A 72,089-nucleotide genomic window follows, 5' to 3' on the forward strand; every position below is an offset into this window, starting at 1 on the left:
TTCTCCTCTTCCTCTTCTTCCTCTCTTCCTCTTCTTCTCTCTCTCTTCCTCTTCTTCTCCTCTTCTTCCTCTTCCTCTTCTTCCTCTTCTCTCTTCTTCCTCTTCTTCCTCTAATCTCCTCTTCTCCTCTTCTTCCTCTTCCTCTTCTCTCTCTCTTCCTCTTCTTCCTCTTCAACTCTCTCTCTTCCTCTTCTTCTCTCTTCTTCCTCTTCCTCTTCTTCCTCTTCTCCTCCTCTCCTCTTCTTCCTCTTCTCTTCCTCTTCTTCCTCTCCTCCTCTTCCTCTTCTCTCTCTTCCTCTTCTTCCTCTTCTCTTCTCTTCCTCTTCCTTCCTCTTCTTCTCTTCTTCCTCTTCCTCTTCTTCCTCTCTTCCTCTCCTCTTCCTCTTCCTCTCTCCTCTTCTTCCTCTTCTCCTCTTCTTCCTCTTCTTCCTCTTCCTCTTCTTCCTCTTCCTCTTCTTCCTCTTCTTCCTCTTCCTCCTTCCTCTCTTCTCCTTTCCTTCTTCCTCTTCCTCTCTTCTCCTTCTTCCTCTTCCTCTTCTTCCTCTTCTTCCTCTTCCTCTCTTCCTCTCTTCCTCTTCTTCTTCTTCTTCCTCTTCTTCCTCTCCTCTTCTTCTCTTCCTCTTCTTCCTCTTCTTCCTCTTCTCTCTTCTCCTCTTCCTCTTCTCCTCTTCCTCTCTTCCTCTTCTTCCTCTTCTCCTCCTCTTCCTCTTCTTCTCTTCTTCCTCTCCTCTTCCTTCCTCTTCCTCTTCTTCCTCTTCCTCTTCTTCTCTTCTTCCTCTCTCCTCTTCTTCCTCTTCTTCCTCTTCCTCTTCCTCTTCTTCCTCTTCTTCCTCTCTTCCTCTTCTTCCTCTTCTTCCTCTCTCTCCTCTTCTCCTCTTCTCTTCCTCTTCTTCTTCCTCTTCCTCTTCTTCCTCTTCCTCTTCTTCCTCTTCCTCTTCTTCTCTTCTCCTCTTCCTCCTTCTCCTCTCTCCTCTTCCTCTTCTCCTTCTTCCTCTTCCTCTTCCTCTTCTTCCTTCCTTCTCTTTTGGTCGTAGTATCAACGTAGTAGGTCAGTAAATAATAGTAAATAATAAACAAGGCGTCATGACTAATGAAATCCCTGCTTTTGTACAGAAGAGTCTTTTATCTGCTGTAACGGTGGTTGTCATGGTGGTTGTCATGGTGGTTGTCATGGTGGTTGTCATGGTGGTTGTCATGGCTGTTGTCATGGTGACCTGGAGTGGTTTGTCTTTCCGCAGGTGAGCGACGCCACCAAACTGCGCCCCAAAGCTGAGTTCTGCTTCGGTGAGTGCTCGCCCGCGCTTCCCGCGTTTACTTCCTGCTTCCGCCCCGACTTCCTGCCGTACTTCCTGGTTGGTTCCCGGCCCTTTTGTCCGTCCCGGCCGCTCGCCGCAGAGCCGCGCGTCCGGCTGTTTACGGATGGCGGAGGAAGTCGTACAGTGCGACCTGAGTTCACGCGCAGCGGGTTATTGTGTCCGAGCTCCGTTTGTTTCCGTTACATTTGACCTGACGACCTCTATTTGTAATATTTGAAATGGGCAGAACCTGAAGACTCGTGTATTTGTGCTAAAGTGCTGCAGGAGAACACACAAAAACACTCAAAAACACACAAAAACACACAAAAACCACTGGATTTATCAGTAAAAAGAGCAAATAAACTCACAATTCTTCTTCTTCTTCTTCCTTATAATAGAAAACTCATTCTGTGCCTTTTCTGTTGCTATGAATATTAAAATCTCCCCAAAAACTCAGAAGTGGTTTATTGCCGTTGTCGGTGAACAAACGTCACAAACTTGCTTGAGTTTTAAGGCGCAACATAAAGCCATGAATAATAATAATAAATAAAGCCGCAAGCGGCAATGATCGGCCCTCGCCACGCCGCCGGAGGAGGGGGCGTGGCTAACGCTCCCCAATGGTCCTTTTATTACGCCTACTGCTGAATCTGTGACGCTGTCACATCTTCTCCCCTTTGTTTTACATCAAAAAGCAATTTTATTTTGAATTCTTGGCAAAATGTGCGGCTCTGCCGCACAGACACCGTGACTCTTTGAATAAAAATGTGAATAACTTTTGATGGTCCTGAAGATGAGTCTCACCAAATTTCATGTTAATAGGGCTGACGCCCTGAGGGGGAGGAGTTTGTGAAAGTCTAAAGTGTAAACATGTTCTGGTGATTTCCCCATTGGAATAACATGGGAGGTTTTGGTCATCGCTACGGCAACGCCATAACAATTATGACATGAGTCAATGACTTTTTTGATGGGGCTAAAATTGAGTTTTGTGTCAAATTTCATATAATTTCGCAAAACTAAACATTTAACCTCCATATAAAATCTGTAGGGGGCGCTGTGGCGCCAAATGAATTTATTTCACTTCAAGTAGGTTTAGGGCAAAGAGTTTAACAACTGATTCTAATTTGACGCAATTCGGACTTTATCTGCGCAAACGGCAGAAATGTTAAATTTGGGAGATTTATGAAATTCTTGCTACAGTTTGAGGCTTCGCCCAAACCCACAGAAACTGTGACAGGGTCAAAGTCATTTGAATAACTTTTGATGTCCCACTCCTCAGTAGCATTTTCACCAAGTCATGCTTAGCCATTTTTGAAGCAATATGGCCGACATTTGGTTGGGTGGACGGCGTTGCCGTAATAATATTTGTTACTTCTCTTGTCACCATCTACCTCTGCGCCAAATTTCATTATTCTACGATAAGATTTTTTTTGGGTCATTTCCTATCTTAATCTCTCAATGCATTTTTGGTACATTTGACGCGCCAATTTTTTTATTTTAGAAAAGGGAAATGGCCAGAATGTAGAGGCACGATTTTTAGAGGTGTGAACATTTTTGTGACTTTTCGTCAATGTCACTGGGTGAAAAATAGGGGGCGTGTCCCGAGAAGAAGAAGAAGAAGAAGAAAGAATAATATTCCGATGCGAAAACAATGTTTCCCATTTTTCAAATATCATAAACTATACATTTTCGGAAAGCGCTCCGCCCACTTTGTGCTTTTGGCCCTCTAAACAGTAATAATGTTCAATTTTTGCATTACATGTTTATATGAACGGAACATGCAAGAGATGGAACGTATTCGTGAGCTACTTAGCGCAAATGAGTACTTTATAAGTAATTACATACTGCAATGTAAAGTGCTCGTTTAGTGCGCACTTTTGCACGGGCTTCGCCCGTTTACAATGGTAATGTTCCATTTTCCTACAACTAATTAGTCTGCACGGGGCGTGCATGAGTGAAGGAGTGCGTTAGTGAGTGTTTGGAAGTGGGCGAGCGCTTCGCGCTCGATTTCGTGCGCACTACGTGCGCACTTTTGCAGCCGCGCTTCGCACGGCCTTACGAGATTAATAGGCCTCTCGCAGCTTGTGGCGCTCGGGCCTAATAAATCAAATGTAGCATTGCTAGACTTTTAAATTGTGTTCCGCTTTCTTTTGTTGTTTGGTTTGTGTGTTTTGTCTGCGCTGAACTGTGGAGCGTCTCTGAGCGTCAGGAAAAGCGCTATGCTGATTTCGGCGCTATGCTAATTTCGGCGCTAATGGCTAACGGTAGCGATGTTTTGTGTCTCTGCTCTGGCGTCACGCTCGAGTGGCTGTGGTCGTTATTATAGTGATGTGTGGAGGCTAATGCTAACTCTGTCGTTGAACATGCTAACTCGTGCTAACTCCGGCTAATGGAGCGCGGTGAGCCCGAGTCAGAGCTCGACAGAGTCACTGCAGGACTCTCACTGCAGGACTCTCACACTGCAGGACTCTCACTGCAGGACTCTCACTGCAGGACTCTCACTGCAGGACTCTCACACTGCAGGACTCTCACTGCAGGACTCTCACTGCAGGACTCTCACTGCAGGACTCTCACACTGCAGGACTCTCACTGCAGGACTCTCACTGCAGGACTCTCGCTGCAGGACTCTCGCTGCAGGACTCTCACTGCAGGACTCTCGCTGCAGGACTCTCACACTGCAGGACTCTCACTGCAGGACTCTCACACTGCAGGACTCTCACTGCAGGACTCTCACACTGCAGGACTCTCACTGCAGGACTCTCACTGCAGGACTCTCACTGCAGGACTCTCGCTGCAGGACTCTCGCTGCAGGACTCTCGCTGCAGGACTCTCACACTGCAGGACTCTCACTGCAGGACTCTCACTGCAGGACCCTCACACTGCAGGACTCTCACTGCAGGACTCTCACAGCAGGACTCTCACTGCAGGACTCTCACTGCAGGTGTTTGTTTCAGTGATAAACGCTGGAATGAGGAAGTTCTTCCTTCAGGCCAACGACCAACAGGATCTGGTGGAGTGGATCAACGTCCTCAACAACGCCACCAAGATCACCGTGAGTCCAAGAACCAGGACTCAACCAGGACCAGGACTCAACCAGGACCAGGACTCAACCAGGACCAGGACTTAATCTGAACCGAGACATAACTGGGACTAGGTTCAGGACTATTCAGTAAAAGGCTGAATCATGATTTGACCTGATGGTGACCTCGCTGCAGAGCGGTGCCTCCCCTGCTGGAGCTGACACAACAGGTGCACACGCGCTCAGACTCCACCTGCGCATTTCAAACACTTTAACATCTGAGCCTTTGTAGAGTCTAAACTGCAGAGTCCGCGCGGCGTAGAGGCTTTGCAGAGAAGTCAAAGAAATGAGGCAAAACCGTTCACGCTCACGCTCGCTTTAGCCACGCCCCTCACACACGCTCGCTTTAGCCACGCCCCTCACACACGCTCGCTGTAGCCACGCCCCTCACACACGCTCGCTGTAGCCACGCCCCTCACACACGCTCGCTGTAGCCACGCCCCTCACACACGCTCGCTGTAGCCACGCCCCTCACACACACTCGCTGTAGCCACGCCCCTCACACACGCTCGCTGTAGCCACGCCCCTCACACACGCTCGCTGTAGCCACGCCCCTCACACACGCTCGCTGTAGCCACGCCCTTCACACACGCTCGCTGTAGCCACGCCCTTCACACACGCTCGGCGTAGCCACGCCCCTCACACACGCTCGCTGTAGCCACGCCCTTCACACACGCTCGCTGTAGCCACGCCCCTCACACACGCTCGCTGTAGCCACGCCCTTCACACACGCTCGCTGTAGCCACGCCCTTCACACACGCTCGCTGTAGCCACGCCCTTCACACACGCTCGCTGTAGCCACGCCCCTCACACACGCTCGCTGTAGCCACGCCCTTCACACACGCTCGCTGTAGCCACGCCCCTCACACACGCTCGCTGTAGCCACGCCCTTCACACACGCTCGCTGTAGCCACGCCCCTCACACACGCTCGCTGTAGCCACGCCCTTCACACACGCTCGCTGTAGCCACGCCCCTCACACACGCTCGCTGTAGCCACGCCCTTCACACACGCTCGCTGTAGCCACGCCCCTCACACACGCTCGCTGTAGCCACGCCCCTCACACACGCTCGCTGTAGCCACGCCCTTCACACACGCTCGCTGTAGCCACGCCCTTCACACACGCTCGCTGTAGCCACGCCCCTCACACACGCTCGCTGTAGCCACGCCCTTCACACACGCTCGCTGTAGCCACGCCCCTCACACACGCTCGCTGTAGCCACGCCCTTCACACACGCTCGCTGTAGCCACGCCCCTCACACACGCTCGCTGTAGCCACGCCCTTCACACACGCTCGCTGTAGCCACGCCCCTCACACACGCTCGCTGTAGCCACGCCCTTCACACACGCTCGCTGTAGCCACGCCCCTCACACACGCTCGCTGTAGCCACGCCCTTCACACACGCTCGCTGTAGCCACGCCCCTCACACACGCTCGCTGTAGCCACGCCCTTCACACACGCTCGCTGTAGCCACGCCCCTCACACACGCTCGCTGTAGCCACGCCCCTCACACACACCAAACACATTTTTGTGTCTCGCTCAGATCGACCTCGGGGGTAAAAAAAGAAGCATAATTTGGGTTTAGACTTGACAAATGCACACATTGGTTGCAGGTGCCAAAGTCGGGGGAGGGTCCGGGGCCCCTTGGAGGAGCCGAACTGCTGGGAGGGGCCAAACAAGTGTCCACAAAGACAGAGATCATCGGAGGAGTCCCCATCATCACAGCCACACAGGTGTGTGCAGGTCATTTACATTGTCTCTAACGAGCCCTGACCCGGGTCAAGTCTTATTATAATTATTATAATGAGTTTGTTTGTCAATGAGTCACAAACATTTATAAATGACTTGTATCTCAGACGTTTTCTAAAGAGATGCCAAATGTTGTTTATGTATGTAAATGTTGTCTCCAGGAGCAGTGTTAGTGTTCTAAATGTTGTTGTTGTTGTTGTCTCCAGGAGCAGTGTTAGTGTTCTAAATGTTGTTGTTGTTGTTGTCTCCAGGAGCAGTGTTAGTGTTCTAAATGTTGTTGTTGTTGTTGTTGTTGTTGTTGTTGTTGTTGTTGTCTCCAGGAGCAGTGTTAGTGTTCTAAATGTTGTTGTTGTTGTTGTCTCCAGGAGCAGTCGGAGGGTCAAAATGGCGGCGACAAGCGAAAGCCCGCCTCTCAGCTGCCGTACTTCCTGTCGAGAGGGGCCCAGGACCAGAGCGTGATGAAAGTGGGCTACTGCGTCAAACAAGGGGCCGTGGTGAGAAAACACTACTACTTTACTGATGCAAAGGGCCCCTCGTTTAAAGGGCCCCTCGTTTAAAGGGCCCCTCGACTCTACTTCCTGTGTCATGTGTTTTCTGTCGCAGATGAAGACGTGGAAGCGACGCTACTTCCTCCTGGATGAAAACGCTCTGAGCTACTTCAAGTCAGACCTGGTGAGGAACGTCTTTATTTTAGCACCTAAAGAGCACCCAAAGAGCCCCCCAAGAGCACCTAAAGAGCCCCCCAAGAGCACCTAAAGAGCCCCCCAAGAGCACCCAAGAGCACCTAAAGAGCCCCCCAAGAGCACCCAAAGAGCCCCCAAAGAGCCCCCAAAGAGCCCCCCAAGAGCCCCCCCAAGAGCCCCCCCAAGAGCCCCCCAAGAGCACCCAAAGAGCACCCAAAGAGCCCCCCAAGAGCACCCAAAGAGCCCCCAAAGAGCCCCCCAAGAGCCCCCCAAGAGCCCCCCAAGAGCCCCCCAAGAGCACCCAAAGAGCACCCAAAGAGCCCCCCAAGAGCACCCAAAGAGAACCTAAAGAGCCCCCCAGAGAGCCCAAGCCCCCAAGAGCCCAAAGCCCCCCAGCCCCAGCCTGTGTGAGCGTGTCTTTGAGGCGGAGGCGTTTGCATGTTCTGCATACCACACTCTGCGTGTCTCGGCCTGTGCTCCACACTGGGCGTGGCCTGTGCTCCACACTGGGCGTGGCCTGTGCTCCACACTGGGCGTGGCCTGTGCTCCACACTGGGCGTGGCCTGTGCTCCACACTGGGCGTGGCCTGTGCTCCAGAACATTCCTCGCTCCAGTTTCAACGAAAAGTCGAGAGAAAGTGACAAAATGACGAGTTAAACAAATAAAATCAATAAAACGTCTCAAAAAATAGAAACGTAAGAATCTTTTTGAATCTTTTTTGTTCCTTCAGCTTAAAAAACCCTTCGATATCGATTGTGTGAAAGTCGGAACAGAATTATCAAAATGATGTAAAGATTTCAAACGTTTTAGACGTGTTTATGACGTGTCGTGGATCTTTGTGTTTCAGGAGCGAGAGCCACTGAGGGTCATTCACCTGAGAGACATTCACACTGTCCAGGAGTGTAAACAGAGGTATGATTATGATTATGATTATGATTATGATTATGATTGTGATTGTGATTGTGATTGTGGTTGTTGTGCAGTGAACCCATGATGAGACACAACCTGTTTGAGTTGGTCACCGGCTTCAGGACTTTCTACGTCCAGGTTTGTGTCTGACCATCTGAAGATTTGTTTCTGTCCAGGTTTAGTCTTGTTTAGTCCTGGACCCGGTTCAGACCCGGTTCAGACCCGGTTCAGACCTGGTTCAGACCCGGTTCAGACCCGGTTCAGACCCGGTTCAGACCTGGTTCAGACCCAGTTCAGACCCGGTTCAGACCCGGTTCAGACCTGGTTCAGACCCGGTTCAGACCCGGTTCAGACCCGGTTCAGACCCGGTTCAGACCTGGTTCAGACCCGGTTCAGACCCGGTTCAGACCTGGTTCAGACCCAGTTCAGACCCGGTTCAGACCCGGTTCAGACCTGGTTCAGACCCGGTTCAGACCCGGTTCAGACCTGGTTCCTCTCTGTTTCAGGCGGACAGTCCAGAGGAGATGCACAGTTGGATTAAAGCCATTTCTGGAGCAATTGTGGCTCAACGAGGCCCAGGACGATCGTCCAGCTCTGTGAGTCACACAACCTGACACACACCCTGACACACAACCCCACACACAACCCCACACACACCCTGACAAACAACCTGACACACAACCCCACACACAACCTGACACACAACCTGACACACAACCGACACACAACCCCACACACAACCCCACACACACCCTGACAAACAACCTGACACACAACCCCACACACAACCTGACACACAACCTGACACACAACCGACACACAACCCCACACACAACCTGTCACACAACCTGACACACACCCTGACACACAACCTGACACACAACCCCACACACAACCTGACACACAACCTGACACACAACCGACACACAACCCCACACACAACCTGACACACAACCTGACACACAACCGACACACAACCCCACACACAACCTGTCACACAACCTGACACACACCCTGACACACAACCTGACGCACAACCCGACGCACAACCCGACACACAACCCCACACACACCCTGACACACAACCTGACACACAACCTGACACACAACCTGACACACAACCCCACACACAACCCCACACACAACTGACACACAACCGACACACAACCCCACACACAACCTGTCACACAACCTGACACACACCCTGACACACAACCTGACGCACAACCCCACACACAACCCGACACACAACCCGACACACAACCCGACACACAACCCGACACACAACCCCACGCACAACCCCACGCACAACCCGACGCACAACCTGACACACAACCCCACACACAACCCGACACACAACCTGACACACAACCCCACACACAACCCCACACACAACCCCACACACAACCTGACACACACCCTGACACACACCCTGACACACAACCCGACACACAACCCGACACACAACCCGACACACACCCCGACACACAACCTGACACACAACCGACACACAACCCCACACACAACCCGACACACAACCCCACACACAACCCCACACACAACCCGACACACAACTTGACACACAACCCCACACACAACCCCACACACAACCTGACACACATCCTGACACACAACCCGACACACATCCCGACACACAACCTGACACACACCCTGACACACAACCTGACACACACCCTGACACACAACCTGACACACAACCCCACACACAACCCGACACACAACCTGACACACAACCTGACACACAACCTGACACACAACCGACACACAACCCCACACACAACCTGTCGCACAACCTGACGCACACCCTGACGCACAACCCGACGCACAACCCGACGCACAACCCGACACACAACCCCACACACAACCCGACACACACCCTGACGCACACCCTGACGCACAACCCGACGCACAACCCGACGCACAACCCGACGCACAACCTGACGCACAACCCCACACACAACCTGACACACAACCCCACACACAACCCGACACACAACCCGACACACAACCCGACACACAACCCGACACACAACCCGACACACAACCTGACACACAACCTGACACACAACCCCACACACAACCCCACACACAACCCCACACACAACCCCACACACAACCCGACACACAACCCGACACACAACCCCACACACAACCTGACACACAACCCCACACACAACCCCACACACAACCCCACACACAACCCCACACACAACCCGACACACAACCCGACACACAACCCCACACACAACCCCACACACAACCCCACACACAACCCCACACACAACCCCACACACAACCCCACACACAACCCGACACACAACCTGACACACATCCTGACACACAACCTGACACACACCCTGACACACAACCTGACACACAACCTGACACACACCCTGACACACACCCTGACACACAACCTGACACACACCCTGACACACAACCTGACACACAACCCCACACACAACCCGACACACAACCCGACACACAACCCGACACACAACCCGACACACAACCCGACACACAACCCGACACACAACCCCACACACAACCTGACACACAACCTGACACACAACCCCACACACAACCCCACACACAACCCCACGCACAACCCCACGCACAACCCCACGCACAACCCCACGCACAACCCCACGCACAACCCCACGCACAACCCGACGCACAACCCGACACACAACCCCACACACAACCCGACACACAACCTGACACACAACCCCACACACAACCCCACACACAACCCGACACACAACCTGACACACACCCTGACACACACCCTGACACACAACCTGACACACAACCCGACACACAACCCGACACACACCCCGACACACACCCTGACACACAACCTGACACACACCCTGACACACACCCTGACGCACACCCTGACACACACCCTGACGCACAACCCGACACACAACCGACACACAACCTGTCACACAACCTGACACACACCCTGACACACAACCTGACACACAACCCCACACACAACCTGACACACAACCTGACACACAACCGACACACAACCCCACACACAACCTGACACACAACCTGACACACAACCGACACACAACCCCACACACAACCCCACACACAACCTGTCACACAACCTGACACACACCCTGACACACAACCTGACGCACAACCCGACGCACAACCCGACACACAACCCCACACACACCCTGACACACAACCTGACACACTACCTGACACACAACCTGACACACACCCTGACACACAACCCCACACACAACCCCACACACACCCTGACAAACAACCTGACACACAACCCCACACACAACCCGACACACAACCTGACACACAACCGACACACAACCCCACACACAACCCCACACACACCCTGACAAACAACCTGACACACAACCCCACACACAACCTGACACACAACCTGACACACAACCGACACACAACCCCACACACAACCTGTCACACAACCTGACACACACCCTGACACACAACCTGACACACAACCCCACACACAACCTGACACACAACCTGACACACAACCGACACACAACCCCACACACAACCTGACACACAACCTGACACACAACCGACACACAACCCCACACACAACCTGTCACACAACCTGACACACACCCTGACACACAACCTGACGCACAACCCGACGCACAACCCGACACACAACCCCACACACACCCTGACACACAACCTGACACACAACCTGACACACAACCTGACACACAACCCCACACACAACCCCACACACAACTGACACACAACCGACACACAACCCCACACACAACCTGTCACACAACCTGACACACACCCTGACACACAACCTGACGCACAACCCCACACACAACCCGACACACAACCCGACACACAACCCGACACACAACCCGACACACAACCCGACACACAACCCCACGCACAACCCCACGCACAACCCGACGCACAACCTGACACACAACCCCACACACAACCCGACACACAACCTGACACACAACCCCACACACAACCCCACACACAACCCCACACACAACCTGACACACACCCTGACACACACCCTGACACACAACCCGACACACAACCCGACACACAACCCGACACACACCCCGACACACAACCTGACACACAACCGACACACAACCCCACACACAACCCGACACACAACCCCACACACAACCCCACACACAACCCGACACACAACTTGACACACAACCCCACACACAACCCCACACACAACCTGACACACATCCTGACACACAACCTGACACACATCCTGACACACAACCTGACACACACCCTGACACACAACCTGACACACACCCTGACACACAACCTGACACACAACCCCACACACAACCCGACACACAACCTGACACACAACCTGACACACAACCTGACACACAACCGACACACAACCCCACACACAACCTGTCGCACAACCTGACGCACACCCTGACGCACAACCTGACGCACAACCCGACGCACAACCCGACGCACAACCCGACACACAACCCCACACACAACCCGACACACACCCTGACGCACACCCTGACGCACAACCTGACGCACAACCCGACGCACAACCCGACGCACAACCTGACGCACAACCCCACACACAACCTGACACACAACCCCACACACAACCCGACACACAACCCGACACACAACCCGACACACAACCTGACACACAACCTGACACACAACCCCACACACAACCCCACACACAACCCCACACACAACCCCACACACAACCCGACACACAACCCGACACACAACCCCACACACAACCTGACACACAACCCCACACACAACCCCACACACAACCCCACACACAACCCGACACACAACCCCACACACAACCCCACACACAACCCCACACACAACCCCACACACAACCCCACACACAACCCCACACACAACCCGACACACAACCCGACACACATCCTGACACACAACCTGACACACACCCTGACACACAACCTGACACACAACCTGACACACACCCTGACACACAACCTGACACACACCCTGACACACAACCTGACACACACCCTGACACACAACCTGACACACAACCCCACACACAACCCGACACACAACCCGACACACAACCCGACACACAACCCGACACACAACCTGACACACAACCCCACACACAACCTGACACACAACCTGACACACAACCCGACACACAACCCCACACACAACCCCACACACAACCCCACGCACAACCCCACGCACAACCCCACGCACAACCCCACGCACAACCCGACGCACAACCCGACACACAACCCCACACACAACCCGACACACAACCTGACACACAACCCCACACACAACCCCACACACAACCCGACACACAACCTGACACACACCCTGACACACACCCTGACACACAACCTGACACACAACCCGACACACAACCCGACACACACCCTGACACACACCCTGACACACAACCTGACACACACCCTGACGCACACCCTGACGCACACCCTGACGCACACCCTGACGCACAACCCGACACACAACCGACACACAACCTGTCACACAACCTGACACACACCCTGACACACAACCTGACACACAACCCCACACACAACCTGACACACAACCTGACACACAACCGACACACAACCCCACACACAACCTGACACACAACCTGACACACAACCGACACACAACCCCACACACAACCCCACACACAACCTGTCACACAACCTGACACACACCCTGACACACAACCTGACGCACAACCCGACGCACAACCCGACACACAACCCCACACACACCCTGACACACAACCTGACACACAACCTGACACACAACCTGACACACAACCTGACACACAACCCCACACACAACCCCACACACAACTGACACACAACCGACACACAACCCCACACACAACCTGACACACACCCTGACACACAACCTGACGCACAACCCCACACACAACCCGACACACAACCCGACACACAACCCCACGCACAACCCGACGCACAACCTGACACACAACCCCACACACAACCCGACACACAACCTGACACACAACCCCACACACAACCCCACACACAACCCCACACACAACCTGACACACACCCTGACACACACCCTGACACACAACCCGACACACAACCCGACACACAACCCGACACACACCCCGACACACAACCTGACACACAACCGACACACAACCCCACACACAACCCGACACACAACCCCACACACAACCCCACACACAACCCGACACACAACTTGACACACAACCCCACACACAACCCCACACACAACCTGACACACATCCTGACACACAACCTGACACACATCCTGACACACAACCTGACACACACCCTGACACACAACCTGACACACACCCTGACACACAACCTGACACACAACCCCACACACAACCCGACACACAACCTGACACACAACCTGACACACAACCTGACACACAACCGACACACAACCCCACACACAACCTGTCGCACAACCTGACGCACACCCTGACGCACAACCTGACGCACAACCCGACGCACAACCCGACGCACAACCCGACACACAACCCCACACACAACCTGACACACACCCTGACGCACACCCTGACGCACAACCTGACGCACAACCCGACGCACAACCCGACGCACAACCTGACGCACAACCCCACACACAACCTGACACACAACCCCACACACAACCCGACACACAACCCGACACACAACCTGACACACAACCTGACACACAACCTGACACACAACCTGACACACAACCCCACACACAACCCCACACACAACCCCACACACAACCCCACACACAACCCGACACACAACCCGACACACAACCCGACACACAACCCGACACACAACCCCACACACAACCCCACACACAACCCGACACACAACCTGACACACAACCCCACACACAACCCCACACACAACCCCACACACAACCCCACACACAACCTGACACACAACCTGACACACACCCTGACACACACCCTGACACACAACCTGACACACACCCTGACACACACCCTGACACACACCCTGACACACACCCTGACACACAACCTGACACACAACCTGACACACAACCTGACACACACCCTGACACACAACCCCACACACAACCCGACACACACCCTGACGCACAACCCGACACACAACCGACACACAACCTGTCGCACAACCTGACGCACAACCCGACGCACAACCCCACACACAACCCGACACACAACCCCACACACAACCCGACACACAACCTGACACACAACCCCACACACAACCCGACATACAACCCCACACACAACCCGACACACAACCCCACACACAACCCCACAAACAACCCCACACACAACCCCACACACAACCCGACACACAACCCGACACACACCCTGACACACACCCTGACACACAACCTGACACACACCCTGACACACACCCTGACACACAACCTGACACACAACCTGACGCACAACCCCACGCACAACCCGACGCACAACCCGACGCACAACCCGACGCACAACCCGACGCACAACCTGATGCACAACCCGACACACAACCCCACACACAACCTGACACACAACCCCACACACAACCCGACACACAACCCGACACACAACTTGACACACAACCCCACACACAACCCCACACACAACCCCACACACAACCCCACACACAACCCCACACACAACCTGACACACAACCTGACACACATCCTGACACACAACCTGACACACACCCTGACACACAACCTGACACACAACCTGACACACACCCTGACACACAACCTGACACACACCCTGACACACAACCTGACACACACCCTGACACACAACCTGACACACAACCCCACACACAACCCGACACACAACCCGACACACAACCCGACACACAACCTGACACACAACCTGACACACAACCCCACACACAACCTGACACACAACCTGACACACAACCCGACACACAACCCCACACACAACCCCACACACAACCCCACGCACAACCCCACGCACAACCCCACGCACAACCCCACACACAACCCGACACACAACCTGACACACAACCCCACACACAACCCCACACACAACCCGACACACAACCCGACACACAACCTGACACACACCCTGACACACACCCTGACACACAACCTGACACACACCCTGACACACAACCTGACACACAACCCGACACACAACCGACACACAACCTGTCGCACAACCTGACGCACAACCCGACGCACAACCCCACACACAACCCGACGCACAACCCGATACACAACCCCACACACAACCCGACACACAACCTGACACACATCCTGACACACAACCTGACACACAACCTGACACACACCCTGACGCACACCCTGACGCACACCCTGACGCACACCCTGACGCACACCCTGACACACACCCTGACACACAACCTGACACACAACCTGACACACAACCCCACGCACAACCCGACGCACAACCCGACGCACAACCCGACGCACAACCCGACGCACAACCCGACGCACAACCTGATGCACAACCCGACACACAACCCGACACACAACCCCACACACAACCCCACACACAACCCGACACACAACCCGACACACAACTTGACACACAACCCCACACACAACCTGTCGCACAACCTGACGCACACCCTGACGCACAACCTGACACACAACCCGACACACAACCCCACACACAACCCCACACACAACCCCACACACAACCTGACACACATCCTGACACACAACCTGACACACAACCTGACACACACCCTGACACACAACTTGACACACAACCCCACACACAACCTGTCGCACAACCTGACGCACACCCTGACACACAACCTGACACACAACCCGACACACAACCCCACACACAACCCCACACACAACCCCACACACAACCTGACACACATCCTGACACACAACCTGACACACAACCTGACACACACCCTGACACACAACCTGACACACAACCCCACACACAACCCGACACACAACCTGACACACAACCTGACACACAACCGACACACAACCCCACACACAACCTGTCGCACAACCTGACGCACACCCTGACGCACAACCTGACGCACAACCCGACGCACAACCCGACGCACAACCCGACGCACAACCCGACACACAACCCCACACACAACCCCACACACAACCTGACGCACACCCTGACACACACCCTGACACACAACCTGACACACAACCGACACACACCCTGACACACACCCTGACACACAACCTGACACACAACCCCACACACAACCTGACACACAACCTGACACACAACCCCACACACAACCCGACACACAACCCCACACACAACCCGACACACAACCTGACACACAACCCCACACACAACCCGACACACAACCCCACACACAACCCGACACACAACCCCACACACAACCCCACACACAACCCCACACACAACCCCACACACAACCTGACACACAACCCGACACACAACCCGACACACAACCTGACACACACCCTGACACACAACCTGACACACACCCTGACACACACCCTGACACACAACCTGACACACAACCTGACACACAACCCCACGCACAACCCGACGCACAACCCGACGCACAACCCGACGCACAACCCGACGCACAACCCGACGCACAACCCGACACACAACCCCACACACAACCCGACACACAACCTGACACACAACCCCACACACAACCTGACACACACCCTGACACACACCCTGACACACAACCTGACACACAACCTGACACACAACCCCACGCACAACCCGACGCACAACCCGACGCACAACCCGACGCACAACCCCACGCACAACCCGACGCACAACCCGACACACAACCCCACACACAACCCGACACACAACCTGACACACAACCCCACACACAACCCCACACACAACCCGACACACAACCCGACACACAACCTGACACACACCCTGACACACACCCTGACACACAACCTGACACACACCCTGACACACAACCTGACACACAACCCGACACACAACCGACACACAACCTGTCGCACAACCTGACGCACAACCCGACGCACAACCCCACACACAACCCGACGCACAACCCGATACACAACCCCACACACAACCCGACACACAACCTGACACACATCCTGACACACAACCTGACACACAACCTGACACACACCCTGACACACACCCTGACGCACACCCTGACGCACACCCTGACGCACACCCTGACACACACCCTGACACACAACCTGACACACAACCTGACACACAACCCCACGCACAACCCGACGCACAACCCGACGCACAACCCGACGCACAACCCGACGCACAACCTGATGCACAACCCGACACACAACCCGACACACAACCCCACACACAACCCCACACACAACCCGACACACAACCCGACACACAACTTGACACACAACCCCACACACAACCCCACACACAACCCCACACACAACCCCACACACAACCTGACACACATCCTGACACACAACCTGACACACAACCTGACACACACCCTGACACACAACCTGACACACAACCCCACACACAACCCGACACACAACCCGACACACAACCTGACACACAACCGACACACAACCCCACACACAACCTGTCGCACAACCTGACGCACACCCTGACGCACAACCTGACGCACAACCCGACGCACAACCCGACGCACAACCCGACGCACAACCCGACGCACAACCCGACACACAACCCCACACACAACCCCACACACAACCCGACGCACACCCTGACGCACACCCTGACACACACCCTGACACACAACCTGACACACAACCGACACACAACCCCACACACAACCTGTCGCACAACCTGACGCACACCCTGACGCACAACCTGACGCACAACCCGACGCACAACCCGACGCACAACCCGACGCACAACCCCACACACAACCCCACGCACAACCTGACGCACACCCTGACGCACACCCTGACACACACCCTGACACACACCCTGACACACAACCTGACACACAACCTGACACACACCCTGACACACAACCTGACACACAACCCCACACACAACCTGACACACAACCTGACACACAACCCCACACACAACCCGACACACAACCCCACACACAACCCGACACACAACCTGACACACAACCCCACACACAACCCGACACACAACCCCACACACAACCCGACACACAACCCCACACACAACCCCACACACAACCCCACACACAACCCCACACACAACCTGACACACAACCCGACACACAACCCGACACACAACCCGACACACACCCTGACACACAACCTGACACACACCCTGACACACACCCTGACACACAACCTGACACACAACCTGACACACAACCCGACACACAACCCCACGCACAACCCGACGCACAACCCGACGCACAACCCGACGCACAACCCGACGCACAACCTGACGCACAACCCGACACACAACCCCACACACAACCCCACACACAACCCCACACACAACCCCACACACAACCTGACACACAACCCCACACACAACCCGACACACAACCCGACACACAACTTGACACACAACCCCACACACAACCCCACACACAACCCCACACACAACCCCACACACAACCCCACACACAACCTGACACACAACCTGACACACATCCTGACACACAACCTGACACACACCCTGACACACAACCTGACACACAACCTGACACACACCCTGACACACAACCTGACACACACCCTGACACACAACCTGACACACACCCTGACACACAACCTGACACACACCCTGACACACAACCTGACACACACCCTGACACACAACCTGACACACAACCTGACACACAACCTGACACACACCCTGACACACAACCTGACACACACCCTGACACACAACCTGACACACACCCTGACACACAACCTGACACACACCCTGACACACAACCTGACACACAACCCCACACACACCCTGACACACAACCTGACACACACCCTGACACACAACCTGACACACAACCTGACAAACAACCCGACACACAACCCCACACACAACCCCACACACAACCCCACACACAACCCGACACACAACCCCACACACAACCCGACGCACAACCCCACGCACAACCCCACGCACAACCCGACGCACAACCCGACACACAACCCCACACACAACCCGACACACAACCCGACACACAACCCGACACACAACCCCACACACAACCTGACACACAACCTGACAAACAACCCGACACACAACCCCACACACAACCCCACACACAACCCCACACACAACCCGACACACAACCCCACATACAACCCGACGCACAACCCCACGCACAACCCGACGCACAACCCGACACACAACCCCACACACAACCCGACACACAACCCGACACACAACCCCACACACAACCCCACACACAACCCGACACACAACCCGACACACAACCTGACGCAGGCAGAGCAAGCAAAGGAAACCGTCTGAAAAGCTGCTGCATGTGCTATTCTGTCTAACCAGAAAGTCACATGTGTCGTGTCGTGTGTGTCGTGTCCGTGTGTCGTGTCCGTGTGTCGTGTCGTGCGTCGTGTCGTGTGTGTCGTGTCCGTGTGTCGTGTCCGTGTGTCGTGTCGTGCGTCGTGTCGTGTGTCGTGTCGTGTGTGTCGTGTGTCGTGTCCGTGTGTCGTGTCCGTGTGTCGTGTCCGTGTGTCGTGTGTCGTGTCGTGTGTCGTGTCGTGTGTGTCGTGTCGTGTGTGTCGGTGTGTCGTGTCCGTGTGTCGTGTCCGTGTGTCGTGTCCGTGTGTCGTGTGTCGTGTCGTGTGTCGTGTCGTGTGACGTGTCCATGTGTCGTCAAATCAAATCAATTTATTTTTGTAAGGCCCAAAATCACAACAACAGTCGCCTCTGAGGCCGAATCAACAATGTCTGTGGGGACGAGGGACGATGTCCCAGGGTCCTCTGTCCTCAGCTCCTCCTTCTGCAGGAAAAACTACAAAAAAAACCTCTTTGGGACAAAAGCGTATGTCCCTGTGTTAGTTCCAGTGAAGGAGGATGTGACTCTCACAGACGTGAGGGAGACTGGAGCTGGAGACACTCTTCAGGCAGATGAGGGACCGTCCACACGGGGCAGGGACACTTCACCAGGAGAGGGACATCTGGGTCCACAGGTCCTCAGGAGTGAGACAAAGACAAAGAAGGCGGTGAACAGTTTGCAAGTGGAATTAAGAAATAAATATTGTTTGATAGAATAAGTCAGAAGAAGAAGACAGAGCTCAAGCTGTCATACTTCCCCCAGCACAGTTACTCCTAGGGCAGCGTAGCTGAAGCTGTGGGTTTATGTTTCTGTTCCTAACTAGTCTGACCATAAGCGATTTCGAAGAGGAACGTTTTAAGCCTGGACTTAAATGCAGAGACTGTGTCAGCATATTTAACATGGGTCGGGAGCTGATTCCATAACACAGGGGCTTGGTAGCTAAACGCTCTACCTCCTACAGTACTTTTAGAGACTCTTGGCACCACCAGAAGGCCGGCATTCTGAGAGCGAAGAGCTCTGTTTGGAGGATATGGTTCTATAGCATATTTGAGGTAGGATGGGGCCATGTCATTTATGGCTTTGTAGGTCAAGAGTAGAATTTTGAATTTGATTCTGGACTCGACGGGGAGCCAGTGAAGAGACTTCAGCACTGGCGTAATGTGCTCTCTTCTTTTTGTTCCTGTTAGTAATCTTGCTGCTGCATTTTGAACCAGTTGAAAGCTTTTTATGGAGCTTTTAGGACACGCTGCAAGCAGGGAGTTACAGTAGTCTAATCTAGTCGTTACAAATGCATGGATAAGTTTTTCGGCATCACTTTTAGGCAGGATTCTTCTGATTTTGGCTCTTGTTGCGCAAATGGAAATAGGCTGTTTTACAAGCTTGATTTATATGAGCTTTAAATGAGAGCTCCTGGTCAAATAAGACTCCAAGGTTTCTTACAGTAGAACTGGAGGCTACACTGACATTGTCCAGTGTGACTATCTGCTCAGATAGAGCGTCTCGTAGATGCTTAGGACCAGCACAATGACCTCGGTTTTTTCAGGGTTAAGAAGCAGGTAGTTTAGTGTCATCCAGGTTTTTATCTCCTTCACACAAGTACTAAGTCTGTCTACTTGATCGCTCTGATCAGGTTCATTGATAAATACAGCTGAGTGTCGTCTGCATAGCAGTGGAAGTTAATGCCATGTGACCTGATAATGTTGCCTAATGGCAGCATATAAAGAGTAAACAGAATTGGACCGAGTACCGAACCCTGTGGCACACCGTAAATTACTTTAGAGCTTGGTGAGGAGCTCTGGTTTACATTAACAAATTGGAACCTATCAGATAGATAGGATTTAAACCAGCTGAGGGCTGTTCCTCCAACACCTACATCACATTCTAACCTCTGCAGTAGAATGTTGTGGTCGATGGTGTCAAACGCTGCGCTGAGGTCCAACAGAACCAGGATTGAGACCAGTCCATCGTCAGCGGCTAATAACAAATCATTTGTGACTTTAACTAGTGCAGTTTCAGTGCTGTGGTGGGCTCTGAACCCTGACTGGAAAACTTCAAATAAGTTATTGTCCTGCAGGTGGCGACAAAGCTGTTTTACTACAACTTTTTCAAGGATTTTAGAGACGAAGGGAAGATTTGAAATAGGTCTGTAGTTTACCAATAGGTCGGGATCTAGATTAGGCTTTTTCAGAAGAGGTTTAATGACTGCATGTTTGAAGGACTGTGGAACATAAACACTTTCTACTGAAGTATTTATTATATTAAGAATAGGGTCTATAATTAGGGGGAGAATGTCTTTGAGGAGCTTGGAATGGGGTCTAGGACACAAGTTGAGCTTTTAGAGGACATAATGGCTGAAGTTATCTCTGCTTGATCAACAGCTGTGAACCTTTCTAGGTTTACAGGTGGATTTATATGGGACGTTAGATTTACAGCTTGGGCTAGTTCAGGGCTAATAGCGGGGGTAATTTCATCTAATTTATCTCTGATTGTTTTTATTTTATTGTTAAAAAATAGGAGGAAATCATCAGAGCTAAGTGTAGCTGGGATTGAGGGCTCTACTGCACTGTGACAGTTTGTTAGCCTAGCTACAGTGCTGAAAAGGAATTTAGTGTTACTTTTGTTGACTTCTATTAGATTTGAATAATATCTGGTTTGGGCCTCACACAGAGCCTGCTTATAGGACAGCAGGCAACTTTTCCTGCTTTTAGGGATTCTTCGGTGTGAGAGCGACGAAATAATCCCTCTAACTTTCTAACTCTTTGTTTATGTGAACGCAGTTCTTGGTTGTACCATGGGGAGGCGCGCTTTGGCCTAATGACCTTCTGTTTTAACGGCGCGACAACGTCAAGAGCAGACTTCAGAGAATTCATGGTCAAGTCGACACATTGATCACTTAAACTGGGACTAAAGCTGTTCTCAGCAGGATCACATGACATGATCACATGACATGATCACATGACTTGATCACATGACATGATCACATGACATGTCACTGAATATTGGCTCTATTATTTCTTTGAATTTTGAGATAGATTTTTCAGATATTGTCCTTTTCATTATAACTTTATTTTGTGGGACTGGATGATCTTTAAGAATAAACTGAAAGGTAATTAGGAAATGATCTGACAATATAGGGTTTTGAGGGAGGACAATGAGGTCACTAATCTCTGTTCCATACGTTAGGACAAGATCCAGAGTGTTCTTGTGAGTGTGAGTCGCTTTATTTACATTCTGAGTGAAACCAATGCTGTCTAACAAGGTCGTGTGTCGTGTGTCGTGTGTCGTGTCCGTAGCAGGAGTTCTCAGGCCCGTTTCTCTTTTATCGTTCTTGTTTTGCTGATGCTGAAGTGTGGTTTTCAGATCCGACAGACCCGACGTCTGTCCACGCCGTGTATCGAGCGGTACACGCCCTTCTGCAGCCTGCTGTCCCCCACGTACGTGTCCCCCCCCGACACCCCCGACACCCCCCAGACCCCGACACCCCACAGACCCTCGACACCCCCCAGACCCCCGACACCCCCCAGACCCCCGACACCCCCCAGACCCCCGACACCCCCCAGACCCCCGACACCCCCCAGACCCCCGACACCCCCCAGACCCCCGACACCCCACAGACCCTCGACACCCCCCAGACCCCCGACACCCCCCAGACCCCGACACCCCACAGACCCTCGACACCCCCCAGACCCCGACACCCCACAGACCCTCGACACCCCCCAGACCCCCGACACCCCCCAGACCCCCGACACCCCCCAGACCCCCCCCCCTGAATGGAGAGTCATCAAAGCCTCATCACAGCTTCATTCGTCATTAACACTTTCCTCACGTCAGAATCTCCTCGTTTCTTTCAGGACCTGGAGGTTTAATAATCGGGATGATTCAGTTCACAATAATAATCGTACCAAAGAATAATGATCGTGACTTTCAAAGCGTTTTATAAAAAGAGTCCTAAATGTAAAGTACTTTATTTTTTACATTTTGTTCTTATTATATTTTTTTGTTCAAAATATAGTCAAAAAATGTACTTAAATGTAAAGTACTTTATTTTTAAAATTTTAAAATGTATTTTGAAGAGAACGTGGTTGCCAAGTTACCGTCTCTGTGTTTCCTGCTTTGGAGCGTGTTCGTAACCGTGACGACATTAACCCCCCTTTCTGTGTTTTTAACCCACGTGTTTTCTCTCACTCTTTTCTCTCCTCTCTTTGTTCTTCTGCTGCAGAGTGGGAGGTGCCACGGTGACGCTTTAGCCCTCACAAACTGAGCCCCGCCCACCGCCCGCGGTGCCGCCCAATCGCAGCGCAGCTCTTTTTTGTACCAATTCTCTTCCTGTTTCCGGGCAGACGCACCAGCACTTTCTTAGTACGTTACTCGGATTGTACTAGAGCTAACGGAGGCTAAAGCTAACGGAGACTAAAGCTAACGGAGACTAAAGCTAACGGAGGCTAAAGCTAACGGAGGCTAAAGCTAACGGAGGCTAAAGCTAACGGAGACTAAAGCTAACGGAGACTAAAGCTAACGGAGACTAAAGCTAACGGAGACTAAAGCTAACGGAGGCTAAAGCTAACGGAGGCTAAAGCTAACGGAGGCTAAAGCTAACGGAGACTAAAGCTAACGGAGGCTAAAGCTAACAGAGGCTAAAGCTGCAGAGGTTAAAGCTAACGGATATATATATATATATATATATATATATATATATATATATATATATATATATATATATACATATGTATATATATATATATATATATATATATATATACATATGTATATATATATATATATATATATATATATATATACATATGTATATATATATATATATATATATATATATATATATATATATATATATATATATGTGTGTGTATATATACATATATATATATATATATATATATATATATATATATATATATATACAATGTGTGTATATATATATATATATATATATATATATATAGCTGACGGAGGCTAAAGCTGCAGAGCCTAAAGCTAACGGAGGCTAAAGCTAACCGAGGCTAAAGCTAACGGAGGCTAAAGCTGCAGAGGTTAAAGCTAACGGAGGCTAAAGCTGACGGAGGTTAAAGCTAACGGAGGCTAAAGCTAACGGAGGCTAAAACTGCAGAGGCTAAAGCTAACAGAGGCTAAAGCTAACGGAGGCTAAAGCTGATGGAGGCTAAAGCTATCGGAGGCTAAAACTGCAGAGGCTAAAGCTGACGGAGGCTAAAGCTGACGGAGGCTAAAGCTAACGGAGGCTTAAGCTAACGGAGGCTAAAGCTACAGAGGTTAAAGCTAACGGAGGCTACAGCTGCAGAGGTTAAAGCTGATGGAGGCTAAAACTAACAGAGGCTAAAGCTGACGGAGGCTAAAACTAACAGAGGCTAAAGCTGACGGAGGCTAAAGCTAACAGAGGCTAAAGCTGACGGAGGCTAAAACTGCAGAGGCTAAAGCTGACGGAGGCTAAAACTGCAGAGGCTAAAGCTAACAGAGGCTAAAGCTGACGGAGGCTAAAGCTAACGGAGGCTAAAGCTGCAGAGGCTACAGCTGCAGAGGTTAAAGCTAACAGAGGCTAAAGCTGACGGAGGCTAAAGCTGACGAAGGCTAAAGCTGACGGAGGCTAAAGCTAATGGAGGCTAAAGCTAACAGAGGCTAACGGAGGCTAAAGCTAACGGAGGTTAAAGCTAACGGAGGTTAAAGCTAACGGAGGCTAAAGCTAACGGAGGCTAAAGCTGCAGAGGTTAAAGCTAACGGAGGCTAAAGCTGACGGAGGCTAAAGCTGCAGAGGCTAAAGCTAACGGAGGCTAAAGCTGACGGAGGCTAAAGCTAACGGAGGCTAAAACTGCAGAGGCTAAAGCTAACGGAGGCTAAAGCTAACGGAGGCTAAAGCTGATGGAGGCTAAAGCTATCGGAGGCTAAAACTGCAGAGGTTAAAGCTGACGGAGGCTAAAGCTGACGGAGGCTAAAGCTGACGGAGGCTAAAGCTGACGGAGGCTTAAGCTAACGGAGGCTAAAGCTACAGAGGTTAAAGCTAACGGAGGCTAAAGCTGACGGAGGCTAAAGCTAACAGAGGCTAAAGCTGACGGAGGCTAAAGCTGACGGAGGCTAAAACTGTGGAGGCTAAAGCTAACGAGGCTAAAGCTGACGGAGGCTAAAACTGCAGAGGCTAAAGCTAACGGAGGCTAAAGCTGCAGAGGCTAAAGCTGACGGAGACTAAAGCTGACGGAGGCTAAAGCTGACGGAGGCTAAAGCTGACGGAGGCTAAAGCTAACGGAGGCTAAAACTGTGGAGGCTAAAGCTAACAGAGGCTAAAACTGCAGAGGCTAAAGCTAACATAGGCTAAAACTGCAGAGGCTAAAGCTAACAGAGGCTAAAGCTACAGAGGCTAAAGCTGCAGAGGTTAAAGCTAACAGAGGTTAAAGCTAACTACCTTGCTGTGAAGCACTTTGGAACCCTCTGGTTGTATAAATCGTGCTATATAAATAAAGTGGATTGGATTGGATAACAGAGGCTAAAGCTGATGGAGGCTAAAGCTAACACACGTAAGCTAAAGCTGCAGAGGCTTTAGCTAACAGAGGCTTTAGCTAACAGAAGCTTTAGCTAACAGAGGCTTTAGCTAACAGAGGCTTTAGCTAACAGAGGCTTTAGCTAACAGAGGCTTTAGCTAACAGAGGCTTTAGCTAACAGAGGATATAGTTAACAGAGGATATAGTTAACAGAGGCTTTAGCTAACAGGTTATAGCTAATTTAAAACAACAGGAAGTAGAGCTGAGTCCCTCTGTGATGTCATCAGTGTGCGACACAGAGACAGTTTACACTGACACACTTCCTGGTTGGACAGGAGCACAAATATGAGGTGATTCCACAGCTGTTACCTAGCAACCAGATTGTATACCTTTATTTAGTCCAACCATGGTTTAAACTGTCTCTGTGTCGCACACTGATGACATCACAGAGGGACTCATCTCTACTTCCTGTCATTTAAACTCTTATTTTTCAACATTTCTTATGTAATTTTTTTTTTAAAGTAAAACTGGGATAAATATTTACCACAGATGCCCTCCCACCACCAACCGAGTCAGAACCTTCAGATGGACTTTGTCGTTTTGTTACTATGGTAACTACAGCTCTTGTAGTATCCAGGCTTGTGCCCTCAAACCATCAGCTTCACAGTTCTTTCTGCATCGCTCGTGTCATTCTCTGTAACATCATGATCATGGTTTTAACTTCCACCTCCCACAATCCCCTGCTCCGTGCGCTCACTTCCTGTCTGACCCTGCACTTCCTTTTTTCTCTTAGGACTCTGACTCCGCCTCCATGTTCTACCTGCCCCTCCATCAATCAGAATCCCCTGCTCCTGGCACCGCCCCCTCAGGACCCCGCCCACTTCCTGGGGCTGTTACCGTGGAAACCACGCTGCCGCCTGTCGCTCCCGGAGACCATCCCCGGGACGATGACCGAGTGACTGCTGAGCCGTCACCGTGGAAACGACGCAGCCGCGACGACATGGAGCTGCCTCAGGACGACATACAAGCCACGTTCATCTGAGGGAGGGGCATCAGGGGGAGGGGCATCTGAGGGAGGGACATCTGAGGGAGGGGCATCAGGGGAGGGGCTTCAGGGGGAGGGGCATCAGGGGGAGGGGCATCTGAGGGAGGGACATCTGAGGGAGGGGCATCAGGGGGAGGGGCATCAGGGGGAGGGGCATCTGAGGGAGGGGCATCAGGGGAGGGGCATCAGGGGGAGGGGCATCTGAGGAAGGGACATCTGAGGGAGGGGCATCAGGGGGAGGGGCATCAGAGGGAGGGGCATCTGAGGGAGGGGTATCAGAGGGAGGGGCATCTGGGGGAGGGGCATCAGGGGGAGGGGCATCAGAGGGAGGGGCATCAGAGGGAGGGGCATCAGAGGGAGGGACATCAGGGGGAGGGGCATCAGAGGGAGGGCATCAGAGGGAGGGGCATCAGAGGGAGGGACATCAGAGGGAGGGACATCAGGGGGAGGGGCATCAGAGGGAGGGGCATCAGAGGGAGGGACATCAGGGGGAGGGGCATCTGAGGGAGCGGCATCAGGGGGAGGGGCATCAGGGGGAGCGGCATCAGGGGGAGGGGCATCAGGGGGAGGGGCATCTGAGGGAGGGGCATCAGAGAGAGGGGCATCAGGGGGAGGGGCATCCGGTGCTGCGCTTGAGTGGTTTGTTGCGTTCAGGTGGACCTCGGAAGGTCTGGATGTTGATGTGACGTGTGGATGGCTTATCGTTAGCTAGCTCTTTGTTTACTACATCGCTAACGATGCTTCTTGATTGGACAGAAGTGTCGGGTGTTTTTGCACAAACCTGTCGCTCTAAATGTTGTAACGTTTATCAAAGAGTTTGAACGTTCCATCTGGAGTTCCCGAGGAGCATTAGCGTTAGCATGTGCGGCGTCAGTGCTAACGCGTTAGCATGTGCGGCGTCAGTGCTAACGCGTTAGCATGTGCCACTACGGCAACAACCGGATTTTACCTCAAATCAACTTATGAAACTTTCTAAAACTGTTCAAATGAAATGATTTGGTAAATTGGTAAAAAGCCGAGACCCAGAGTCCGGGTCATAGGCAGCGACCTGTGAGGTTTCCATGGCAACCATCCGCCTGCACCATGTTCCACATTTTAATCTGCCGTTTCCAAACTGTGTTTTCTCTGTTTTGTACTTTTGTGTGAAACTGCTGGGACTGGAAATACTTTAATCTACATTTTATTTTTCTAAATGTTTGTGTCGTTTTTGATTTTGAACGTCAGATTTAATGAGCATTAAAAATGTTTTAATCTCAAACGTTTATTCCTGGTTTAGTCCTGGTTTAGTCCTGGTTTAGTTCTGGTTTAGACCTGGTTTAGTCCTGGTTTAGCCCTGGTTTAGTCCTGGTTTAGTCCTGGTTTAGACCTGGTTTAGTTCTGGTTTAGTTCTGGTTTAGACCTGGTTTAGTTCTGGTTTAGACCTGGTTTAGACCTGGTTTAGACCTGGTTTAGACCTGGTTTAGTCCTGGTTTAGACCTGGTTTAGTCCTGGTTTATTCCTAGTTTAGACCTGGTTTAGACCTGGTTTAGACCTGGTTTAGACCTGGTTTAGCCCTGGTTTAGTCCTGGTTTATTCCTGGTTTAGACCTGGTTTAGTCCTAGTTCAGACCTGGTTTAGATCTGGTTTAGCCCTGGTTTAGTCCTGGTTTAGACCTGGTTTAGACCTGGTTTAGACCTGGTTTAGACCTGGTTTAGCCCTGGTTTAGTCCTGGTTTATTCCTGGTTTAGACCTGGTTCAGACCTGGTTTAGATCTGGTTTAGTCCTGGTTTAGACCTGGTTTAGCCCTGGTTTAGTCCTGGTTTATTCCTGGTTTAGACCTGGTTCAGACCTGGTTTAGATCTGGTTTAGTCCTGGTTTAGACCTGGTTTAGACCTGGTTTAGACCTGGTTTAGTCCTGGTTTAGACCTGGTTTAGACATGGTTTTGACCTAGTTTAGTCCTGGTTTAGACCTGGTTTTGACCGGGTTTAGACCTGGTTTAGTCCTGGTTTTGACCTGGTTTAGACCTGGTTTTGACCTGGTTTAGTCCTGGTTTAGTCCTGGTTTTGACCTGGTTTAGACCTGGTTTAGTCCTGGTTTAGTCCTGGTTTAGTCCTGGTTTAGTCCTGGTTTAGACCTGGTTTAGTCCTGGTTTAGTCCTGGTTTAGACCTGGTTTAGTCCTGGTTTAGTCCTGGTTTAGTCCTGGTTTAGTCCTGGTTTAGACCTGGTTTAGTCCTGGTTTAGTCCTGGTTTAGTCCTGGTTTAGTCCTGGTTTAGGGGGGGCTAGCTTGGAGCTAGCGCACATCACGACGACACGACGAAAAACACTAAATAATCCAGCCAAACAAAGTCGAAACAAGTTAGGGTTAGAGTTAGGGGTTAGGGTTAGGGATAAGGTTAAGGGTTAAGGTTAGGGTCAGGGTTAAGGATTAGGGGTTAGGGGTTAGGCGTTAGGGGTTAAGGGTTAGGATTAGGGTTAGGGGTTAAGGGTGACGTCAGGCGCTCACACGAGGGTTAGGGTTGGGTTAGGGTTTTAGGGTTAGGGCTAGGGTTAGGGTTTGGGTTAGGGTTACCCTAACCCTAACCCACAGGTCAGGGCAGTGAGGCTCTTGGGGGTCGTCACCTTTGACCAGAGGCTTAGCGACAGCACATTGATCAGGTCAGTGGTAAATGCAAAAAGGTGAATAACTTACTTTGTTGTCTGTCCGGCCAGGACTGGGGGGCCAGGACTGGGGGGCCAGCAGAAGCTCCTGAGTATTTATCGTGTATCATGATGTAAACTATTGGCTGTAGAGCTACATGTCTGTGAGACTAACTTGAAGAAGCTCGATGTGGAACAAGCCCAGGCCTTGCGCATCTGCTGTAGGGCTTTTAGGACCTCCCCTTTTGGACCTCCCCTTTAGGACCTCCCCTTTAGGACCTCCCCTTTAGGACCTCCCCTTTAGGACCTCCCCTTTAGGACCTCCACTTTAGGACCTCCCCTTTAGGACCTCCCCTTTAGGACCTCCCCTTTAGGACCTCCCCTGTCTCGGCGCTCAGGTTGAGTTACTGGGTGAATGTGCAGGTCATACAAGCTCACACCCGGTGAGGGACTTTCTCAGGGTTGATGGGGACAGAATGAGCGCGGTTTGCTGGGGTTGGTCATCTACGTGTGAGCCCTTCGGTGGCTTTGTCTGCTATAGCTCCGTGGAAGTTTGTCCCGGCTCCTGTTGATGTGAGCTTGCATGGCAAACTTAAAGGAGTCACTGGGAGGGCACCGCAGTTTGTTGTTCAAGCGCTCATCGACAGGCTCTCACATGATGTATTTATTTATACCGACGGGTCTGGGGATCCTGAGAGTGGGCGTATTTCGTGCCTGACCTGGAGCTCGAAATGGCTGATTCGCTGGCTAAATGTTCCCTTAGGCGGCCATCAATTGATGTGGCGGTTGATTTAAGAAAATCTGAAATCAAGCCTATTATTACGAGTCACGTGGTCGGCCTTTGGCAGGACTTTTGGAGCCACTGTGTTACTGGACGGCATCTCTATCACATACAGGGTAGTGTGGGTCCTTGCAGGTCCATGGGGAGGAACACGGGAGGAAAGGGCCTTTGCTCGCATGAGGATGGACCATACTGGACTCAATTGGTCACTGAGTAGGACAGTCAAACATCTGACCGGTCTGTGTGGTCACTGTCAGGAGCCAGAGACTGTCGAGCACGAGCTGATTCACTGTGCGGCTGATGAAAGAGAAAGGACCGGGTCGGCCTTGTGGTTTCGGAATAATGGGAGTTCAATCTGCGGAACGTTCTTGCTCCAGTCACAGGGTTTGTGTGAGGATGTAGTACTTACTTATAAAGCGCAGGGTTTGTGTGAGGATGTAGTACTTACTTAGTCAGTTATAGAGTTGGGGCGTGTTGGAGACTGAACCGAGGACGAGGAGCAAGAGGATGTTCTAACGAGCTTTGGACTCGTGGGATTTGAAACACCAAAGTAATGGAAGAAGAACTTCAAAAAAATAAGACAAAGTCTGAGGAATAAAGTCTGGCGGTGATGCAACACTCGGACAACAACAACAACAACAACAACAACAACAACAACAACAACACCAGCTTTATGATTACAAATCATCCTCATTGTTTCTACCTATCTGTATATCAATCCAGGCCTCAAGGAGTGTTCTGACCGGCCCAGAGCAGAGAGAGAAATGTCCTCTTCAAGTGAAAGGAGCTTTGAGGAGATGTTGCGGTGCTCCATCTGTCTGGAGGTGTTCTCTGAGCCAGTGTCCTTTCCAAGTGGACACAACTTCTGCAAACGCTGCATCTGTGAGTCCTGGGCCCCTGAGGGGCCCTGCACATGTCCTCTGTGTAACAGCAGCTATGACAGAAGACCTAAGCTCAGAGTCAACTATTTGCTCTTGGAGATGGTCTCTCAGTTTAGGAGGTCCTCTCTGCCGCACATGGTGGAGGACATGAGGCTGAAGGTCCAGGAGATCCAGGGCTGTGTGGAGCTCAGTGACACAGAGGTCCACAGAGAGAGGGCTGTGGGGCTGCAGGTGGCCCGGGCTCTGTCTGAGCTGGAGAAACATCTCCTCTCTGAAGTGTCTTCAAGATTAGAACTACTGAGAGTGAAGCAGTTTGTGGTGGAGGTCACTCTGGATCCAGACACTGCAGCTCCAAGGCTCGTTCTGTCTGAAGATCTCAAACAGGTTCATGACACTGATGTGAGGAAGAAGCTCCCAGATTCTCCTCTGAGGTTTGATCGATATGTTAATGTTCTGGGAAAGCAGAGTTTCTCCTCAGGCAGGTTTTACTTTGAGGTTCAGGTCAAAGGGAAAACAGACTGGACTTTAGGAGTGGCCCAAGAGTCCATAAACAGGAAGGGAGAGGTCACTGCGACTCCTATAAATGGATTCTGGTGCATCATGTTGAGAAACAAGGAGATGTACTTGGCTTGTACAGTTCCTTCTGTCCTTCTGCCTCTGCAGCGAGCTCCTCAGAAGGTCGGGGTGTTTGTGGACTATGGTGAGGGTCTGGTCTCCTTTTATGATGCAGATTCTGCAGATCTTCTCTTCTCCTTCAGCGGCTGATGCTTCAGAGAGAAACTGTTTCCATATTTCTGTCCCGGTTTAAATGCTGGAGGTTCAAACTCTGCTCCTCTGGTCCTCACTGCAGTGGAGACTTTCAGAGGTCAAAGTGACTAAGAACAAGAAGAAAAGTTCTGAACTTCAGTCAAATGTAACTGTGGATACTTTTCACTCCATTTTGGACTGAAAGTACAAAGTTCTTCTCTTCATTGTTTCAGTTCTTTTGAAATGTCCGACATGGTGACCTCCTGTGAGAGGGTTTTGGGTTCAAGTCAAACTAAAAATGATGTGTAAAAATGTCTAAAATTGGGAAATGTATTAAAATTCTTCATCGTAATCAATGAATCTGATTCTTTAATAATTCTCAATGTGTGAAATTTTCTTAAAGTGAAACAGATGTTTTTTCTTTCTGCTCAGTTTTCTCTCTGAACATTTAACCTTTGACCTTTGACCAGGTCCAGTCTTTTCTTCACATATTTCAACCTTTATTAGGTTAAAAATGTCGACCACTGAAATACCCGATGTAAAGCCCTGGTCTCCTCAGAATTCTCCTGGACTGAACCTGGATCTGGTCCAAGTTCAGTCCGAGTCTGGAACCAGTTTTTTTATTGAGCCCAATATGGAAAACTGACCCACTTTTGAAATCCGCCCACAAGTGTAGACCTGGTTTAGACCTGGTTCAGACCTGGTGTAGACCTGGTTTAGACCTGGTGTAGACCTGGTGTGGACCAGTTTCACTCTAGTTTAGTCACAAACTCCAGCAGAAATCCAAAATCCTCTGTAAATGTCTTTGTGTCTAAAATGTGGACAAAATGAAGACGTCTAAAGTGCGTAATTTGTCTCATGTAAACGTGACACTCTGCACTCTTCATGTCACTCTGCACTCTTCATGTCACTCTGCACTCTTCATGACACTCTGCACTCTTCGTGACACTCTGCACTCTTCATGACACTCTGCACTCTTCATGACACTCTGCACTCTTCATGTCACTCTGCACTCTTCATGTCACTCTGCACTCTCCATGACACTCTGCACTCTTCATGACAGTCTGCACTCTTCATGTCACTCTGCACTCTTCATGTCACTGCACTCTTTGTGTCACTCTGCACTCTTCGTGTCACTCTGCACTCTTCATGACACTCTGCATTCTTCATGTCACTGCACTCTTTGTGTCACTCTGCACTCTTCGTGTCACTCTGCACTCTTCATGTCACTCTGCACTCTTCATGACACTCTGCACTCTTCATGACACTCTGCACTCTTCGTGTCACTCTGCACTCTTCATGCCACTCTGCACTCTTCATGTCACTCTGCACTCTTCATGACACTCTGCACTCTTCATGACACTCTGCACTCTTCATGTCACTCTGCACTCTTCATGTCACTCTGCACTCTTCATGACACTCTGCACTCTTCGTGTCACTCTGCACTCTTCGTGTCACTCTGCACTCTCCGTGTCACTCTGCACTCTTCATGTCACTCTGCACTCTTCATGTCACTCTGCACTCTTCATGTCACTCTGCACTCTTCATGACACTCTGCACTCTTCATGTCACTCTGCACTCTTCATGTCACTCTGCACTCTTCATGACACTCTGCACTCTTCATGACACTCTGCACTCTTCGTGTCACTCTGCACTCTTCATGACACTCTGCACTCTTCATCACACTCTGCACTCTTCATGACACTCGTCACTCTTCATGTACCTCTTCATGACACTCTGCACTCTTCATGACACTCTACACTCTTCATGACACTCTGCACTCTTCGTGTCACTCTGCACTCTTTGTGTCACTCTGCACTCTTCGTGTCACTCTGCACTCTTCGTGTCACTCTGCACTCTTCGTGTCACTCTGCACTCTTCATGTCACTCTGCACTCTTCGTGTCACTCTGCACTCTTCGTGTCACTCTGCACTCTTCGTGTCACTCTGCACTCTTCGTGTCACTCTGCACTCTTTGTGTCACTCTGCACTCTTCATGACACTCTGCACTCTTCGTGCCACTCTGCACTCTTCATGACACTCTGCACTCTTCATGTCACTCTGCACTCTTCATGACACTCTGCACTCTTCGTGTCACTCTGCACTCTTTATGACACTCTGCACTCTTCATGTCACTCTGCACTCTTCATGACACTCTGCACTCTTCGTGTCACTCTGCACCCTTCGTATCACTCTGCACTCTTCATGACACTGCACTCTTTGTGTGACTCTGCACTCTTCATGTCACTCTGCACTCTTCATGACACTCTGCACTCTTCATGTCACTGCACTCTTCGTGTCACTCTGCACTCTTCATGTCACTCTGCACTCTTCGTGTCACTCTGCACTCTTCGTGTCACTCTGCACTCTTCGTGTCACTCTGCACTCTTCGTGTCACTCTGCACTCTTCATGACACTCTGCACTCTTCATGACACTCTGCACTCTTCATGTCACTCTGCACTCTTCGTGTCACTCTGCACTCTTCGTGTCACTCTGCACTCTTCGTGTCACTCTGCACTCTTCGTGTAACTCTGCACTCTTCATGTCACTCTGCACTCTTCGTGTCACTCTGCACTCTTCGTGACACTCTGCACTCTTCGTGTCACTCTGCACTCTTCATGTCACTGCACTCTTTGTGTCACTCTGCACTCTTCATGTCACTGCACTCTTTGTGTCACTCTGCACTCTTCATGTCACTGCACTCTTCATGACACTCTGCACTCTTCATGACACTCTGCACTCTTCATGACACTCTGCACTCTTCGTGTCACTCTGCACTCTTCATGTCACTCTGCACTCTTCATGTCACTCTGCACTCTTCATGTCACTCTGCACTCTTCATGTCACTCTGCACTCTTCATGTCACTCTGCACTCTTCATGACACTCTGCACTCTTCATGTCAGTCTGCACTCTTCGTGTCACTCTGCACTCTTCATGACACTCTGCACTCTTCATGTCAGTCTGCACTCTTCATGTCCCTCTGCACTCTTCATGTCACTCTGCACTCTAAATGTCACTCTGCACTCTTCATGTCACTCTGCACTCTTCATGACAGTCTGCACTCTTCGTGTCACTCTGCACTCTTCGTGTCACTCTGCACTCTTCATGTCACTCTGCACTCTTCATGTCACTCTGCACTCTTCATGTCACTCTGCACTCTTCGTGTCACTCTGCACTCTCCATGACAATCTGCACTCTTCATGACAGTCTGCACTCTTCATGTCAGTCTGCACTCTTCGTGTCACTCTGCACTCTTCATGTCAGTCTGCACTCTTCGTGTCACTCTGCACTCTTCGTGTCACTCTGCACTCTTCATGTCACTCTGCACTCTTCGTTTCACTCTGCACTCTTCATGTCACTCTGCACTCTTCATGTCACTGCACTCTTTGTGTCACTTTGCACTCGTCGTGTCACTCTGCACTCTTCATGTCACTCTGCACTCTTCATGTCACTCTGCACTCTTCATGACACTCTGCACTCTTCGTGTCACTCCCCACTCTTCGTGTCACTCTGCACTCTTCATGACACCCTGCACTCTTCGTGTCACTCTGCACTCTTCATGTCACTCTGCACTCTTCATGTCACTCTGCACTCTTCATGACACTCTGCACTCTTCGTGACACTCTGCACTCTTCATGACACTCTGCACTCTTCATGACACTCTGCACTCTTCATGTCACTCTGCACTCTTCATGTCACTCTGCACTCTCCATGACACTCTGCACTCTTCATGACAGTCTGCACTCTTCATGTCACTCTGCACTCTTCATGTCACTGCACTCTTTGTGTCACTCTGCACTCTTCGTGTCACTCTGCACTCTTCATGTCACTCTGCACTCTTCATGACACTCTGCATTCTTCATGTCACTGCACTCTTTGTGTCACTCTGCACTCTTCGTGTCACTCTGCACTCTTCATGTCACTCTGCACTCTTCATGACACTCTGCACTCTTCATGACACTCTGCACTCTTCGTGTCACTCTGCACTCTTCATGCCACTCTGCACTCTTCGTGTCGCTCTGCACTCTTCATGTCACTCTGCACTCTTCATGTCACTGCACTCTTTGTGTCACTCTGCACTCGTCGTGTCACTCTGCACTCTTCATGTCACTCTGCACTCTTCATGTCACTCTGCACTCTTCATGACACTCTGCACTCTTCATGACACTCTGCACTCTTCATGTCAGTCTGCACTCTTCGTGTCACTCTGCACTCTTCATGTCAGTCTGCACTCTTCGTGTCACTCTGCACTCTTCGTGTCACTCTGCACTCTTCGTGTCACTCTGCACTCTTCATGTCACTCTGCACTCTTCATGTCCCTCTGCACTCTTCATGACAGTCTGCACTCTTCATGTCAGTCTGCACTCTTCGTGTCACTCTGCACTCTTCATGTCAGTCTGCACTCTTCGTGTCACTCTGCACTCTTCATGACACTCTGCACTCTTCATGACACTCTGCACTCTTCATGTCAGTCTGCACTCTTCGTGTCACTCTGCACTCTTCATGACACTCTGCACTCTTCATGTCACTCTGCACTCTTCATGTCACTCTGCACTCTTCATGTCACTCTGCACTCTTCATGACACTCTGCACTCTTCGTGTCACTCTGCACTCTTCATGTCACTCTGCACTCTTCATGTCACTCTGCACTCTTCATGTCACTCTGCACTCTTCATGACACTCTGCACTCTTCGTGTCACTCTGCACTCTTCATGTCACTCTGCACTCTTCATGTCACTCTGCACTCTTCATGTCACTCTGCACTCTTCATGTCACTCTGCACTCTTCATGACACTCTGCACTCTTCATGTCACTCTGCACTCTTCATGTCACTCTGCACTCTTCATGACACTCTGCACTCTTCATGTCAGTCTGCACTCTTCGTGTCACTCTGCACTCTTCATGACACTCTGCACTCTTCATGTCAGTCTGCACTCTTCATGTCCCTCTGCACTCTTCATGTCACTCTGCACTCTCCATGACACTCTGCACTCTTCATGACAGTCTGCACTCTTCATGTCAGTCTGCACTCTTCGTGTCACTCTGCACTCTTCATGTCAGTCTGCACTCTTCGTGTCACTCTGCACTCTTCGTGTCACTCTGCACTCTTCATGTCACTCTGCACTCTTCGTTTCACTCTGCACTCTTCATGTCACTCTGCACTCTTCATGTCACTGCACTCTTTGTGTCACTTTGCACTCGTCGTGTCACTCTGCACTCTTCATGTCACTCTGCACTCTTCATGTCACTCTGCACTCTTCATGACACTCTGCACTCTTCGTGTCACTCCCCACTCTTCGTGTCACTCTGCACTCTTCATGACACCCTGCACTCTTCGTGTCACTCTGCACTCTTCATGTCACTCTGCACTCTTCATGTCACTCTGCACTCTTCATGACACTCTGCACTCTTCGTGACACTCTGCACTCTTCATGACACTCTGCACTCTTCATGACACTCTGCACTCTTCATGTCACTCTGCACTCTTCATGTCACTCTGCACTCTCCATGACACTCTGCACTCTTCATGACAGTCTGCACTCTTCATGTCACTCTGCACTCTTCATGTCACTGCACTCTTTGTGTCACTCTGCACTCTTCGTGTCACTCTGCACTCTTCATGTCACTCTGCACTCTTCATGACACTCTGCATTCTTCATGTCACTGCACTCTTTGTGTCACTCTGCACTCTTCGTGTCACTCTGCACTCTTCATGTCACTCTGCACTCTTCATGACACTCTGCACTCTTCATGACACTCTGCACTCTTCGTGTCACTCTGCACTCTTCATGCCACTCTGCACTCTTCGTGTCGCTCTGCACTCTTCATGTCACTGCACTCTTTGTGTCACTCTGCACTCGTCGTGTCACTCTGCACTCTTCATGTCACTCTGCACTCTTCATGTCACTCTGCACTCTTCATGACACTCTGCACTCTTCGTGTCACTCTGCACTCTTCGTGTCACTCTGCACTCTCCGTGTCACTCTGCACTCTTCATGTCACTCTGCACTCTTCATGTCACTCTGCACTCTTCATGTCACTCTGCACTCTTCATGACACTCTGCACTCTTCATGTCACTCTGCACTCTTCATGTCACTCTGCACTCTTCATGACACTCTGCACTCTTCATGACACTCTGCACTCTTCGTGTCACTCTGCACTCTTCATGACACTCTGCACTCTTCATCACACTCTGCACTCTTCATGACACTCGTCACTCTTCATGTCACTCTTCATGACACTCTGCACTCTTCATGACACTCTACACTCTTCATGACACTCTGCACTCTTCGTGTCACTCTGCACTCTTTGTGTCACTCTGCACTCTTCGTGTCACTCTGCACTCTTCGTGTCACTCTGCACTCTTCGTGTCACTCTGCACTCTTCATGTCACTCTGCACTCTTCATGTCACTGCACTCTTTGTGTCACTTTGCACTCGTCGTGTCACTCTGCACTCTTCATGTCACTCTGCACTCTTCATGTCACTCTGCACTCTTCATGACACTCTGCACTCTTCGTGTCACTCCCCACTCTTCGTGTCACTCTGCACTCTTCATGACACCCTGCACTCTTCGTGTCACTCTGCACTCTTCATGTCACTCTGCACTCTTCATGTCACTCTGCACTCTTCATGACACTCTGCACTCTTCGTGACACTCTGCACTCTTCATGACACTCTGCACTCTTCATGACACTCTGCACTCTTCATGTCACTCTGCACTCTTCATGTCACTCTGCACTCTCCATGACACTCTGCACTCTTCATGACAGTCTGCACTCTTCATGTCACTCTGCACTCTTCATGTCACTGCACTCTTTGTGTCACTCTGCACTCTTCGTGTCACTCTGCACTCTTCATGTCACTCTGCACTCTTCATGACACTCTGCATTCTTCATGTCACTGCACTCTTTGTGTCACTCTGCACTCTTCGTGTCACTCTGCACTCTTCATGTCACTCTGCACTCTTCATGACACTCTGCACTCTTCATGACACTCTGCACTCTTCGTGTCACTCTGCACTCTTCATGCCACTCTGCACTCTTCGTGTCGCTCTGCACTCTTCATGTCACTCTGCACTCTTCATGTCACTGCACTCTTTGTGTCACTCTGCACTCGTCGTGTCACTCTGCACTCTTCATGTCACTCTGCACTCTTCATGTCACTCTGCACTCTTCATGACACTCTGCACTCTTCATGACACTCTGCACTCTTCATGTCAGTCTGCACTCTTCGTGTCACTCTGCACTCTTCATGTCAGTCTGCACTCTTCGTGTCACTCTGCACTCTTCGTGTCACTCTGCACTCTTCGTGTCACTCTGCACTCTTCATGTCACTCTGCACTCTTCATGTCCCTCTGCACTCTTCATGACAGTCTGCACTCTTCATGTCAGTCTGCACTCTTCGTGTCACTCTGCACTCTTCATGTCAGTCTGCACTCTTCGTGTCACTCTGCACTCTTCATGACACTCTGCACTCTTCATGACACTCTGCACTCTTCATGTCAGTCTGCACTCTTCGTGTCACTCTGCACTCTTCATGACACTCTGCACTCTTCATGTCACTCTGCACTCTTCATGTCACTCTGCACTCTTCATGTCACTCTGCACTCTTCATGACACTCTGCACTCTTCATGTCACTCTGCACTCTTCATGACACTCTGCACTCTTCATGTCACTGCCCTCTTTGTGTCACTCTGCACTCTTCATGACACTCTGCACTCTTCATGTCACTGCCCTCTTTGTGTCACTCTGCACTCTTCATGTCACTCTGCACTCTTCATGACACTCTGCACTCTTCATGACACTCTGCACTCTTCATGTCACTCTGCACTCTTCATGTCACTCTGCACTCTTCATGTCAATCTGCACTCTTCATGTCACTCTGCACTCTTCATGTCACTCTGCACTCTTCATGACACTCTGCACTCTTTGTGTCACTCTGCACTCTTCATGTCACTTTGCACTCTTCATGTCACTTTGCACTCTTCATGACACTCTGCACACTTCATGACACTCTGCACTCTTCATGTCAGTCTGCACTCTTCGTGTCACTCTGCACTCTTCATGTCACTCTGCACTCTTCATGTCACTCTGCACTCTTCATGTCACTGCACTCTTCATGTCACTCTGCACTCTTCATGTCACTCTGCACTCTTCGTGTCACTCTGCACTCTTCGTGTCACTCTGCACTCTTCGTGTCACTCTGCACTCTTCGTGTCACTCTGCACTCTTCGTGTCACTCTGCACTCTTCGTGTCACTCTGCACTCTTCATGACACTGCACTCTTCGTGTCACTCTGCACTCTTCATGACACTCTGCACTCTTCGTGTCACTCTGCACTCTTCATGTCACTCTGCACTCTTCATGACACTCTGCACTCTTCATGACACTCTGCACTCTTCATGTCACTCTGCACTCTTCATGTCACTCTGCACTCTTCATGTCACTCTGCACTCTTCGTGTTACTCTGCACTCTTCGTGTCACTCTGCACTCTTCGTGTGACTCTGCACTCTTCGTGTCACTCTGCACTATTCATGTCACTCTGCACTCTTCGTGACACTCTGCACTCTTCGTGTCACTCTGCACTCTTCATGTCACTCTGCACTCTTCATGACACTCTGCACTCTTCGTGTCACTCTGCACTCTTCGTTTCACTCTGCACTCTTCATGTCACTCTGCACTCTTCATGACACTCTGCACTCTTCATGTCAGTCTGCACTCTTCGTGTCACTCTGCACTCTTCATGTCAGTCTGCACTCTTCGTGTCACTCTGCACTCTTCGTGTCACTCTGCACTCTTCGTGTCACTCTGCACTCTTCATGTCACTCTGCACTCTTCATGTCCCTCTGCACTCTTCATGACAGTCTGCACTCTTCATGTCAGTCTGCACTCTTCGTGTCACTCTGCACTCTTCATGTCAGTCTGCACTCTTCGTGTCACTCTGCACTCTTCATGACACTCTGCACTCTTCATGACACTCTGCACTCTTCATGTCAGTCTGCACTCTTCGTGTCACTCTGCACTCTTCATGACACTCTGCACTCTTCATGTCACTCTGCACTCTTCATGTCACTCTGCACTCTTCATGTCACTCTGCACTCTTCATGACACTCTGCACTCTTCGTGTCACTCTGCACTCTTCATGTCACTCTGCACTCTTCATGTCACTCTGCACTCTTCATGTCACTCTGCACTCTTCATGACACTCTGCACTCTTCGTGTCACTCTGCACTCTTCATGTCACTCTGCACTCTTCATGTCACTCTGCACTCTTCATGTCACTCTGCACTCTTCATGTCACTCTGCACTCTTCATGACACTCTGCACTCTTCATGTCACTCTGCACTCTTCATGTCACTCTGCACTCTTCATGACACTCTGCACTCTTCATGTCAGTCTGCACTCTTCGTGTCACTCTGCACTCTTCATGACACTCTGCACTCTTCATGTCAGTCTGCACTCTTCATGTCCCTCTGCACTCTTCATGTCACTCTGCACTCTCCATGACACTCTGCACTCTTCGTGTCACTCTGCACTCTTCATGTCACTCTGCACTCTTCGTTTTACTCTGCACTCTTCATGTCACTCTGCACTCTTCATGTCACTGCACTCTTTGTGTCACTTTGCACTCGTCGTGTCACTCTGCACTCTTCATGTCACTCTGCACTCTTCATGTCACTCTGCACTCTTCATGACACTCTGCACTCTTCGTGTCACTCCCCACTCTTCGTGTCACTCTGCACTCTTCATGACACCCTGCACTCTTCGTGTCACTCTGCACTCTTCATGTCACTCTGCACTCTTCATGTCACTCTGCACTCTTCATGACACTCTGCACTCTTCATGACACTCTGCACTCTTCATGACACTCTGCACTCTTCATGTCAGTCTGCACTCTTCATGTCACTGCACTCTTTGTGTCACTCTGCACTCTTCATGTCACTCTGCACTCTTCGTGTCACTCTGCACTCTTCGTGTCACTGTGCACTCTTCGTGTCACTCTGCACTCTTCATGACACTCTGCACTCTTCATGACACTCTGCACTCTTCATGTCACTCTGCACTCTTCGTGTCACTCTGCACTCTTCATGTCACTCTGCACTCTTCATGTCCCTCTGCACTCTTCATGTCACTCTGCACTCTCCATGACACTCTGCACTCTTCATGACAGTCTGCACTCTTCATGTCAGTCTGCACTCTTCGTGTCACTCTGCACTCTTCATGTCAGTCTGCACTCTTCGTGTCACTCTGCACTCTTCATGACACTCTGCACTCTTCATGACACTCTGCACTCTTCATGTCAGTCTGCACTCTTCGTGTCACTCTGCACTCTTCATGACACTCTGCACTCTTCATGTCACTCTGCACTCTTCATGTCACTCTGCACTCTTCATGTCACTCTGCACTCTTCATGACACTCTGCACTCTTCGTGTCACTCTGCACTCTTCATGTCACTCTGCACTCTTCATGTCACTCTGCACTCTTCATGTCACTCTGCACTCTTCATGACACTCTGCACTCTTCATGTCACTCTGCACTCTTCATGTCACTCTGCACTCTTCATGACACTCTGCACTCTTCATGTCAGTCTGCACTCTTCGTGTCACTCTGCACTCTTCATGACACTCTGCACTCTTCATGTCAGTCTGCACTCTTCATGTCCCTCTGCACTCTTCATGTCACTCTGCACTCTCCATGACACTCTGCACTCTTCATGACAGTCTGCACTCTTCATGTCAGTCTGCACTCTTCGTGTCACTCTGCACTCTTCATGTCATTCTGCACTCTTCGTGTCACTCTGCACTCTTCGTGTCACTCTGCACTCTTCATGTCACTCTGCACTCTTCGTTTTACTCTGCACTCTTCATGTCACTCTGCACTCTTCATGTCACTGCACTCTTTGTGTCACTTTGCACTCGTCGTGTCACTCTGCACTCTTCATGTCACTCTGCACTCTTCATGTCACTCTGCACTCTTCATGACACTCTGCACTCTTCGTGTCACTCCCCACTCTTCGTGTCACTCTGCACTCTTCATGACACCCTGCACTCTTCGTGTCACTCTGCACTCTTCATGTCACTCTGCACTCTCCATGACACTCTGCACTCTTCATGACAGTCTGCACTCTTCATGTCAGTCTGCACTCTTCGTGTCACTCTGCACTCTTCATGTCAGTCTGCACTCTTCGTGTCACTCTGCACTCTTCGTGTCACTCTGCACTCTTCATGTCACTCTGCACTCTTCGTTTCACTCTGCACTCTTCATGTCACTCTGCACTCTTCATGTCACTGCACTCTTTGTGTCACTTTGCACTCGTCGTGTCACTCTGCACTCTTCATGTCACTCTGCACTCTTCATGTCACTCTGCACTCTTCATGACACTCTGCACTCTTCGTGTCACTCCCCACTCTTCGTGTCACTCTGCACTCTTCATGACACCCTGCACTCTTCGTGTCACTCTGCACTCTTCATGTCACTCTGCACTCTTCATGTCACTCTGCACTCTTCATGACACTCTGCACTCTTCGTGACACTCTGCACTCTTCATGACACTCTGCACTCTTCATGACACTCTGCACTCTTCATGTCACTCTGCACTCTTCATGTCACTCTGCACTCTCCATGACACTCTGCACTCTTCATGACAGTCTGCACTCTTCATGTCACTCTGCACTCTTCATGTCACTGCACTCTTTGTGTCACTCTGCACTCTTCGTGTCACTCTGCACTCTTCATGTCACTCTGCACTCTTCATGACACTCTGCATTCTTCATGTCACTGCACTCTTTGTGTCACTCTGCACTCTTCGTGTCACTCTGCACTCTTCATGTCACTCTGCACTCTTCATGACACTCTGCACTCTTCATGACACTCTGCACTCTTCGTGTCACTCTGCACTCTTCATGCCACTCTGCACTCTTCGTGTCGCTCTGCACTCTTCATGTCACTCTGCACTCTTCATGTCACTGCACTCTTTGTGTCACTCTGCACTCGTCGTGTCACTCTGCACTCTTCATGTCACTCTGCACTCTTCATGTCACTCTGCACTCTTCATGACACTCTGCACTCTTCATGACACTCTGCACTCTTCATGACACTCTGCACTCTTCGTGTCACTCCCCACTCTTCGTGTCACTCTGCACTCTTCATGACACCCTGCACTCTTCGTGTCACTCTGCACTCTTCATGTCACTCTGCACTCTTCATGTCACTCTGCACTCTTCATGACACTCTGCACTCTTCGTGACACTCTGCACTCTTCATGACACTCTGCACTCTTCATGACACTCTGCACTCTTCATGTCACTCTGCACTCTTCATGTCACTCTGCACTCTCCATGACACTCTGCACTCTTCATGACAGTCTGCACTCTTCATGTCACTCTGCACTCTTCATGTCACTGCACTCTTTGTGTCACTCTGCACTCTTCGTGTCACTCTGCACTCTTCATGTCACTCTGCACTCTTCATGACACTCTGCATTCTTCATGTCACTGCACTCTTTGTGTCACTCTGCACTCTTCGTGTCACTCTGCACTCTTCATGTCACTCTGCACTCTTCATGACACTCTGCACTCTTCATGACACTCTGCACTCTTCGTGTCACTCTGCACTCTTCATGCCACTCTGCACTCTTCGTGTCGCTCTGCACTCTTCATGTCACTGCACTCTTTGTGTCACTCTGCACTCGTCGTGTCACTCTGCACTCTTCATGTCACTCTGCACTCTTCATGTCACTCTGCACTCTTCATGACACTCTGCACTCTTCGTGTCACTCTGCACTCTTCGTGTCACTCTGCACTCTCCGTGTCACTCTGCACTCTTCATGTCACTCTGCACTCTTCATGTCACTCTGCACTCTTCATGTCACTCTGCACTCTTCATGACACTCTGCACTCTTCATGTCACTCTGCACTCTTCATGTCACTCTGCACTCTTCATGACACTCTGCACTCTTCATGACACTCTGCACTCTTCGTGTCACTCTGCACTCTTCATGACACTCTGCACTCTTCATCACACTCTGCACTCTTCATGACACTCGTCACTCTTCATGTCACTCTTCATGACACTCTGCACTCTTCATGACACTCTACACTCTTCATGACACTCTGCACTCTTCGTGTCACTCTGCACTCTTTGTGTCACTCTGCACTCTTCGTGTCACTCTGCACTCTTCGTGTCACTCTGCACTCTTCGTGTCACTCTGCACTCTTCATGTCACTCTGCACTCTTCATGTCACTGCACTCTTTGTGTCACTTTGCACTCGTCGTGTCACTCTGCACTCTTCATGTCACTCTGCACTCTTCATGTCACTCTGCACTCTTCATGACACTCTGCACTCTTCGTGTCACTCCCCACTCTTCGTGTCACTCTGCACTCTTCATGACACCCTGCACTCTTCGTGTCACTCTGCACTCTTCATGTCACTCTGCACTCTTCATGTCACTCTGCACTCTTCATGACACTCTGCACTCTTCGTGACACTCTGCACTCTTCATGACACTCTGCACTCTTCATGACACTCTGCACTCTTCATGTCACTCTGCACTCTTCATGTCACTCTGCACTCTCCATGACACTCTGCACTCTTCATGACAGTCTGCACTCTTCATGTCACTCTGCACTCTTCATGTCACTGCACTCTTTGTGTCACTCTGCACTCTTCGTGTCACTCTGCACTCTTCATGTCACTCTGCACTCTTCATGACACTCTGCATTCTTCATGTCACTGCACTCTTTGTGTCACTCTGCACTCTTCGTGTCACTCTGCACTCTTCATGTCACTCTGCACTCTTCATGACACTCTGCACTCTTCATGACACTCTGCACTCTTCGTGTCACTCTGCACTCTTCATGCCACTCTGCACTCTTCGTGTCGCTCTGCACTCTTCATGTCACTCTGCACTCTTCATGTCACTGCACTCTTTGTGTCACTCTGCACTCGTCGTGTCACTCTGCACTCTTCATGTCACTCTGCACTCTTCATGTCACTCTGCACTCTTCATGACACTCTGCACTCTTCATGACACTCTGCACTCTTCATGTCAGTCTGCACTCTTCGTGTCACTCTGCACTCTTCATGTCAGTCTGCACTCTTCGTGTCACTCTGCACTCTTCGTGTCACTCTGCACTCTTCGTGTCACTCTGCACTCTTCATGTCACTCTGCACTCTTCATGTCCCTCTGCACTCTTCATGACAGTCTGCACTCTTCATGTCAGTCTGCACTCTTCGTGTCACTCTGCACTCTTCATGTCAGTCTGCACTCTTCGTGTCACTCTGCACTCTTCATGACACTCTGCACTCTTCATGACACTCTGCACTCTTCATGTCAGTCTGCACTCTTCGTGTCACTCTGCACTCTTCATGACACTCTGCACTCTTCATGTCACTCTGCACTCTTCATGTCACTCTGCACTCTTCATGTCACTCTGCACTCTTCATGACACTCTGCACTCTTCATGTCACTCTGCACTCTTCATGACACTCTGCACTCTTCATGTCACTGCCCTCTTTGTGTCACTCTGCACTCTTCATGACACTCTGCACTCTTCATGTCACTGCCCTCTTTGTGTCACTCTGCACTCTTCATGTCACTCTGCACTCTTCATGACACTCTGCACTCTTCATGACACTCTGCACTCTTCATGTCACTCTGCACTCTTCATGTCACTCTGCACTCTTCATGTCAATCTGCACTCTTCATGTCACTCTGCACTCTTCATGTCACTCTGCACTCTTCATGACACTCTGCACTCTTTGTGTCACTCTGCACTCTTCATGTCACTCTGCACTCTTCATGTCACTTTGCACTCTTCATGACACTCTGCACACTTCATGACACTCTGCACTCTTCATGTCAGTCTGCACTCTTCGTGTCACTCTGCACTCTTCATGTCACTCTGCACTCTTCATGTCACTCTGCACTCTTCATGTCACTGCACTCTTCATGTCACTCTGCACTCTTCATGTCACTCTGCACTCTTCGTGTCACTCTGCACTCTTCGTGTCACTCTGCACTCTTCGTGTCACTCTGCACTCTTCGTGTCACTCTGCACTCTTCGTGTCACTCTGCACTCTTCGTGTCACTCTGCACTCTTCATGACACTGCACTCTTCGTGTCACTCTGCACTCTTCATGACACTCTGCACTCTTCGTGTCACTCTGCACTCTTCATGTCACTCTGCACTCTTCATGACACTCTGCACTCTTCATGACACTCTGCACTCTTCATGTCACTCTGCACTCTTCATGTCACTCTGCACTCTTCATGTCACTCTGCACTCTTCGTGTTACTCTGCACTCTTCGTGTCACTCTGCACTCTTCGTGTGACTCTGCACTCTTCGTGTCACTCTGCACTATTCATGTCACTCTGCACTCTTCGTGACACTCTGCACTCTTCGTGTCACTCTGCACTCTTCATGTCACTCTGCACTCTTCATGACACTCTGCACTCTTCGTGTCACTCTGCACTCTTCATGTCAGTCTGCACTCTTCGTGTCACTCTGCACTCTTCGTGTCACTCTGCACTCTTCATGTCACTCTGCACTCTTCGTTTTACTCTGCACTCTTCATGTCACTCTGCACTCTTCATGTCACTGCACTCTTTGTGTCACTTTGCACTCGTCGTGTCACTCTGCACTCTTCATGTCACTCTGCACTCTTCATGTCACTCTGCACTCTTCATGACACTCTGCACTCTTCGTGTCACTCCCCACTCTTCGTGTCACTCTGCACTCTTCATGACACCCTGCACTCTTCGTGTCACTCTGCACTCTTCATGTCACTCTGCACTCTTCATGTCACTCTGCACTCTTCATGACACTCTGCACTCTTCATGACACTCTGCACTCTTCATGACACTCTGCACTCTTCATGTCAGTCTGCACTCTTCATGTCACTGCACTCTTTGTGTCACTCTGCACTCTTCATGTCACTCTGCACTCTTCGTGTCACTCTGCACTCTTCGTGTCACTGTGCACTCTTCGTGTCACTCTGCACTCTTCATGACACTCTGCACTCTTCATGACACTCTGCACTCTTCATGTCACTCTGCACTCTTCGTGTCACTCTGCACTCTTCATGTCACTCTGCACTCTTCATGTCCCTCTGCACTCTTCATGTCACTCTGCACTCTCCATGACACTCTGCACTCTTCATGACAGTCTGCACTCTTCATGTCAGTCTGCACTCTTCGTGTCACTCTGCACTCTTCATGTCAGTCTGCACTCTTCGTGTCACTCTGCACTCTTCATGACACTCTGCACTCTTCATGACACTCTGCACTCTTCATGTCAGTCTGCACTCTTCGTGTCACTCTGCACTCTTCATGACACTCTGCACTCTTCATGTCACTCTGCACTCTTCATGTCACTCTGCACTCTTCATGTCACTCTGCACTCTTCATGACACTCTGCACTCTTCGTGTCACTCTGCACTCTTCATGTCACTCTGCACTCTTCATGTCACTCTGCACTCTTCATGTCACTCTGCACTCTTCATGACACTCTGCACTCTTCATGTCACTCTGCACTCTTCATGTCACTCTGCACTCTTCATGACACTCTGCACTCTTCATGTCAGTCTGCACTCTTCGTGTCACTCTGCACTCTTCATGACACTCTGCACTCTTCATGTCAGTCTGCACTCTTCATGTCCCTCTGCACTCTTCATGTCACTCTGCACTCTCCATGACACTCTGCACTCTTCATGACAGTCTGCACTCTTCATGTCAGTCTGCACTCTTCGTGTCACTCTGCACTCTTCATGTCAGTCTGCACTCTTCGTGTCACTCTGCACTCTTCGTGTCACTCTGCACTCTTCATGTCACTCTGCACTCTTCGTTTTACTCTGCACTCTTCATGTCACTCTGCACTCTTCATGTCACTGCACTCTTTGTGTCACTTTGCACTCGTCGTGTCACTCTGCACTCTTCATGTCACTCTGCACTCTTCATGTCACTCTGCACTCTTCATGACACTCTGCACTCTTCGTGTCACTCCCCACTCTTCGTGTCACTCTGCACTCTTCATGACACCCTGCACTCTTCGTGTCACTCTGCACTCTTCATGTCACTCTGCACTCTCCATGACACTCTGCACTCTTCATGACAGTCTGCACTCTTCATGTCAGTCTGCACTCTTCGTGTCACTCTGCACTCTTCATGTCAGTCTGCACTCTTCGTGTCACTCTGCACTCTTCGTGTCACTCTGCACTCTTCATGTCACTCTGCACTCTTCGTTTCACTCTGCACTCTTCATGTCACTCTGCACTCTTCATGTCACTGCACTCTTTGTGTCACTTTGCACTCGTCGTGTCACTCTGCACTCTTCATGTCACTCTGCACTCTTCATGTCACTCTGCACTCTTCATGACACTCTGCACTCTTCGTGTCACTCCCCACTCTTCGTGTCACTCTGCACTCTTCATGACACCCTGCACTCTTCGTGTCACTCTGCACTCTTCATGTCACTCTGCACTCTTCATGTCACTCTGCACTCTTCATGACACTCTGCACTCTTCGTGACACTCTGCACTCTTCATGACACTCTGCACTCTTCATGACACTCTGCACTCTTCATGTCACTCTGCACTCTTCATGTCACTCTGCACTCTCCATGACACTCTGCACTCTTCATGACAGTCTGCACTCTTCATGTCACTCTGCACTCTTCATGTCACTGCACTCTTTGTGTCACTCTGCACTCTTCGTGTCACTCTGCACTCTTCATGTCACTCTGCACTCTTCATGACACTCTGCATTCTTCATGTCACTGCACTCTTTGTGTCACTCTGCACTCTTCGTGTCACTCTGCACTCTTCATGTCACTCTGCACTCTTCATGACACTCTGCACTCTTCATGACACTCTGCACTCTTCGTGTCACTCTGCACTCTTCATGCCACTCTGCACTCTTCGTGTCGCTCTGCACTCTTCATGTCACTCTGCACTCTTCATGTCACTGCACTCTTTGTGTCACTCTGCACTCGTCGTGTCACTCTGCACTCTTCATGTCACTCTGCACTCTTCATGTCACTCTGCACTCTTCATGACACTCTGCACTCTTCATGACACTCTGCACTCTTCATGTCAGTCTGCACTCTTCGTGTCACTCTGCACTCTTCATGTCAGTCTGCACTCTTCGTGTCACTCTGCACTCTTCGTGTCACTCTGCACTCTTCGTGTCACTCTGCACTCTTCATGTCACTCTGCACTCTTCATGTCCCTCTGCACTCTTCATGACAGTCTGCACTCTTCATGTCAGTCTGCACTCTTCGTGTCACTCTGCACTCTTCATGTCAGTCTGCACTCTTCGTGTCACTCTGCACTCTTCATGACACTCTGCACTCTTCATGACACTCTGCACTCTTCATGTCAGTCTGCACTCTTCGTGTCACTCTGCACTCTTCATGACACTCTGCACTCTTCATGTCACTCTGCACTCTTCATGTCACTCTGCACTCTTCATGTCACTCTGCACTCTTCATGACACTCTGCACTCTTCGTGTCACTCTGCACTCTTCATGTCACTCTGCACTCTTCATGTCACTCTGCACTCTTCATGTCACTCTGCACTCTTCATGACACTCTGCACTCTTCGTGTCACTCTGCACTCTTCATGTCACTCTGCACTCTTCATGTCACTCTGCACTCTTCATGTCACTCTGCACTCTTCATGTCACTCTGCACTCTTCATGACACTCTGCACTCTTCATGTCACTCTGCACTCTTCATGTCACTCTGCACTCTTCATGACACTCTGCACTCTTCATGTCAGTCTGCACTCTTCGTGTCACTCTGCACTCTTCATGACACTCTGCACTCTTCATGTCAGTCTGCACTCTTCATGTCCCTCTGCACTCTTCATGTCACTCTGCACTCTCCATGACACTCTGCACTCTTCATGACAGTCTGCACTCTTCATGTCAGTCTGCACTCTTCGTGTCACTCTGCACTCTTCATGTCAGTCTGCACTCTTCGTGTCACTCTGCACTCTTCGTGTCACTCTGCACTCTTCATGTCACTCTGCACTCTTCGTTTCACTCTGCACTCTTCATGTCACTCTGCACTCTTCATGTCACTGCACTCTTTGTGTCACTTTGCACTCGTCGTGTCACTCTGCACTCTTCATGTCACTCTGCACTCTTCATGTCACTCTGCACTCTTCATGACACTCTGCACTCTTCGTGTCACTCCCCACTCTTCGTGTCACTCTGCACTCTTCATGACACCCTGCACTCTTCGTGTCACTCTGCACTCTTCATGTCACTCTGCACTCTTCATGTCACTCTGCACTCTTCATGACACTCTGCACTCTTCGTGACACTCTGCACTCTTCATGACACTCTGCACTCTTCATGACACTCTGCACTCTTCATGTCACTCTGCACTCTTCATGTCACTCTGCACTCTCCATGACACTCTGCACTCTTCATGACAGTCTGCACTCTTCATGTCACTCTGCACTCTTCATGTCACTGCACTCTTTGTGTCACTCTGCACTCTTCGTGTCACTCTGCACTCTTCATGTCACTCTGCACTCTTCATGACACTCTGCATTCTTCATGTCACTGCACTCTTTGTGTCACTCTGCACTCTTCGTGTCACTCTGCACTCTTCATGTCACTCTGCACTCTTCATGACACTCTGCACTCTTCATGACACTCTGCACTCTTCGTGTCACTCTGCACTCTTCATGCCACTCTGCACTCTTCGTGTCGCTCTGCACTCTTCATGTCACTGCACTCTTTGTGTCACTCTGCACTCGTCGTGTCACTCTGCACTCTTCATGTCACTCTGCACTCTTCATGTCACTCTGCACTCTTCATGACACTCTGCACTCTTCGTGTCACTCTGCACTCTTCGTGTCACTCTGCACTCTCCGTGTCACTCTGCACTCTTCATGTCACTCTGCACTCTTCATGTCACTCTGCACTCTTCATGTCACTCTGCACTCTTCATGACACTCTGCACTCTTCATGTCACTCTGCACTCTTCATGTCACTCTGCACTCTTCATGACACTCTGCACTCTTCATGACACTCTGCACTCTTCGTGTCACTCTGCACTCTTCATGACACTCTGCACTCTTCATCACACTCTGCACTCTTCATGACACTCGTCACTCTTCATGTCACTCTTCATGACACTCTGCACTCTTCATGACACTCTACACTCTTCATGACACTCTGCACTCTTCGTGTCACTCTGCACTCTTTGTGTCACTCTGCACTCTTCGTGTCACTCTGCACTCTTCGTGTCACTCTGCACTCTTCGTGTCACTCTGCACTCTTCGTGTCACTCTGCACTCTTCGTGTCACTCTGCACTCTTCGTGTCACTCTGCACTCTTCGTGTCACTCTGCACTCTTTGTGTCACTCTGCACTCTTCATGACACTCTGCACTCTTCGTGCCACTCTGCACTCTTCATGACACTCTGCACTCTTCATGTCACTCTGCACTCTTCATGACACTCTGCACTCTTCGTGTCACTCTGCACTCTTTATGACACTCTGCACTCTTCATGTCACTCTGCACTCTTCATGACACTCTGCACTCTTCGTGTCACTCTGCACTCTTTATGACACTCTGCACTCTTCATGTCACTCTGCACTCTTCATGACACTCTGCACTCTTCGTGTCACTCTGCACTCTTCATGACACTCTGCACTCTTCATGTCACTGCACTCTTCGTGTCACTCTGCAATCTTCATGTCACTCTGCACTCTTCGTGTCACTCTGCACTCTTCATGTCACTCTGCACTCTTCGTGTCACTCTGCACTCTTCGTGTCACTCTGCACTCTTCGTGTCACTCTGCACTCTTCATGACACTCTGCACTCTTCATGACACTCTGCACTCTTCATGTCACTCTGCACTCTTCGTGTCACTCTGCACTCTTCGTGTCACTCTGCACTCTTCGTGTCACTCTGCACTCTTCGTGTAACTCTGCACTCTTCATGTCACTCTGCACTCTTCGTGTCACTCTGCACTCTTCGTGACACTCTGCACTCTTCGTGTCACTCTGCACTCTTCATGTCACTGCACTCTTTGTGTCACTCTGCACTCTTCATGTCACTGCACTCTTCGTGTCACTCTGCACTCTTCATGTCACTGCACTCTTTGTGTCACTCTGCACTCTTCATGTCACTGCACTCTTTGTGTCACTCTGCACTCTTCGTGTCACTCTGCACTCTTCATGTCACTGCACTCTTCATGACACTCTGCACTCTTCATGACACTCTGCACTCTTCATGACACTCTGCACTCTTCATGACACTCTGCACTCTTCATGTCACTGAACTCTTCATGACACTCTGCACTCTTCATGTCACTCTGCACTCTTCATGTCACTCTGCACTCTTCATGACACTCTGCACTCTTCATGTCACTGCCCTCTTTGTGTCACTCTGCACTCTTCATGACACTCTGCACTCTTCATGTCACTGCCCTCTTTGTGTCACTCTGCACTCTTCATGTCACTCTGCACTCTTCATGACACTCTGCACTCTTCATGACACTCTGCACTCTTCATGTCACTCTGCACTCTTCATGTCACTCTGCACTCTTCATGTCAATCTGCACTCTTCATGTCACTCTGCACTCTTCATGTCACTCTGCACTCTTCATGACACTCTGCACTCTTTGTGTCACTCTGCACTCTTCATGTCACTCTGCACTCTTCATGTCACTTTGCACTCTTCATGACACTCTGCACACTTCATGACACTCTGCACTCTTCATGTCAGTCTGCACTCTTCGTGTCACTCTGCACTCTTCATGTCACTCTGCACTCTTCATGTCACTCTGCACTCTTCATGTCACTGCACTCTTCATGTCACTCTGCACTCTTCATGTCACTCTGCACTCTTCGTGTCACTCTGCACTCTTCGTGTCACTCTGCACTCTTCGTGTCACTCTGCACTCTTCGTGTCACTCTGCACTCTTCGTGTCACTCTGCACTCTTCGTGTCACTGCACTCTTCATGTCACTCTGCACTCTTCATGTCACTGCACTCTTCATGACACTCTGCACTCTTCATGACACTCTGCACTCTTCATGACACTCTGCACTCTTCGTGTCACTCTGCACTCTTCATGTCACTCTGCACTCTTCATGTCACTCTGCACTCTTCATGTCACTCTGCACTCTTCATGTCACTCTGCACTCTTCATGTCACTCTGCACTCTTCATGACACTCTGCACTCTTCATGTCAGTCTGCACTCTTCGTGTCACTCTGCACTCTTCATGACACTCTGCACTCTTCATGTCAGTCTGCACTCTTCATGTCCCTCTGCACTCTTCATGTCACTCTGCACTCTAAATGTCACTCTGCACTCTTCATGTCACTCTGCACTCTTCATGACAGTCTGCACTCTTCGTGTCACTCTGCACTCTTCGTGTCACTCTGCACTCTTCATGTCACTCTGCACTCTTCATGTCACTCTGCACTCTTCATGTCACTCTGCACTCTTCGTGTCACTCTGCACTCTCCATGACACTCTGCACTCTTCATGACAGTCTGCACTCTTCATGTCAGTCTGCACTCTTCGTGTCACTCTGCACTCTTCATGTCAGTCTGCACTCTTCGTGTCACTCTGCACTCTTCGTGTCACTCTGCACTCTTCATGTCACTCTGCACTCTTCGTTTCACTCTGCACTCTTCATGTCACTCTGCACTCTTCATGTCACTGCACTCTTTGTGTCACTTTGCACTCGTCGTGTCACTCTGCACTCTTCATGTCACTCTGCACTCTTCATGTCACTCTGCACTCTTCATGACACTCTGCACTCTTCGTGTCACTCCCCACTCTTCGTGTCACTCTGCACTCTTCATGACACCCTGCACTCTTCGTGTCACTCTGCACTCTTCATGTCACTCTGCACTCTTCATGTCACTCTGCACTCTTCATGACACTCTGCACTCTTCGTGACACTCTGCACTCTTCATGACACTCTGCACTCTTCATGACACTCTGCACTCTTCATGTCACTCTGCACTCTTCATGTCACTCTGCACTCTCCATGACACTCTGCACTCTTCATGACAGTCTGCACTCTTCATGTCACTCTGCACTCTTCATGTCACTGCACTCTTTGTGTCACTCTGCACTCTTCGTGTCACTCTGCACTCTTCATGTCACTCTGCACTCTTCATGACACTCTGCATTCTTCATGTCACTGCACTCTTTGTGTCACTCTGCACTCTTCGTGTCACTCTGCACTCTTCATGTCACTCTGCACTCTTCATGACACTCTGCACTCTTCATGACACTCTGCACTCTTCGTGTCACTCTGCACTCTTCATGCCACTCTGCACTCTTCGTGTCGCTCTGCACTCTTCATGTCACTCTGCACTCTTCATGTCACTGCACTCTTTGTGTCACTCTGCACTCGTCGTGTCACTCTGCACTCTTCATGTCACTCTGCACTCTTCATGTCACTCTGCACTCTTCATGACACTCTGCACTCTTCATGACACTCTGCACTCTTCATGTCAGTCTGCACTCTTCGTGTCACTCTGCACTCTTCATGTCAGTCTGCACTCTTCGTGTCACTCTGCACTCTTCGTGTCACTCTGCACTCTTCGTGTCACTCTGCACTCTTCATGTCACTCTGCACTCTTCATGTCCCTCTGCACTCTTCATGACAGTCTGCACTCTTCATGTCAGTCTGCACTCTTCGTGTCACTCTGCACTCTTCATGTCAGTCTGCACTCTTCGTGTCACTCTGCACTCTTCATGACACTCTGCACTCTTCATGACACTCTGCACTCTTCATGTCAGTCTGCACTCTTCGTGTCACTCTGCACTCTTCATGACACTCTGCACTCTTCATGTCACTCTGCACTCTTCATGTCACTCTGCACTCTTCATGTCACTCTGCACTCTTCATGACACTCTGCACTCTTCGTGTCACTCTGCACTCTTCATGTCACTCTGCACTCTTCATGTCACTCTGCACTCTTCATGTCACTCTGCACTCTTCATGACACTCTGCACTCTTCATGTCACTCTGCACTCTTCATGTCACTCTGCACTCTTCATGACACTCTGCACTCTTCATGTCAGTCTGCACTCTTCGTGTCACTCTGCACTCTTCATGACACTCTGCACTCTTCATGTCAGTCTGCACTCTTCATGTCCCTCTGCACTCTTCATGTCACTCTGCACTCTCCATGACACTCTGCACTCTTCATGACAGTCTGCACTCTTCATGTCAGTCTGCACTCTTCGTGTCACTCTGCACTCTTCATGTCAGTCTGCACTCTTCGTGTCACTCTGCACTCTTCGTGTCACTCTGCACTCTTCATGTCACTCTGCACTCTTCGTTTCACTCTGCACTCTTCATGTCACTCTGCACTCTTCATGTCACTGCACTCTTTGTGTCACTTTGCACTCGTCGTGTCACTCTGCACTCTTCATGTCACTCTGCACTCTTCATGTCACTCTGCACTCTTCATGACACTCTGCACTCTTCGTGTCACTCCCCACTCTTCGTGTCACTCTGCACTCTTCATGACACCCTGCACTCTTCGTGTCACTCTGCACTCTTCATGTCACTCTGCACTCTTCATGTCACTCTGCACTCTTCATGACACTCTGCACTCTTCGTGACACTCTGCACTCTTCATGACACTCTGCACTCTTCATGACACTCTGCACTCTTCATGTCACTCTGCACTCTTCATGTCACTCTGCACTCTCCATGACACTCTGCACTCTTCATGACAGTCTGCACTCTTCATGTCACTCTGCACTCTTCATGTCACTGCACTCTTTGTGTCACTCTGCACTCTTCGTGTCACTCTGCACTCTTCATGTCACTCTGCACTCTTCATGACACTCTGCATTCTTCATGTCACTGCACTCTTTGTGTCACTCTGCACTCTTCGTGTCACTCTGCACTCTTCATGTCACTCTGCACTCTTCATGACACTCTGCACTCTTCATGACACTCTGCACTCTTCGTGTCACTCTGCACTCTTCATGCCACTCTGCACTCTTCGTGTCGCTCTGCACTCTTCATGTCACTGCACTCTTTGTGTCACTCTGCACTCGTCGTGTCACTCTGCACTCTTCATGTCACTCTGCACTCTTCATGTCACTCTGCACTCTTCATGACACTCTGCACTCTTCGTGTCACTCTGCACTCTTCGTGTCACTCTGCACTCTCCGTGTCACTCTGCACTCTTCATGTCACTCTGCACTCTTCATGTCACTCTGCACTCTTCATGTCACTCTGCACTCTTCATGACACTCTGCACTCTTCATGTCACTCTGCACTCTTCATGTCACTCTGCACTCTTCATGACACTCTGCACTCTTCATGACACTCTGCACTCTTCGTGTCACTCTGCACTCTTCATGACACTCTGCACTCTTCATCACACTCTGCACTCTTCATGACACTCGTCACTCTTCATGTCACTCTTCATGACACTCTGCACTCTTCATGACACTCTACACTCTTCATGACACTCTGCACTCTTCGTGTCACTCTGCACTCTTTGTGTCACTCTGCACTCTTCGTGTCACTCTGCACTCTTCGTGTCACTCTGCACTCTTCGTGTCACTCTGCACTCTTCGTGTCACTCTGCACTCTTCGTGTCACTCTGCACTCTTCGTGTCACTCTGCACTCTTCGTGTCACTCTGCACTCTTTGTGTCACTCTGCACTCTTCATGACACTCTGCACTCTTCGTGCCACTCTGCACTCTTCATGACACTCTGCACTCTTCATGTCACTCTGCACTCTTCATGACACTCTGCACTCTTCGTGTCACTCTGCACTCTTTATGACACTCTGCACTCTTCATGTCACTCTGCACTCTTCATGACACTCTGCACTCTTCGTGTCACTCTGCACTCTTTATGACACTCTGCACTCTTCATGTCACTCTGCACTCTTCATGACACTCTGCACTCTTCGTGTCACTCTGCACTCTTCATGACACTCTGCACTCTTCATGTCACTGCACTCTTCGTGTCACTCTGCAATCTTCATGTCACTCTGCACTCTTCGTGTCACTCTGCACTCTTCATGTCACTCTGCACTCTTCGTGTCACTCTGCACTCTTCGTGTCACTCTGCACTCTTCGTGTCACTCTGCACTCTTCATGACACTCTGCACTCTTCATGACACTCTGCACTCTTCATGTCACTCTGCACTCTTCGTGTCACTCTGCACTCTTCGTGTCACTCTGCACTCTTCGTGTCACTCTGCACTCTTCGTGTAACTCTGCACTCTTCATGTCACTCTGCACTCTTCGTGTCACTCTGCACTCTTCGTGACACTCTGCACTCTTCGTGTCACTCTGCACTCTTCATGTCACTGCACTCTTTGTGTCACTCTGCACTCTTCATGTCACTGCACTCTTTGTGTCACTCTGCACTCTTCGTGTCACTGCACTCTTCATGTCACTCTGCACTCTTCATGTCACTGCACTCTTCATGACACTCTGCACTCTTCATGACACTCTGCACTCTTCATGACACTCTGCACTCTTCATGACACTCTGCACTCTTCATGTCACTGAACTCTTCATGACACTCTGCACTCTTCATGTCACTCTGCACTCTTCATGTCACTCTGCACTCTTCATGACACTCTGCACTCTTCATGTCACTGCCCTCTTTGTGTCACTCTGCACTCTTCATGACACTCTGCACTCTTCATGTCACTGCCCTCTTTGTGTCACTCTGCACTCTTCATGTCACTCTGCACTCTTCATGACACTCTGCACTCTTCATGACACTCTGCACTCTTCATGTCACTCTGCACTCTTCATGTCACTCTGCACTCTTCATGTCAATCTGCACTCTTCATGTCACTCTGCACTCTTCATGTCACTCTGCACTCTTCATGACACTCTGCACTCTTTGTGTCACTCTGCACTCTTCATGTCACTCTGCACTCTTCATGTCACTTTGCACTCTTCATGACACTCTGCACACTTCATGACACTCTGCACTCTTCATGTCAGTCTGCACTCTTCGTGTCACTCTGCACTCTTCATGTCACTCTGCACTCTTCATGTCACTCTGCACTCTTCATGTCACTGCACTCTTCATGTCACTCTGCACTCTTCATGTCACTCTGCACTCTTCGTGTCACTCTGCACTCTTCGTGTCACTCTGCACTCTTCGTGTCACTCTGCACTCTTCGTGTCACTCTGCACTCTTCGTGTCACTCTGCACTCTTCGTGTCACTCTGCACTCTTCATGACACTGCACTCTTCGTGTCACTCTGCACTCTTCATGACACTCTGCACTCTTCGTGTCACTCTGCACTCTTCATGTCACTCTGCACTCTTCATGACACTCTGCACTCTTCATGACACTCTGCACTCTTCATGTCACTCTGCACTCTTCATGTCACTCTGCACTCTTCATGTCACTCTGCACTCTTCGTGTTACTCTGCACTCTTCGTGTCACTCTGCACTCTTCGTGTGACTCTGCACTCTTCGTGTCACTCTGCACTATTCATGTCACTCTGCACTCTTCGTGACACTCTGCACTCTTCGTGTCACTCTGCACTCTTCATGTCACTCTGCACTCTTCATGACACTCTGCACTCTTCGTGTCACTCTGCACTCTTCGTTTCACTCTGCACTCTTCATGTCACTCTGCACTCTTCATGACACTCTGCACTCTTCATGTCAGTCTGCACTCTTCGTGTCACTCTGCACTCTTCATGTCAGTCTGCACTCTTCGTGTCACTCTGCACTCTTCGTGTCACTCTGCACTCTTCGTGTCACTCTGCACTCTTCATGTCACTCTGCACTCTTCATGTCCCTCTGCACTCTTCATGACAGTCTGCACTCTTCATGTCAGTCTGCACTCTTCGTGTCACTCTGCACTCTTCATGTCAGTCTGCACTCTTCGTGTCACTCTGCACTCTTCATGACACTCTGCACTCTTCATGACACTCTGCACTCTTCATGTCAGTCTGCACTCTTCGTGTCACTCTGCACTCTTCATGACACTCTGCACTCTTCATGTCACTCTGCACTCTTCATGTCACTCTGCACTCTTCATGTCACTCTGCACTCTTCATGACACTCTGCACTCTTCGTGTCACTCTGCACTCTTCATGTCACTCTGCACTCTTCATGTCACTCTGCACTCTTCATGTCACTCTGCACTCTTCATGACACTCTGCACTCTTCGTGTCACTCTGCACTCTTCATGTCACTCTGCACTCTTCATGTCACTCTGCACTCTTCATGTCACTCTGCACTCTTCATGTCACTCTGCACTCTTCATGACACTCTGCACTCTTCATGTCACTCTGCACTCTTCATGTCACTCTGCACTCTTCATGACACTCTGCACTCTTCATGTCAGTCTGCACTCTTCGTGTCACTCTGCACTCTTCATGACACTCTGCACTCTTCATGTCAGTCTGCACTCTTCATGTCCCTCTGCACTCTTCATGTCACTCTGCACTCTCCATGACACTCTGCACTCTTCATGACAGTCTGCACTCTTCATGTCAGTCTGCACTCTTCGTGTCACTCTGCACTCTTCATGTCAGTCTGCACTCTTCGTGTCACTCTGCACTCTTCGTGTCACTCTGCACTCTTCATGTCACTCTGCACTCTTCGTTTTACTCTGCACTCTTCATGTCACTCTGCACTCTTCATGTCACTGCACTCTTTGTGTCACTTTGCACTCGTCGTGTCACTCTGCACTCTTCATGTCACTCTGCACTCTTCATGTCACTCTGCACTCTTCATGACACTCTGCACTCTTCGTGTCACTCCCCACTCTTCGTGTCACTCTGCACTCTTCATGACACCCTGCACTCTTCGTGTCACTCTGCACTCTTCATGTCACTCTGCACTCTTCATGTCACTCTGCACTCTTCATGACACTCTGCACTCTTCATGACACTCTGCACTCTTCATGACACTCTGCACTCTTCATGTCAGTCTGCACTCTTCATGTCACTGCACTCTTTGTGTCACTCTGCACTCTTCATGTCACTCTGCACTCTTCGTGTCACTCTGCACTCTTCGTGTCACTGTGCACTCTTCGTGTCACTCTGCACTCTTCATGACACTCTGCACTCTTCATGACACTCTGCACTCTTCATGTCACTCTGCACTCTTCGTGTCACTCTGCACTCTTCATGTCACTCTGCACTCTTCATGTCCCTCTGCACTCTTCATGTCACTCTGCACTCTCCATGACACTCTGCACTCTTCATGACAGTCTGCACTCTTCATGTCAGTCTGCACTCTTCGTGTCACTCTGCACTCTTCATGTCAGTCTGCACTCTTCGTGTCACTCTGCACTCTTCATGACACTCTGCACTCTTCATGACACTCTGCACTCTTCATGTCAGTCTGCACTCTTCGTGTCACTCTGCACTCTTCATGACACTCTGCACTCTTCATGTCACTCTGCACTCTTCATGTCACTCTGCACTCTTCATGTCACTCTGCACTCTTCATGACACTCTGCACTCTTCGTGTCACTCTGCACTCTTCATGTCACTCTGCACTCTTCATGTCACTCTGCACTCTTCATGTCACTCTGCACTCTTCATGACACTCTGCACTCTTCATGTCACTCTGCACTCTTCATGTCACTCTGCACTCTTCATGACACTCTGCACTCTTCATGTCAGTCTGCACTCTTCGTGTCACTCTGCACTCTTCATGACACTCTGCACTCTTCATGTCAGTCTGCACTCTTCATGTCCCTCTGCACTCTTCATGTCACTCTGCACTCTCCATGACACTCTGCACTCTTCATGACAGTCTGCACTCTTCATGTCAGTCTGCACTCTTCGTGTCACTCTGCACTCTTCATGTCAGTCTGCACTCTTCGTGTCACTCTGCACTCTTCGTGTCACTCTGCACTCTTCATGTCACTCTGCACTCTTCGTTTTACTCTGCACTCTTCATGTCACTCTGCACTCTTCATGTCACTGCACTCTTTGTGTCACTTTGCACTCGTCGTGTCACTCTGCACTCTTCATGTCACTCTGCACTCTTCATGTCACTCTGCACTCTTCATGACACTCTGCACTCTTCGTGTCACTCCCCACTCTTCGTGTCACTCTGCACTCTTCATGACACCCTGCACTCTTCGTGTCACTCTGCACTCTTCATGTCACTCTGCACTCTTCATGTCACTCTGCACTCTTCATGACACTCTGCACTCTTCATGACACTCTGCACTCTTCATGACACTCTGCACTCTTCATGTCAGTCTGCACTCTTCATGTCACTGCACTCTTTGTGTCACTCTGCACTCTTCATGTCACTCTGCACTCTTCGTGTCACTCTGCACTCTTCGTGTCACTGTGCACTCTTCGTGTCACTCTGCACTCTTCATGACACTCTGCACTCTTCATGACACTCTGCACTCTTCATGTCACTCTGCACTCTTCGTGTCACTCTGCACTCTTCATGTCACTCTGCACTCTTCATGTCCCTCTGCACTCTTCATGTCACTCTGCACTCTCCATGACACTCTGCACTCTTCATGACAGTCTGCACTCTTCATGTCAGTCTGCACTCTTCGTGTCACTCTGCACTCTTCATGTCAGTCTGCACTCTTCGTGTCACTCTGCACTCTTCATGACACTCTGCACTCTTCATGACACTCTGCACTCTTCATGTCAGTCTGCACTCTTCGTGTCACTCTGCACTCTTCATGACACTCTGCACTCTTCATGTCACTCTGCACTCTTCATGTCACTCTGCACTCTTCATGTCACTCTGCACTCTTCATGACACTCTGCACTCTTCGTGTCACTCTGCACTCTTCATGTCACTCTGCACTCTTCATGTCACTCTGCACTCTTCATGTCACTCTGCACTCTTCATGACACTCTGCACTCTTCATGTCACTCTGCACTCTTCATGTCACTCTGCACTCTTCATGTCACTCTGCACTCTTCATGACACTCTGCACTCTTCATGTCACTCTGCACTCTTCATGTCACTCTGCACTCTTCATGACACTCTGCACTCTTCATGTCAGTCTGCACTCTTCGTGTCACTCTGCACTCTTCATGACACTCTGCACTCTTCATGTCAGTCTGCACTCTTCATGTCCCTCTGCACTCTTCATGTCACTCTGCACTCTCCATGACACTCTGCACTCTTCATGACAGTCTGCACTCTTCATGTCAGTCTGCACTCTTCGTGTCACTCTGCACTCTTCATGTCAGTCTGCACTCTTCGTGTCACTCTGCACTCTTCGTGTCACTCTGCACTCTTCATGTCACTCTGCACTCTTCGTTTCACTCTGCACTCTTCATGTCACTCTGCACTCTTCATGTCACTGCACTCTTTGTGTCACTTTGCACTCGTCGTGTCACTCTGCACTCTTCATGTCACTCTGCACTCTTCATGTCACTCTGCACTCTTCATGACACTCTGCACTCTTCGTGTCACTCCCCACTCTTCGTGTCACTCTGCACTCTTCATGACACCCTGCACTCTTCGTGTCACTCTGCACTCTTCATGTCACTCTGCACTCTTCATGTCACTCTGCACTCTTCATGACACTCTGCACTCTTCATGACACTCTGCACTCTTCATGACACTCTGCACTCTTCATGTCAGTCTGCACTCTTCATGTCACTGCACTCTTTGTGTCACTCTGCACTCTTCATGTCACTCTGCACTCTTCGTGTCACTCTGCACTCTTCGTGTCACTGTGCACTCTTCGTGTCACTCTGCACTCTTCATGACACTCTGCACTCTTCATGACACTCTGCACTCTTCATGTCACTCTGCACTCTTCGTGTCACTCTGCACTCTTCATGTCACTCTGCACTCTTCATGTCCCTCTGCACTCTTCATGTCACTCTGCACTCTCCATGACACTCTGCACTCTTCATGACAGTCTGCACTCTTCATGTCAGTCTGCACTCTTCGTGTCACTCTGCACTCTTCATGTCAGTCTGCACTCTTCGTGTCACTCTGCACTCTTCGTGTCACTCTGCACTCATGTCACTCTGCACTCTTCGTGTCACTCTGCACTCTTCGTGACACTCTGCACTCTTCGTGTCACTCTGCACTCTTCATGTCACTGCACTCTTTGTGTCACTCTGCACTCTTCATGTCACTGCACTCTTTGTGTCACTCTGCACTCTTCGTGTCACTGCACTCTTCATGTCACTCTGCACTCTTCATGTCACTGCACTCTTCATGACACTCTGCACTCTTCATGACACTCTGCACTCTTCATGACACTCTGCACTCTTCATGACACTCTGCACTCTTCATGTCACTGCACTCTTCATGACACTCTGCACTCTTCATGTCACTCTGCACTCTTCATGTCACTCTGCACTCTTCATGACACTCTGCACTCTTCATGTCACTGCCCTCTTTGTGTCACTCTGCACTCTTCATGACACTCTGCACTCTTCATGTCACTGCCCTCTTTGTGTCACTCTGCACTCTTCATGTCACTCTGCACTCTTCATGACACTCTGCACTCTTCATGACACTCTGCACTCTTCATGTCACTCTGCACTCTTCATGTCACTCTGCACTCTTCATGTCAATCTGCACTCTTCATGTCACTCTGCACTCTTCATGTCACTCTGCACTCTTCATGACACTCTGCACTCTTTGTGTCACTCTGCACTCTTCATGTCACTCTGCACTCTTCATGTCACTTTGCACTCTTCATGACACTCTGCACACTTCATGACACTCTGCACTCTTCATGTCAGTCTGCACTCTTCGTGTCACTCTGCACTCTTCATGTCACTCTGCACTCTTCATGTCACTGCACTCTTCATGTCACTCTGCACTCTTCGTGTCACTCTGCACTCTTCGTGTCACTCTGCACTCTTCGTGTCACTCTGCACTCTTCGTGTCACTCTGCACTCTTCGTGTCACTCTGCACTCTTCATGACACTGCACTCTTCGTGTCACTCTGCACTCTTCATGACACTCTGCACTCTTCGTGTCACTCTGCACTCTTCATGTCACTCTGCACTCTTCATGACACTCTGCACTCTTCATGACACTCTGCACTCTTCATGTCACTCTGCACTCTTCATGTCACTCTGCACTCTTCATGTCACTCTGCACTCTTCGTGTTACTCTGCACTCTTCGTGTCACTCTGCACTCTTCGTGTGACTCTGCACTCTTCGTGTCACTCTGCACTATTCATGTCACTCTGCACTCTTCGTGACACTCTGCACTCTTCGTGTCACTCTGCACTCTTCATGTCACTCTGCACTCTTCATGTCACTCTGCACTCTTCATGACACTCTGCACTCTTCGTGTCACTCTGCACTCTTCGTTTCACTCTGCACTCTTCATGTCACTCTGCACTCTTCATGACACTCTGCACTCTTCATGTCAGTCTGCACTCTTCGTGTCACTCTGCACTCTTCATGTCAGTCTGCACTCTTCGTGTCACTCTGCACTCTTCATGACACTCTGCACTCTTCATGACACTCTGCACTCTTCATGTCAGTCTGCACTCTTCGTGTCACTCTGCACTCTTCATGACACTCTGCACTCTTCATGTCACTCTGCACTCTTCATGTCACTCTGCACTCTTCATGTCACTCTGCACTCTTCATGACACTCTGCACTCTTCGTGTCACTCTGCACTCTTCATGTCACTCTGCACTCTTCATGTCACTCTGCACTCCTCATGTCACTCTGCACTCTTCATGACACTCTGCACTCTTCGTGTCACTCTGCACTCTTCATGTCACTCTGCACTCTTCAGGTCACTCTGCACTCTTCATGTCACTCTGCACTCTTCATGACACTCTGCACTCTTCATGTCACTCTGCACTCTTCATGTCACTCTGCACTCTTCATGACACTCTGCACTCTTCATGTCAGTCTGCACTCTTCGTGTCACTCTGCACTCTTCATGACACTCTGCACTCTTCATGTCAGTCTGCACTCTTCATGTCACTCTGCACTCTCCATGACACTCTGCACTCTTCATGACAGTCTGCACTCTTCATGTCAGTCTGCACTCTTCGTGTCACTCTGCACTCTTCATGTCAGTCTGCACTCTCCGTGTCACTCTGCACTCTTCGTGTCACTCTGCACTCTTCATGTCACTCTGCACTCTTCGTTTCACTCTGCACTCTTCATGTCACTCTGCACTCTTCATGTCACTGCACTCTTTGTGTCACTTTGCACTCGTCGTGTCACTCTGCACTCTTCATGTCACTCTGCACTCTTCATGTCACTCTGCACTCTTCATGACACTCTGCACTCTTCGTGTCACTCCCCACTCTTCGTGTCACTCTGCACTCTTCATGACACCCTGCACTCTTCGTGTCACTCTGCACTCTTCATGTCACTCTGCACTCTTCATGTCACTCTGCACTCTTCATGACACTCTGCACTCTTCATGACACTCTGCACTCTTCATGACACTCTGCACTCTTCATGTCAGTCTGCACTCTTCATGTCACTGCACTCTTTGTGTCACTCTGCACTCTTCATGTCACTCTGCACTCTTCGTGTCACTCTGCACTCTTCGTGTCACTGTGCACTCTTCGTGTCACTCTGCACTCTTCATGACACTCTGCACTCTTCATGACACTCTGCACTCTTCATGTCACTCTGCACTCTTCGTGTCACTCTGCACTCTTCATGTCACTCTGCACTCTTCATGTCCCTCTGCACTCTTCATGTCACTCTGCACTCTCCATGACACTCTGCACTCTTCATGACAGTCTGCACTCTTCATGTCAGTCTGCACTCTTCGTGTCACTCTGCACTCTTCATGTCAGTCTGCACTCTTCGTGTCACTCTGCACTCTTCATGACACTCTGCACTCTTCATGACACTCTGCACTCTTCATGTCAGTCTGCACTCTTCGTGTCACTCTGCACTCTTCATGACACTCTGCACTCTTCATGTCACTCTGCACTCTTCATGTCACTCTGCACTCTTCATGTCACTCTGCACTCTTCATGACACTCTGCACTCTTCGTGTCACTCTGCACTCTTCATGTCACTCTGCACTCTTCATGTCACTCTGCACTCTTCATGTCACTCTGCACTCTTCATGACACTCTGCACTCTTCGTGTCACTCTGCACTCTTCATGTCACTCTGCACTCTTCATGTCACTCTGCACTCTTCATGTCACTCTGCACTCTTCATGACACTCTGCACTCTTCATGTCACTCTGCACTCTTCATGTCAGTCTGCACTCTTCGTTTCACTCTGCACTCTTCATGTCACTCTGCACTCTTCATGTCACTCTGCACTCTTCATGACACTCTGCACTCTTCATGTCAGTCTGCACTCTTCATGTCCCTCTGCACTCTTCATGTCACTCTGCACTCTCCATGACACTCTGCACTCTTCATGACAGTCTGCACTCTTCATGTCAGTCTGCACTCTTCGTGTCACTCTGCACTCTTCATGTCAGTCTGCACTCTTCGTGTCACTCTGCACTCTTCGTGTCACTCTGCACTCTTCATGTCACTCTGCACTCTTCGTTTCACTCTGCACTCTTCATGTCACTCTGCACTCTTCATGTCACTGCACTCTTTGTGTCACTTTATACTCGTCGTGTCACTCTGCACTCTTCATGTCACTCTGCACTCTTCATGTCACTCTGCACTCTTCATGACACTCTGCACTCTTCGTGTCACTCCCCACTCTTCGTGTCACTCTGCACTCTTCATGACACTCTGCACTCTTCGTGTCACTCTGCACTCTTCATGTCACTCTGCACTCTTCATGTCACTCTGCACTCTTCATGTCACTCTGCACTCTTCATGACACTCTGCACTCTTCATGACACTCTGCACTCTTCATGTCAGTCTGCACTCTTCATGTCACTGCACTCTTTGTGTCACTCTGCACTCTTCATGTCACTCTGCACTCTTCGTGTCACTCTGCACTCTTCGTGTCACTGTGCACTCTTCGTGTCACTCTGCACTCTTCATGACACTCTGCACTCTTCATGACACTCTGCACTCTTCATGTCACTCTGCACTCTTGGTGTCACTCTGCACTCTTCATGTCACTCTGCACTCTTCGTGTCACTCTGCACTCTTCGTGTCACTGTGCACTCTTCGTGTCACTCTGCACTCTTCATGACACTCTGCACTCTTCATGTCACTCTGCACTCTTCATGACACTCTGCACTCTTCATGACACTCTGCACTCTTCGTGACACTCTGCACTCATTGTGTCACTCTGCACTCTTCATGTCACTCTGCACTCTTCATGTCACTCTGCACTCTTCATGACACTCTGCACTCTTCATGTAACTCTGCACTCTTCGTGTCACTCTGCAATCTTCGTGACACTCTGCACTCATTGTGTCACTCTGCACTCTTCATGTCACTCTGCACTCTTCGTGTCACTCTGCACTCTTCATGACACTCTGCACTCTTCATGACACTCTGCACTCTTCATGTCACTCTGCACTCTTCATGTCACTCTGCACTCTTCATGTCACTCTGCACTCTTCGTGTTACTCTGCACTCTTCGTGTCACTCTGCACTCTTCGTGTGACTCTGCACTCTTCGTGTCACTCTGCACTATTCATGTCACTCTGCACTCTTCGTGACACTCTGCACTCTCTTCGTGTCACTCTGCACTCTTCATGTCACTCTGCACTCTTCATGTCACTCTGCACTCTTCATGACACTCTGCACTCTTCGTGTCACTCTGCACTCTTCGTTTCACTCTGCACTCTTCATGTCACTCTGCACTCTTCATGACACTCTGCACTCTTCATGTCAGTCTGCACTCTTCGTGTCACTCTGCACTCTTCATGTCAGTCTGCACTCTTCGTGTCACTCTGCACTCTTCGTGTCACTCTGCACTCTTCGTGTCACTCTGCACTCTTCATGTCACTCTGCACTCTTCATGTCCCTCTGCACTCTTCATGACAGTCTGCACTCTTCATGTCACTCTGCACTCTTCATGTCACTCTGCACTCTTCATGTCACTCTGCACTCTTCATGACACTCTGCACTCTTCGTGTCACTCTGCACTCTTCATGTCACTCTGCACTCTTCATGTCACTCTGCACTCTTCGTGTCACTCTGCACTCTTCATGACACTCTGCACTCTTCGTGTCACTCTGCACTCTTCATGTCACTCTGCACTCTTCATGTCACTCTGCACTCTTCATGTCACTCTGCACTCTTCATGACACTCTGCACTCTTCATGTCACTCTGCACTCTTCATGTCACTCTGCACTCTTCATGACACTCTGCACTCTTCATGTCAGTCTGCACTCTTCGTGTCACTCTGCACTCTTCATGACACTCTGCACTCTTCATGTCAGTCTGCACTCTTCATGTCCCTCTGCACTCTTCATGTCACTCTGCACTCTCCATGACACTCTGCACTCTTCATGACAGTCTGCACTCTTCATGTCAGTCTGCACTCTTCGTGTCACTCTGCACTCTTCATGTCAGTCTGCACTCTTCGTGTCACTCTGCACTCTTCGTGTCACTCTGCACTCTTCATGTCACTCTGCACTCTTCGTTTCACTCTGCACTCTTCATGTCACTCTGCACTCTTCATGTCACTGCACTCTTTGTGTCACTTTGCACTCGTCGTGTCACTCTGCACTCTTCATGTCACTCTGCACTCTTCATGTCACTCTGCACTCTTCATGACACTCTGCACTCTTCGTGTCACTCCCCACTCTTCGTGTAACTCTGCACTCTTCATGACACCCTGCACTCTTCGTGTCACTCTGCACTCTTCATGTCACTCTGCACTCTTCATGTCACTCTGCACTCTTCATGACACTCTGCACTCTTCATGACACTCTGCACTCTTCATGACACTCTGCACTCTTCATGTCAGTCTGCACTCTTCATGTCACTGCACTCTTTGTGTCACTCTGCACTCTTCATGTCACTCTGCACTCTTCGTGTCACTCTGCACTCTTCGTGTCACTGTGCACTCTTCGTGTCACTGTGCACTCTTCGTGTCACTCTGCACTCTTCATGACACTCTGCACTCTTCATGTCACTCTGCACTCTTCGTGTCACTCTGCACTCTTCATGTCACTCTGCACTCTTCATGTCCCTCTGCACTCTCCATGACACTCTGCACTCTTCATGACAGTCTGCACTCTTCATGTCAGTCTGCACTCTTCGTGTCACTCTGCACTCTTCATGTCAGTCTGCACTCTTCGTGTCACTCTGCACTCTTCATGACACTCTGCACTCTTCATGACACTCTGCACTCTTCATGTCAGTCTGCACTCTTCGTGTCACTCTGCACTCTTCATGACACTCTGCACTCTTCATGTCACTCTGCACTCTTCATGTCACTCTGCACTCTTCATGTCACTCTGCACTCTTCATGACACTCTGCACTCTTCGTGTCACTCTGCACTCTTCATGTCACTCTGCACTCTTCATGTCACTCTGCACTCTTCATGTCACTCTGCACTCTTCATGACACTCTGCACTCTTCGTGTCACTCTGCACTCTTCATGTCACTCTGCACTCTTCATGTCACTCTGCACTCTTCATGTCACTCTGCACTCTTCATGACACTCTGCACTCTTCATGTCACTCTGCACTCTTCATGTCACTCTGCACTCTTCATGACACTCTGCACTCTTCATGTCAGTCTGCACTCTTCGTGTCACTCTGCACTCTTCATGACACTCTGCACTCTTCATGTCAGTCTGCACTCTTCATGTCCCTCTGCACTCTTCATGTCACTCTGCACTCTCCATGACACTCTGCACTCTTCATGACAGTCTGCACTCTTCATGTCAGTCTGCACTCTTCGTGTCACTCTGCACTCTTCATGTCAGTCTGCACTCTTCGTGTCACTCTGCACTCTTCGTGTCACTCTGCACTCTTCATGTCACTCTGCACTCTTCGTTTCACTCTGCACTCTTCATGTCACTCTGCACTCTTCATGTCACTGCACTCTTTGTGTCACTTTGCACTCGTCGTGTCACTCTGCACTCTTCATGTCACTCTGCACTCTTCATGTCACTCTGCACTCTTCATGACACTCTGCACTCTTCGTGTCACTCCCCACTCTTCGTGTCACTCTGCACTCTTCATGACACCCTGCACTCTTCGTGTCACTCTGCACTCTTCATGTCACTCTGCACTCTTCATGTCACTCTGCACTCTTCATGACACTCTGCACTCTTCATGACACTCTGCACTCTTCATGACACTCTGCACTCTTCATGTCAGTCTGCACTCTTCATGTCACTGCACTCTTTGTGTCACTCTGCACTCTTCATGTCACTCTGCACTCTTCGTG

At 50.2% G+C, this 72,089-nt stretch overlaps 1 protein-coding gene across 1 annotated transcript; it reads left to right on the forward strand.

The window, feature by feature from the left end:
- The first annotated feature begins 1,232 nt into the window (after positions 1–1,232).
- Positions 1,233–27,814, forward strand: LOC140368861 (pleckstrin homology domain-containing family A member 1-like). Its single transcript, XM_072456006.1, has 10 exons — positions 1,233–1,284; positions 4,247–4,344; positions 5,985–6,104; positions 6,486–6,614; positions 6,724–6,792; positions 7,651–7,715; positions 7,787–7,850; positions 8,219–8,308; positions 23,624–23,697; positions 27,560–27,814. The coding sequence occupies exons 2-10, from the start codon at positions 4,261–4,263 to the stop codon at positions 27,723–27,725; spliced, it is 861 nt and encodes a 286-aa protein (XP_072312107.1). The 5' UTR covers positions 1,233–1,284; positions 4,247–4,260; the 3' UTR covers positions 27,726–27,814.
- The last annotated feature ends 44,275 nt before the right edge of the window (positions 27,815–72,089 follow it).

This window comes from Eucyclogobius newberryi, unplaced genomic scaffold (genome assembly GCF_026437365.1).
Source record: "Eucyclogobius newberryi isolate DKJ021-1_F unplaced genomic scaffold, fEucNew1.0.hap1 SCAF_20, whole genome shotgun sequence".
Classification (NCBI taxonomy): Eukaryota; Metazoa; Chordata; class Actinopteri; order Gobiiformes; family Gobiidae; genus Eucyclogobius; species Eucyclogobius newberryi.

Coding starts and splice junctions, on each gene's coding strand:
- LOC140368861 (XM_072456006.1), top strand. CDS start 4,261: ATGAGGAAGTTCTTCCTTCAGGCCAACGACCAACAGGATCTGGTGGAG. Junction 6,615..6,723: donor GCGTCAAACAAGGGGCCGTG/GTGAGAAAACAC, acceptor TTTCTGTCGCAG/ATGAAGACGTGGAAGCGACG. Junction 7,716..7,786: donor GTCCAGGAGTGTAAACAGAG/GTATGATTATGA, acceptor GTTGTTGTGCAG/TGAACCCATGATGAGACACA.